Source organism: Helianthus annuus, chromosome 7 (assembly GCF_002127325.2).
Source record: "Helianthus annuus cultivar XRQ/B chromosome 7, HanXRQr2.0-SUNRISE, whole genome shotgun sequence".
NCBI classification, from domain to species: domain Eukaryota; kingdom Viridiplantae; phylum Streptophyta; class Magnoliopsida; order Asterales; family Asteraceae; genus Helianthus; species Helianthus annuus.
Window position 1 is genome coordinate 117,476,523 of NC_035439.2, and position 72,089 is coordinate 117,548,611.

Genomic DNA, 72,089 nt, shown 5'->3' on the forward strand with positions numbered 1-72,089 from the left:
TCTCAATGCGTATCTCCTATACCAGATGTTGGAAGCTAGTGGATGCGAGTTTTGAAAGTGCATCCGCGGGTTTATTTTCACTCCTGTTGATATGGCGAATATTGAAGGACGTGAACTTTGATTTCAGTTGTAGGGCTTGCTCGAGATAGAGGATCATGATATCCCCTTTTGCGACATAGTCCCCGCGTACTTGCCCTGCAACTAATAGTGAGTCGACGTGTTCTTCCAAATGTTGGATGGCGAGTTTGAGTGCTAGACGCAGCCCTGCCAGTAGAGCCTCACACTCTGCCTCGTTATTTGTGCTTTTGAAATCGAGGCGGATTGCATAGGTGAGCAATTGGCCGTCGGGGCTGACGAGTCGTAGACCCGCACCTGCACCATCCTCATTGGACACACCATCGGTATAAAGTGCCCAGGTCTCTGAGGAGGATGGTGGTGGTGTAGGGTTTTGTTCTTCTTCGCATTCTGGATGCGATTCGCCGGTACTTCGGCAACGAAATCAGCGAGAACTTGGCCTTTGATTGCGGGGCGCGGCTTATAGATTAGTGTATGCGCGCCCAGTTCAATGGCCCATTTCGCTAATCTCCCAGAGATGTCAGGTTTTGATAGGATCGGCCCGATCATGTAGTTGGTTAACACAGTGATGACGTGGTTTGCAAAGTAACGCCGTAACCGTCTTGATGCGTGCACTCGTGTGAGTACCAACTTCTCCATGATGGAGTATCTAGTCTCTGGGTCGTTGAGCATTTTGCTGATATAGTAGATGGGTGTTTGAACTCCCTCTCGCTCCACTATGAGTACCGCGCCTACCGCGTTGTCTGCGGCAGATAAGTACAAAATAAGTGGTTCTTTCTTGCGTGGCGCGGTTAGAGTTGGGAGTTGGATCAAACACTCTTTCATCTCCCGGAAAGCATTTTCAGCCTCTGCGGTTCATTGGAATTGTTCCTTATTTAAGTAGTTCCGCAGAAGATTTAGCTGCATGATTGGCTAAGAATCTATTCAGTGCGGCTAGCCTGCCAGCTAGTCGTTGCATTTCTTTCATCGTGGAAGGCGATTGCATGTGCTCGATCGCCTAAACTTTTTCCGGTTTCACCCTGAATCCATCTTTGGTGACGATGAATCCAAGGAACTTGCCTTCCTCCATTCCAAACGAGCATTTCCCTGGATTGAGCTTCATATTGACGCTTCGCAGAGTTTGGAATGTTCTTTCGATATCATGGAGCATGGTATCTTCCTCCATGCTCATGACGACTAGGTCGTCCATGTAGATCTCGACACTTTTGCTGATTTGATCACCAAAAGTGTCGTTCATCAATTTTTGATAGGTTGCGCCCGCGTTGCGCAACCCGAATGGCATTTTTGTATAACAGTAATTCCGGTAGGTGTGCGGAATGCCATTTTATCTTCATCCTCGATTGTAATCTATACCTGGTGATATCCTTTGTAGCAATCGAGGAAGCACTTCCATCGAAATGGGGCGAGGTTATCGACTTTCTCGTCGATCTCTGGAAGCGCGTAACAATCCTTGGGGCAGGCTTTGCTAAGATCTTTATAGTCAACGCACATGCGCCAGCCCCTGGTTGGTTTTTCTACCATGACTGGGTTGGATAACCAAGTCTGGTACTTGACTTCCCGCAGGATGCCTGCGGAGAGTAGTTATTTGACCTGCTCGTACATTGCTTCATTTTTTGCGGATCCAAGGTGGTGTTGGCCTTGGATCACCGGCTTGATACCCGGCAAGGTATTCAAGAAATGTTGCGCAACCTCGCGTGGCACCCCTGTCATGTCTGCGGGTGTCCATGCGAAAATATCTTGGTTCCTGAAGAGGAGCTGCTTCAGGCGCTCTGATGCTGTGAGACAAGGCGTGGCCCAACGTGATCGTTTGTTCTGGGTGTCTTGAGTTAAGAACCCATTTTTCTGGTTGGGTGTTGGGGGTAGGCCTTGCTATCTTTGTCGTACGCAGCTCGTCCGTGGACATAACCTCTCTGCGAGCATAGATTATCGCGACCCCTGTTTCGGTTGGGAAACCGATAGCAGAGTGGGGTACGGACGTAATCATGTTGAAATCGCCTTGGGACTCTCGTCCAAGAAGTACGTCGTATCGGGAGGTGTGGGGTAAAACCATGAAGTTTACCTCCTCTGTTCGTGTGTGCCTTCCGTTGGTGAGGCGCACAGAAAAAGTGATTTGGCCTGGGGGAATACGGTTTCCCACACGAACCCGGCCAAGGGGTAATCTACCGGCTGCAACCGATCTTTGTCTTCTTGATCGAACTGGTTGAAGCATTGCTCATCTATGAGGTCAGATATACTGCCTGGGTCAATGAATAATCGCTCCGTGCAGTAATGAGCCAGGTAGCCTGTGATTACGACGGCGCGCCTGTCGCGCGGTCCGCCTCGGACTTTTGGGAAGACGACTTGTTCGTCTTTCCAGTCATTGTCCGGCCTTCTTGCCGCCTTGCGCGGCTTTCCTCGTCCTCCATTGATCATGTGGGTTGAGGCCACGTACATGGTCCTCTTACCCATGGCGGTGCCCTCGTTTTTTGGGGGGTGATGCGCTTAGTTTGCTTTTGCGCGGCTGACAGTAAATGTTGCAGCTTCCCTTCCTTCAGAGCTCGCTCAATCTCCAATCGGAGACTGATGCAGTTGTTTGTTGTGTGGCCCGAGTCTTTGTGATACTCACAGTAAAGTGTGAGATCCTTGTTCTTTTTGGACTTCATCGGTTGGGCCGGTCGCAGGAATTGCGCGTCCGTGAGAAGGACGTCACTTGGCGACTGGTTAATCTCGGTCCAGTTACGGTCCCGAGATTCTTTCTTTGATGCCCGGTTTTCACGTTGGGCATTGATTGTTGCCCTTGCGTCGGGCTGGTGACTATGCGGGACGTACGGTTTGGGATCGCTGCCGCAATTCCACGTGTCCCAGTTGCGCTTGTTGTTGCGGTTGGAGTCTTGGAGGGAGGACTGGCCTTCCGCTTGGGGTTGTGCCTTTGCAATGTGCGGTTTAAGGGACCGCTGAGTTTGGGCGTACGTCTTGACCGCAGCCATGACGTCATCCCATTTCTTTGGCAAGCCCTCCTTGCCTAAGATGGTCGTAACCATTTCCTCGTCCTTGACGGCTCGAATGAAATGGTTTCGTGCCATTTGGTCTTCGACACCACCTATCTCAAGTCACTCTTTATTGTAGCGGACGACAAACGACTCTAGAGTTTCGTTGTCTCCACGCCAGATGTTCATGAAGTCCATAGAATCACGTTTGTGACGTCGCTGCTGGCTGAAGTGTGCGAGGAACCTTGCTTGCAGGTCCTCAAATGAAGCCAGTGATCCAACTGGCAAAGAATCGAACTAAGCCCTCGCCAGACCAGTGAGGGTCTGGGGGAAAAAATGGCACCAAGTGGCCTCGTCCCACTTGCCATTGCACCCGGCGCTGGTAAAAATGTTCATGTGGTCGTCTGGGTCGGACGAACCATTGTATCTCCCGATCGTTAGTGGGAATTTAGTCGTGGTGACATCGGCATGGGCAATCTTCAGGACGAATTTAGAGTTTTCAGCCGCGGATTTTGGTCGGTAGGGATGGCTTTGGTTGCGCTTTGAAGTGCGGAGGTATGTAGTGCGGTGTTCAGTGGGAGGAATATAAATGTGCCCTCCCGGTCTACTGTTGGTTGTGTGGGACTCCCCGTAGTATGTATAGTCGTCCGGATCGGTACGGCCATACCCCTCGTTATGGGATTGTGGTCCCAACCGGCTATGGATGCCGAAGCCGCGGTGGGCTGTAGATTGCCGCCTGTTTTCGCCATGCGGACCTAGGCGGCTTTGTATTGGGCCCCTATGGCGGGACCCGTATGAGGAATCATCCTCATTGATTGTGCGGACCTCATAATAAGAGGAACCACGGTCTTCACGCCTACTTCGGGAGGCTGGGTGCGTGGGGGCCCTGCCGTCGTATTGCAAGATACGACCCGCAGGTGTGTATGGTGCCGGGGTTGGCCCGATAGGAATTTGCGCTTCTACGCAGGCTCTGTTGTATGTTGCGGCCAGCATAGCTTGTTGTTGGTCATACCAGGCATGGAGGTCCATGTCTGGAGGTATCACAGAAGCATACTATGAAAAATCTGGCGTGAATGTGGGGGGTGCGCCCCCTTGTGTAGATGTACCGATGTGGCCAGTATTCGGGGCTGGAGGGGTGGTCCTCGCAGGCCCTGGGTGTGTGGGGTTTAGGTTATCCCCGGCAGTGTTGTTTAGACGATCAGACATGATCTTCAAGAAAGGAAAAGGGATACGGAAAAAAGTGCTAAGAGTAGCGGTGGGCGCCAATGATGAAACAATGGTTAACCAAGAGAGGTTAACTCATTGGTCTCGTCAAGTAGGGTTAATCCCTTCTTTCCGAGGATCGCTGGCTAGATCGTCCGGTGGTTGATCTCCTGCACAAGGAAACAAGCCGTGACTCGTAACAAGGAGGATGGGGTGGGGGGTGCTCCTTGTTACCACTCTCCGGCGTGAGAATCAGTAATTTGCTTGTGAAGCAAAGTGAGATAGTAGTAGTAGTGAGAGAGTTGTGAAGAGATACCTCAAACCTGGTTTGGAATGGGTATTTATAGCCGAGGAGTGAAGGAGGGTGGTTGAGGGGACAGACTGACGACGTGCTGCCCTTATGCAAGTGTGTCAGGCTTGTCGGTTGTGGAGGTGAAGCCACGTCCTACTGCAGTGTCAGTCTGTTGTTTACGTACGGACTGACAGGCGACTGTAATTGGTGCCACTTGCTCTGTGGTGTCAGTCCCATTTGCCTTATGGGCAGGATGCGGTGCCGGGCCGCATCACTGTCTGCGGTAACTGTTGATGTTCTCGCGTTCCCATTCTGGCGAAGACATATGCGGGATGCGGTGCCATGTCGCATCACCACCTGTGGTGACTGTTGCTGTTGCCCAGATCCCTTATCATGACGAAAATGTTCATAGGATACGGTGCCAACCGCATCGCTATGTACACCCATTTTCATACACAAGGTAAGTCTTCTTCTTATCCCTTGACCGATTGGATTCGAAGGGTGTGTTCATGCGTGCCCGCACAGACACAAATAAGTTCTTGCTGGTGGGGGTTTTTGATAAGGGTAATGGTCACTCGCGATCATGCCGACGCGAGATCTATGTCACGACCCCCGACCCACCCTGAACGGAATCGGGAGCCGCGAGCAGCTAGGTAGTACCGGTGGTTATTTAGAAAAATATTGCAGCGGAAATTTAATCAGCACCGTGAGTTAGGAAAAATATCAGAGTTTAGAAACACCGGATTTTATTTATTTAACCAGATGGGGATAAACCCACATTTTATAAAGGTAGCTTTTAATATGGGATAAACCCGATTACATAAAACAACTTTTCCTAATTTAATTTATTTAATAAATCAAGCCACTTCTGTAAGCCTTTTGGTGCCGTTTCCAACTCTTACTCCAATCTACTGAAATTACCTGAAACGCGTTTTAAAAAGGTTTTGTCAGCAGGAAATACTGAGTGAGTTCATTCAGTTTGCACAAAAACATATTTTTTATAATTTACAGTATTAAGAGCGATTACAATGTTTCTGTTTATCAACCAACTACCCACAGTATTTGTCACTCGACAATCCATCGGTAACCTCTGAGTCCAATGGTGTCTGTGACTATGGTCATATCACCCCTTGGCTAACTCGTTGTCCAATGGTGACGGTTATCAAGTAATGTATACAAAACCCCACATACCTGCTGTAACTTGGTGATTACAAAGACTTAATCCCTGTAATTATAACTTTGAAATAAATAGAGTTTTGGAAATAATTTGATAAAAAGAGAATGACTCACAGCATAAGCATGCAGTATTGATTTAACAAGCTTCTTGATTCTACTCATTCGGATAATTAAGCATATACTTTATTGTTCTGAATCTTCTGATGATTTAACAGCTTGTTTGATTGTAAGTGTATAGTTGGGAGTATTCTGGTAGTTAAACATATAGTTTAACAGAATGGAATACGTATTTGTGTAAAACCCAAATCAAACCTTAACGGTAGTCACGAGATTCGAACCTTAACAAAATTCACAAAGTATAGCACTTTGGATTCCGTTTACCGAAATTCACAAAGTACAACACTTTGGCATTTATTAGATGGTTCCTGAATCGATCGGACAGAACATCGCATCGGTGATTATTGGTTAGAACACTAACGTATAGAGAAAAGAATAGAAGAAATGAACAAAGGAAATGAATTCCTAAGCTTTCTATTTATAGGTAAGAAGTATGAAACTTCTAGGAAGTTTCCTATAGCTTTTCTAGGAAGCTAGCTGTACATTTTCTAGGAAGCTTCCTACCCACATATATCTATCCTCTTACACCTTCCTAGCACTTTCCTTTGGTATTATCTATTTTATATTTATATTTATTTTTCATGTATATCTATTTAGGTGTTTTAATAAAGCTTACTTAACGGCTTAATTAATTTTACTTAACCTTAATTAATTGTACTTAGCTTAATTAATCTAGCTTAGCTTAATTAATCTCACTTAACTAATTAATTAAGCATACTTAACTTGACTAACAGATTAATTAATCTACTCGGCTAACTTAACTGCTAAGTTTATTTAATTATTAAGTTTACTTAGCTATTAAGTATTCTAGCAGTTCCCTGATTACGAGTTCTAATTTCTAAACACAATGGAACTCGTATTAGTGTATTAACTCAATTCAACTTTAACGATAATCACGAGATAGAAACCCTCACAACGAATGACAAAGTGCGATACTTAAACATCCATCGAATTCACGACGAATGACAAAGTATAACCCGAGTTTGAGCAGCACTTAAACATCCATCGGATAGTTTCAATCGATCGGATAAAGTATCGTACTAGTGATTAGAGTTATTACCCTAATAACGGGCAGAGTTTCTGGATTTTAGAAGTTCTGACTTTAGAATGACAGATTAGGAAAATAAGAGAAAGAATTGAGCAGTGATCGAGTTAATGCCCTGTATCGTAGCAGCGCCTCCCTAATGAAAATTATGATTTTATGCAGTATTCTTTCGTTTTTGAGATTTGTTTTCGACACAACTGAACTGCTCATGATCGGATCTATTTATAGCTGAAAAATGGGTTTTACACGGCCCGCGTAAACCCACACTTAACTTTTACGCGGCCCGCAAGGGCCATAAAGGCGGCTAACGTTTGCTGAGTCATCGACACGTGGCGGCACCAGGTTTTCGCTCATCGCTGAGCTGTCGCGGCCCGCGTGAACTCGGAAAAACACCTACGCGGCCCGTGTGAAGCTTTCATACTTATCCGGAATGATTTTAAGTTGACGCGGCCCGCGTAAACTCCTCTTATGGTTTACGCGGCCCGCCTGAAACCCAAATTTCTTGTTTTCTTGGTTTTTATGTACATTAGGGTTCCAGGGCTCTGGGTTTTCACTTACGAAGCGTTTTAGGATATTTTTTGGTGAGTCGTTACAATCTAGGACCATACCCCTTCAAGGGCCTAATCCAAATATTAAGTGTACTCATTGTAATATGCTTGGTCATACTGTTGAGAGATGTTTTGAACTTGTTGGATATCCTCCATGGTTTTAAAAGAGGTCTGGTAATCAGGTTTGGAAACAAATTTCAACAAATACTAAAACAAATTTGTCTTCTTGTTCGTCTATGTCTCCTTTTTATTATGAACAGATTGCTAAGCTTTTATGTCTTGTTGGTGAGAAAACCGGTACTGATCCTCAGAGTTCCAATATGGGAGGTGAGTCAAGTTGTGTGTATAGGTATGTTGATAACTTTGTTAGTTGTTCTTGTGTTATAAACTTTGGTTTTGATTACCACTAGATAAATGATTCAAGTACTAATCAGCACATGGTTAAAACTGATAAGGATTTGTTTTAAAATTATAGATGTATCTGAATATGATCTAAAAGTGTATCACCCTAATGGAAGTAATGCCAAAGTGTCTAAGATTGGTAATATAAAATTGGCAGCATGGGTTATTTTGAGTGATGTTTTTTTGTTCATGATTATGGTGTCAATTTATTATCTGTTTATAAGTTGTCTAAAGATATCCAAATTACTATTGTCTTTAATGAAAATATTTGTTTACTACAGGACTCAAAATCAAAGAAAGTCCTGGTCATTGGTAAACAAGACAATGGATTGTATTTTGTTAGTAAGAGTGGTAATACTATTAATATGCGTTTTAATTGTTTGAATAACAGTAATCTTTGGCACAGTAGGTTAGGACACCCAGCAGACCAAGTCTTAACTGTTTTAAAGGTGATTTAGGTATTAGTGATGTTGTTAGTCATCTTGTGAAATTTGTCATAGGTCTAATCAGGTTAGAGTTCCATTTCCTTTGAGTGATCATAAAAGAAAACATGTAGGAAATATAATTTACTTATATGTTTGGGGTCCTTATAAGGTTACTAGTAGGGATGGTTTTAAATATTTCTTGACAGTGGTTGATGATTATTCAAGAGCTACCTGGGGTTATTTGTTAAGAAATAAAATGGAAGTGTTTGAAAATATAGAAGCGTTTTAGGAACTAATATTAATTCAGTTTAAAAAAAGGAATAATGAATTTTAATAATCCTAACTATTAGTCATTGGCTGGCAATGGTCCCAACTTCAAAAACAATCTGTAGTGGTCTCACATTTCACATATTGTAAACTAGTAGACCTTTACTAATAGAACCTTCATTTCTTTTTGTCACTTTTTCCTTTTCTGTTAGTAAAGGCCCACTGGTATACAATATGTGAAAATGTGAGATCCCTACTGGTTATTTTTGAAGTTGGGACCATTGCCGGCCAACGGCTAATAGTTAGAATTATTAAAATCTATTATTCCTTAAAAAAGAGTAAAAGTTTTTAGAAGTCACAATGGAATTGAGTTTGTTAATAATAAAGTGACTTTGTTTTCTAAAAATAAAGGTATAATACATCAAACATCTTGTTCCCACACACCACAACAAAATGGTGTTGTAGAAAACATAAACATCTTTTAAATATGGCTAAGGCTTTAATGTTTCAGGGTGGCCTTCCTCTTAGGTTTTGGTTTGATTGTGTATTGACTATTGTGTATTTGATTAACAGATTACCTTCTTCTGTTCTAGTAGGAAAAAGTCCCTTTGAGTTGATGTTTGGCTTTAAACCCTCATTATTTCACCTTAGGAACTTTGGGTGTTTATGTTTCAGTACTGTTTTGAATGAGTCTGATAAATTTGCATTTAATGGTGAGAAGTGTGTCTTAATTGGTTATTCTTGTCGCAACCCCCGACCCCTACCCCCGGGAGCGGGAGCCGCGAGCATCCAGATGGGTGGTATCTGTGTTTATTAATTTAGCAGCGGAATACATTAGGATCGTTGTTAGGAAAAATTTTGAATAGAGTAAAACACCAAACTTTTATAATAATAACTTTTTGGGATAAAAACCCAAATTCATTTGACAATACATTTGTAGGGGTAAACCCTAATTATTGGAAACAAAAACTCCTTTTTATTTAGGTAACTTTTATAGCCACTTTTCCAAGCCTTCAGTGCTCTCCAGTTGGATTTTATTGGCTTTCACATTATGTTACCTGAAACGTGTTTTAAAAACATTTTATCAGCAAGAAATACTGGCGAGTGCATCCCAGTTTAATCAAAACAGTATTATCACTTTTACAGAATTGAGGGCATCCTCAATTACATTTGTTTATATCTACTCAATTACTCATTCAGTACCGTCAACACCTGACTTGTGGGTCATATTACCCATTGGCTAACTCTTTGTCCAATGGCAACGTCTTCCACATTTTGTATCAAAACCCCAGCATACCGGCAATAATTGTAGAATCACAAATACTCAATTACTATTAAGTGTAATTTAAAACATTTGAGGTTTTGGTAAAACATTTTGACTCACAAAAATATCTTTACAAAAAGGTGGCAAAAAGCAGATGTACTCACTTTGTTTACTTAGGTAATACTAAAGCTTCCTGTTGTATCTCCTGGTTATTATCTATTAAAATCAAACAATGCACACATGTTAGTAAAATAACCCATTTCACATTAACCGTACAACTCGAGACAGAATTCCAATGACTGAGTCGGGCAGAGCCGACATGCATTACGGAATCCTAGATCAATCGGGTATACACACGAGACAGAATTCCAATGACTGATTCGGGCAGAGCCGACATGCATTACGGAATCCTAAATCGATCGTGTAGGGTAATAGCAGGGTTATAGTACTTACAACGAGGCAAAGCTTCGCTTTTATAGTGGGTATTATGCCCGGGTATAGTAATAGCCTACAGAATATTAGAGAGAATTCAGAATTTTTGAACGAAACTCAAATGAGCTCATCGACCCAATTTATAGGGTTGATCTAGGGCGGCTCGCGGCCCGCGTAACCCATGGCTAACTCTCTCGCGGCCCACGAGAGAGCACGTGTCGAATATTGGCCTGGCCAGTCATGGCCCTAGCCTTGATGAGTCACGTGCCACTTGGCGGTCTGCCTTAACCGGAACTCCAGGCCAGTCGCGGCCCGCGAAGGACGAGGGTAAGGAGGTCGCGCCCCGCGAGCGACTTCCGAGTTTTGTTTTTCTTGTTTTTCACAAGTACAGAGGTATAATGGGCTCGTTTCTCGCGTACGAGGTATATTTTAGGACATTTAGGGGTGTCTAAACATATTTTTAGGAGGGTTGTTATAATTCTAATGTTAAAAAGGGGTATAAATTAGAGTTTGGATAACAAAAGAGATTTTATTATAGGGATGTAAAATTTTATGAAACTGTATTCATTTTTAAGTCCAAACAAGAAGATGTTGTTTTTGAAAATGTAAACCTTTTAAATTTTTTGATAATATTGAAGTGTCGACACCCATTGTCCCTGTCATTCCCAATGATGAGAGGGGAATACTGGATCTCATGAGGTTTCTTGTGATGATCAGCAACCAGTCCCCTCTACATCTGCCACTACTAGTAATGTTGGTAGTCAACATGTTAAGTCTAGAAGTGAAAGTAGTAGTGGAGGTGGATCTGGCAGGGCAAAGGACACATGAACTTCAAGTGTTGAGACCAACCCATATGAGGGAACTAGTTCAACACTTAGAAGGTCTGGTAGGAATGTTGTTTTACCAAAAAGATTTGAAAATTTTGTTATGAGTAGTAAGTTAAATATGGAATATAGAAAGTTGTTAACTATTCTTACTTGTCTGTGGATAATTTGTGTTTTGTTACTGCTTTGAATAAAACTGTTGAACTAAGTAGTTATGAAAAGGTTGTTAGGGATCCTAGGTGGGTTGAAGCTATAAACAAAGAGATGGAAGCTTTGTTTAAATACGACACTTGGGTTTCAACAGACCTTCCATTTGATAGAAAGCCAATAGGCTATAAATGGGTTTATAGAGTTAAATATAAATCAAATGGTGAGGTTGAAAGGTTTAAAGCCAGGTTAGTTTCAAAAGGCTTTAATCAAAGAGAAGGTCTTGACTTTAGGGAGAGCTACTCACCAGTTGTTAAAATGGTTACTGTTAGGTGCATTATAATCTAGTTGTTCAAAATAACTAGCCTTTATTTCAAATTGATGTAGATAATGTTTTCTTATATGGTACTATAAATGAGGAGGTTTATACGAAGTTACCTCAAGGTTATTATTCTAAAGATAGAACTAAGGTGTGCAAGTTAGTGAAATCTTTGTATGGCCTTAAACAGGCTCCTAGGAAGTGGAATGAAAAGTTAAGTGTTGTTTTTATTGGTATTGGTTTTGTTCAAAGTAAATGTGATCATTCGCTGTTTATTTTGTCAAAAGAAGTGTGTTAATTATCTTGTTAGTCTATGTTATTGATATTGTCGTTACTGGAAGTTCTAAAGATGAAGTTGATAGAATAAAAAAGGTTTTAAGTGACAGTTTTAAAATTAAAGATCTGGGTGTGTTGAAATATTTCTTGGGTATTGAGGTCTTATATAACAAAGGGAGTGTTTGTTTAAGTCAAAGAAAGCATTGTCTAGAGTTATTAAATGAGTTTGGATACTTAGGGTGTAACCTGTTAGCACTCCAATTGAACAAAGTTATCTTGTTACCTCAAAAGTTGATAAGAATCAACAAGTGTTAAAAAATGTTACAGGTTTTCAAAAACTGATTGGAAAGTTAATTTATTTGTCTTTAACCAGACCTGACACTGGCTACGTAGTTCAGTTTTAAGTCAATATATGCATAGTCCTAGAGAAATACATTTACAATTAGCATTGAGGGTGCTTAGATACTTGAAACAAAGTCCTGTAAAGGACTGTGTTTCAAGAAAAGTGAGAACTTAAAGTTGTGTGGGTTTGCAGATTCCGATTGGGCAAAGTGTTTGTCTACTCGGAGATCTGTTACAGGCTTCTGCATTTTCTTGGGAAGTTTCCTTGTTTCTTGGAAAAGCAAGAAACAAAGCACTGTTTCAAGATCAACTGCAGAAGCTGAATACAGAGCAATGTGCTCTACATCTTGTGAGTTAATATAGTTGCAAAATTTGTTAAGAAAGTTAAATGTTGAGTGTTTATTACCTGTTGAGTTATATTGTGATAGTCAAGCTACTATATCTATAGCAGTTAATCCTGTTTTTCATGAAAGAACAAAACATTTTGAGTTAGACTTACATTTTTTGAGAGAAAAGTGTTTAGTGGTATTATTGGTCCTCAAAAGGTTGACTCACATAGTCAACTGGCTGATGTTTTTACAAAAGGTCTAAATGTTTTACAGCATAAATATTTTTGTGAAAAACTGGGTCTTGTTGACATGTTCTCACATATGAATGAAAGGGGAATATTATAAAATGTCATTCATATGTTATATTAATTAATGTAACAAAAGTGAAGATTGTGGTTAAGTGTGTGTAGGATATTAATTTGGAGGACTATCTTTGTAAAGGAAGAAAGCTGGAAGGGCTTATGTGGAAGTATGCGAGGATCGCGATGAAAGGAAGGAAAGCTGGAGGTTGCTAAGTGTAACTTGTTATTATGCCAATATATAAAGCTGGCTAGGGTTTTTCTGTGCTCATTCTTGTTCATATCTTAGTGTCTCATTCTCTCTCTAGTTGGTTAGATATTGTTAGAGATATGTTGATCTTGATCTGATTAAGATCAGTGTATTTTGTATAGTTCTTGATTGTGATCAATGGATATTTCATCAATTGATCATTGCATTGATTCCATTATTACAGATCTTACGATTGTAAGATCTAGGGTTTGGTTGGGAGTTTTTCTGGGTTAGTTTAATCAATAAAAGTTTTATATCGTCGTTTTGTCACTATATTTTGTGTTTACTTTTCTACATATTTCTTTAGGTTTCTATATTTTTTTTTTTTGTAAGTGAATAGCTTTTTATACGTTAATATTTAAAAACATTACATCATAAAATGGAGTTCATCTTTAAATTTAAGTATACTATTGCTATATTCTAAAAAAATAAATCATTTTATTTAAAGATGATTTAACTAAGTTTTTCTAAACATGGTGTCTTGATGTTATACACATGGTCTTTTACATCTGGGTGCATTTTACACACAAGCGTCAATCTATACATGGTCTTTTACATCTGGGTGCATTTTACACAAGCGTCAATCTACACATGATGCATCTTAAGAAAACTATACATGGAGTTTTACGTCTGGGTGTTAAATTGTATATGGTATTTTTCACCTTAGTGCCAATTTAAATATGATTTTTATGCGAAAAAGCCTTTCAACCCAATATTGTTATATTGAAGTATATAAACTTGTTTAAAATGCATGTTTATTTTTTCTTTTCTTTAAAAAACTTGATGTTGATATCACATTGACATTTTTTTTTTTTTTTGAAATATTGCCTTGTATATCTTTTATCACTTCATGTACAAGTTTATACAATCTAAGAAGATATTTATTCATGTCATCATTTTTAACATGCAGAATGTGCCTTATAGAAATAACAAAAGAGAGAGAAAATCAAAAGAAAAGTAAAATTCTCAATCGCATGTAACCCTAGACTATAAATTAAAAAAAAAAAAAAAAAAAAAAAAAAAAAAAAAAACTTTTAATTGGACTTAAAGTCCCATTCAATGCAATTTCCTCTTCTCTTCCTCATCTGAAGTCACATCGGCCCAACTCAAGTTCATGTTTTTATTAGTTACAAAACGTACATCAAGTTTCGTGATATTTGTTTGTTCTATAGAAAATGATTTTTTTTTTGTATCTGGGTACTTGAGGTTTGCGTTTTATTATCCTTTCCATCCAATTCGCTAACATTGTTTATTTTTTTGTTAACTCAGGGGACAATTTAGACATTTTACCATTTTTTTTTGTTTGATGTCGAACTCCGGCGAGTGAGATGCACGATTGACACTAGGTATCTTCGACATCACATACAATAGAATTGGAAACTTGGTAGGGATGGATCCATTGCAAATCAATGAAATTGAACAAATGGGGATGGGGTGGTGGTGAACGATGGGGTAATGGTTCTGTGTGTACATTTGGATTGTCATTAAATTAAAGTCTGTGTAACGGTTTCAGTTGGTCTTCAATATGTAATTTTTTTTTTACATTCAATAAATTAAACCCCCCCAAATAACAGTTTCTTTTTTTTATTTAATATATGCATTAACAACTTGTACTAGGCTTTAACATGTTGTACCTTAATGGAAAAAATAAAATGTGTTAACGAATTGGATAATAGTGGCAACAAATTACAAACCTCAAGGACTCTAGGTGAAAAAAAAAGTCATTTTAGATGGAACACACAAATTTGCCTAAAGCCCCAAACCTCACCCTAGGGACGATTTGGCATTTTACTCTTACAAAAGTATAAGTTTAGGTTATATTTTCTATGTTTTTTAACAGCTAATTTCTTGTCACCACTCACCAATGGGATTTGAACCCTAACCAGTCACCATATGAAAAGACAGTTTTATCCAACACCTTGATACCACTAGGTCAAAGTCCCTTTGGTAGTTTTTTCTATGCTCATTTAAACATTGTAAATAAACAACAAGTTTTAGCTTGGTTGTACTCTTAGCTTTGGGTGATTTTCAAAAAAAATAGAATTATGTGGTTTTAAATGTTTATAAATTAGAAAATGAAGTGCATTATTAATAAACTAAAATATATATAATCTATTATTTCTCTAATATTTGTTAGATCCATATATGTAATTGATAATAAATAAAATGTAAAACAAAGAATTATAAAATTCAACATATAACTTTATGTTTTAGAAAATATTTATGTAATTATAATTAAATAAAATATGTCTACTTAATTGTAATTACCCAATAAATATTGCCAATGAGTGGAGTGGTTGGAGAAAGAATTGATTATTTTAAAGGTTTGACAAAATAACGTGTGTACACAATGGATTTGTTATAATCGGCACCACATTGGCACTAGGTTTGACAAAATAGTTGTCGACTTGTCGTTTGGCATGTTTGTTGTAACTGGCACCACATTTTTAGGCCACATTTTTAGGCTTCTAGATGATATGTAGAATATTATGCCACGAATAGTTATTCTTACTAATATGTGTACACAGTGGATTTGTTATAATCCGCGCTAAATAAAAGCTGAGAGACGCAATGACTCGGCTCGATTTAGTGTGACGTCCGCGCATGCTTTAACATGATGTCCGCACGTGTTGTCCGCGGCGCAACGCCCGCGGATATTATCCTAGCTTTGGTTAAAATGAATGGTCACCAGAAACTCCAATTATCTAGAGGGAAGTTACTTTAGCTCCTCAACATCTGAAATCTCAGTTGATTCAAGCTTCCACAGTTTCATCCATTAGTGTGTTTACGTAGTAAGAGGTTGATTACTTCACAACATGGTTGTTTTTTAGTAGACCATTGTGGGAAATTGTTTTATTTTAAAGTCTTGTTCAGCTTCTGTTGCTTTCCTAAAACTTTTTGACAAACCCAAAATTCTAAGGTTCATAAGTTTGATGAAGCTTTTCTTGTAAGAACTAATCATTCAAATGTGCACTATTGTAATATATCGTGATAAGCGTTTGAAAGCACCGTGGCGTCTCTTGTAGCAAACAAACCAAAACAACCTATACACTTCATAAGAATCAGTATTTTGAATCGATTAGGGTTGTGAGTTTATTTATAGGTGTCAGTTTCGACCCATTTACACATAAACATGTGTAAAGTCATCTGAAATTTAATAAATGCATCAAAACCTCCCAAACGGTTTCAATAAAGAAACATACTTTTGTTATTGTAATAATATAGTTTTTGTAACCTTCTTTAAGACATTAATATTTTATATAAACATTAGCTTGCCCAGTATGACTCCAGTAACTGCCAACGGTTCCTATGATCGGCGTGTCATCAGGGTCGTGGCATGGTGACTTTCTTGAAGATGATCTTGCGGATATCCGTTTGACTTCATCAATGCTGCAAGAACCTAAAATGGGTCTATCTTCGCAGCTCTTCCAAGAAGTTTCACTTTCTTCTTTGCTCGCTGTTGACTTCTTCGGGTCAACCAACCAACTTGAAAGGCTTGTAGTCACAACAGTGTCGGTTTTTACTTTCCCCTTTCGATCTGAAACCTTAGAGATCTCTTCTTGTTCTATGTAAACATTTTCTTTTTCTTGGAGGTGATCTAAACCATGCATTGGTCTTGCCTTCATTGTTTTTCGTTGAGCGAGATTCTCAATTGGATACAACAAAGAATCAATGCGTTCATTATGATTATTCTCGATACTACTGACTTCTTTATCATCGGCTGCAACCGAACTAGACTGTGAGTGCCTCGTTGGATCAATTGATAAAGAAAAAAAGGACTCAGGTGAATCTTCATGAACCAATAGATGTTCTTCATCTTCATCGGTTACACAGTTATGGTATCTATGCATTGGTGGATAAGATATATAGCTCGAAACACTACAATCTGAGACCGCTCCACTTTGAATCTCTTTTTTATGCTCTTCGGTTCTTACTTCCTTTTCTACATCACTTTCATCGTCACTTCCATTCTCAATATCCACATGAACACCTAAACTTTTCCGTCGTTCTTCCTTTCTTTCATTTTCAGTTTCAATCCGCACAAGGACTCCCAACTTTCCATTTCCATTTTTCGTTTCGTCATCCCTCTCGTTCGCACTTTCGCGTTGCACAAGAACGCCTAACTTTCCACTCCACTCCACATTTTTCTCCTTACCATCTTCACTTTTCACAAAAAGAATATCTGTAATACCCTCAACATCTTCATTGAGCACCTGATCTTCACTATCAACCCTAAAAATTCAATAACAAGAAATATAAAACTCAATCGCAATGTGTTTGACAAAATGCTTCAAAAACATAAATCACACAAACTATTATAAAAACCCAGTTTCTGACTTTCTGCAACCATGATACCCCCCATTTTCGTAAAATCAATATTCATTGATCACCTGATCTTCACTATTAACCCTAAAAGTTCAATAACAACAAAGATATAACACGAACACAAGGTGTTCGACAAAATGCCTCAAAGACAAAAATCACACAAACTACTGAAAAACCTCACTTTCTTCAACCATGAGACCCCCATTTACGTAAAATCAAGATTCATTAACAATCTGTAAATGTCAGAGTATAGAAATCAACACGTAGAATTACCTCAATTTCAAAACTAGGGGTTTGAGCGATCCGGTATTTATCGATTCTTCTTCGGTGGTTTGGTTAACAGATTTGTTTAGTTTTGGATGTTTGGAAGAAGTGAAACACGGAAAGACTGTAAAGCAGCCCATGAATTCGAGAGCTGCTGCTGCTGATGATGATGATCCAAAATCCAATGAAGCCGCTATCGCTATGTAGGGTTTCAGATTTTGAATTAGCGACCGTTGCTGATTTAGGCTCTAAGAGCATTCACATCCAACCCACTAAAATCTGTGAGTGGAGTTTTTATAATATAAAGAGTATAAAAAGTGGTTGTGAGTGGAGGAGAGAGAAAATGTTACTGTTCATCTGTATATTTGAGGGGACACTGTTCACCCCCTATAATTTTTTAATATATTTTGAAAGCGATTGTGAGTGGAGGAGAGAGAAAATGTAATGATAAAGGTATAAAAGAATATTATTTAATTGAAAAAGAGAAAGAAGATATAGTGTTTTTTAGTGTAATTTAGGGTGAAAAATTGATGGAATGGATGTGAATGCTCTAAATGGGATCTTTAATATTTTATTCATATTATATTTTGGTATACTGTAGCATATTTATTTATTGAATTTCAATTAAAAATTCATATTCATATATGATAAAACCTAAAGGGAATGAATTTTTATTCGATTATGGGGTATGGGGTGTGGTTTGGGTACAAATGGCCAAGTCACCATGCCGGGTGGGCTTTGGTTTCGGTGTGGCTTCTTGGGCGGGAGTTTCAGCCCGGACGTTGGGCATGCCTAGCGGTCCTCCGTGGCCGGCTCTCATTGGCTGGGTTGGCTAGGCCATAGCGGCTAGGTTTAAATTTTAAAAAATAACCGTTTGGCTACAAATGCCCAAGTCACCACCCCGGGTGGGCTTTGGTTTCGGTGTGGCCTCTTGGGCTGGAGTTTCAGCCCGGGCGTTGGGCATGCCTAGCGGTCCTCCGTGGCCGGCTCTCATTGGCTGGGTTGGCTAGGCCATAGCGGCTAGGTTTAAATTTTAAAAAATAACCGTTTGGCCAAGCCAAACGGTTCACCCAAGTAGTTTCAGCCCGTGCGTTGGGCATGCCTAGCGGTCCTCCGTGGCCGGCTCTCATTGGCTGGGTTGGCTAGGCCATAGCGGCTAGGTTTAAATTTTAAAAAATAACCGTTTGGCTACAAATGCCCAAGTCACCACCCCGGGTGGGCTTTAGTTTTGGTGTGGCCTCTTGGGCGGGAGTTTCAGCCCGGGCGTTGGGCATGCCTAGCGGTCCTCCGTGGCCGGCTCTCATTGGCTGAGTTGGCTAGGCCATAGCGGTTATGTTTAAATTTTAAAAAATAACCGTTTGACCAAGCCAAACGGTTCACCCAAGTCATTATAAAACCCTCCAACCCCACCGCCTGCCCACCCCAAACCTTCACTCCACCTACCCGAACCCGCTACCCACACTTGATACCGGCACAACGCGATGAAGGGCCGCCAACCCGGTGAGACCTGTTACTGGCCGAAAGCTTTCGCTAGCTACCGGCACAACGTGGGGACCGTTTTAAAGCCTACTACGATAGCGTCTCGGGCGGTGATATAAGTCATGAAGACCGGGTGGCGGTGGCCAATATCCAGTTCCGGGGCAAGGAGCGGAAGCCGTTTGACAAGCTCGCCCTGTTCGAAATCTACCTAACGCTTTAGGCTTTTTTTTTGTTTTGTAATCCTTTTTTTTTGTAGAATTTTGTAATTTTTAGGAACTTTTAATCATAATTTTAGGTCTTTTTTTTTAATTCTGTGTGTATTTTTTAATTTTAGGTTTTTTTTAAATTTTTATAAAACTGGCCAACCCACGCGGGCTAGCCACGCCCCGCCATACCGACCCAACACGTCACTTACCAGCGGGGGGCTCGAAGTCCACGTGTCAACCCATGCCCCAAACCCCCGCCCCACCATACCCCACGGTCGAAAACACGAATGCCTTTCGCGCAACGCGCGTGATTTACAAACACTAGTTAGCCATAAAAAAGATTCATTTTTGACACTATCTTGATCTTTTAATCCATTAATTTAAGTTTTATATTTTAAATACATAAAACTAGACCAGGGCCGAATCCAGAGGAGATAGAGGTGTTCAAAAAACTCGTGGCTCGCAGCTCGCTCGAAAAAAGCTCGAAGAAAGCTCAGCTTGAAATTGGCTCGGTTGTAAACGAGCCGAGCTCGAGCTTGGCCTGCCTCGGCTCGTGATAATGTTTAAATCCTTATTTTTTTTGTCACACATCGTTTAGAAAACAAAAACTAAGGGAGTATCTCCCCTAGCTGGCTCGATAATGTTTAAATCCTTCATTTTTTTGTTCCACGTCGCTTAGAAAACAAAAACTAAGGGAGTATCTCTCCTATAAAAGAATGTAAAGACAATGTACAAAGTGAATTAATTATTTATACTTGCATATTTAGCCATATGCTTAAATTAAATGGCAATTATGGCCCTTAGTCTATGAAAAAATTTATTTTTAAGGGTTTTTTAAGTAGTAAATTTTACAAAACATGATTTGAACCTTCCGGTTGTAGCCAGTGGAGAAGAGTGTCTGTGTCTTTTGATGACCTCGGTAAAGAAGTTCTGGTTCCGTTACTGAACTTGAACTAGATGACTAGATGCCACAATTGACTGGCTGTATTTAATTGATAAGATGTCAAATAAAAGACCTTATAATTATAAAGGCCTTATAATTATAAAGGATACTTTTCAACAATAAAAGGAAACTGAAGAACAATAATAAATAATTAAAACATTAATACAACATGTTTGAGCTTGTTCCTGAGAGAACTACCAAAACCACTGGAACCAACCAACCAACCAACCGTCATCGGAAACAAAGATCGTATACAACAAGCAATCGAACGAACACGAACCCCTAAAAACCAAACTTTACCACACAAATGTCTTCCATCTCATACCCGAATCCAAGAATGCAAGAACCGATCACTCCAAATCTTCACTCGACTGCCTCGCTCCATTTTCAGCGCTTTTCTCTGCAGATTTCTTCTTGTGTTTCCTGATCTTGGCTTTCTTGGCCTTCATTCTGCGTTTCTTCTCATTGGCATCGACCCATGTGTAGTCTGCTGGTATGTTGAACGGGTCTGTTTCGTCTCTGAAGCTACGACCCTCGCTGTCACTTGATTGGTCACCGCGGTTTCCTTTCATCCACGAGATCCATGAGGTTGATCCTTCTGGTTCTTTAGATTTTGAATCCTGGAAATGAGCTGGGCTCGATAGTGGCGTTGAGAATTCTTCTGACGCCGCTTGTAGCTCCTCGAATTTTGTGAATGTTACAAGTACTCTTATTGTTGGCACAATTGGAATCGCAATCTGCACTCACAAACAGAAGTTAATATCATCTTGACAAAGCTTTGATAAACATTAAAAACAGCAAAACGAACGTATTAAAAGTAGGGTTGCTAAACGGGATGTGTTGGTGGGTTCAACCCGACCCGAACCCGAAAATTTTAGATGAACCCAAACCCGAAAATCATGTCATACATATGAACCCGAACACGACCTGAATATTCGCGAGTTGACCCGAACACGACCCATTCAACCCGAATTTTGTACTTTTTAAATTTTATTCCGCAAATTAGTATATCAAAAATTAAATTTTACTAAAACAAACACAAATGTATATAATACAAACATTTAAATTACAAAATCATATGTCAATTTCTCTTTTAAGTTATAATTATGGCATAAAATACACACCCAATTTAATTTATGACATAAAACATATTGTAAAAAAATATGATATGATATAATATAATATTAAACGGTTAAACGGGTCAACCTGCCAGCCCGACTGGGTTGACCCGAAATCGGTGGCCCATTTAGCTAAACAGGTTTGCGGGTTCAACTTGAAACTGGCCCAAACCCATTTAAACAAAACCCAAACCCGCGAATCTCGTGTTAAATTCGTGTCATGTCAGAAATTCACACTCCTAATTAAAAGCAAAAAGACTGTACCTTTACAGGGAAAGTACCGGCAGGTAGTTTGGTGGTTAAAAGCTCCCGTAATCTCCGAATGGCCTTCACCTTATTCGCCAAGATGTCAAGTAACGGCACGAGCTCATCGGTTTTCAAAGGAAAATCTGGCGTTAACCAAAGAACGGGTCTCAACCCTTTTTTGTACTCGCTTTCATGTTTAGTATCCGTTGCCAATCCCTTTTTCTTCTTCTTCTTAGCACTCTTATCTTTCGCTTTTTTAGACTCACTGTTGTTGTCGTCCGTTGCAGTTATGGTTTCAGACGATGGTTTTTGTATTTCGTTAAGTTTCGAAAACTTTTTTAGAATCTTAGAATCTTCGGGATCGTTGTTGCCTCCTGTTTTCGAACCCTTTTTCCAACCGAACCAGCTTTTCTTATCTTTAGTGTTGGATTCGGAATTTTCGAATGAACCCAAATCGGTATTTCCATTGTGGGTTTGTTGATCTTCATCTTCGCAAACATTTTCGGAATTCCCCATTTTAAGAGCGGAATTCAATTGCATCTTTTCTTCGGGTGTCAGAACGTCATCGTACTCATCATGGTCCGCTCCATTTTCGGCTCCGTGTTCATTGGCAAAAAGCTCCTCATCAGTCATCGCACCCGGGACCCGCCTCGACTTCACGCTAACCATCACATGGAGCATATCATACACCTTACTTTTCCACGGTCCCACAAGTTCGCTCCGCTCTTGTCTCCTCCAATTCAAATGCGGAACAAGCTCGGCTTGAGTAACATCAATCCCGGGCCTGTACATGTTCGTTTGCGACATCAACGCTACTTCATGAGCCACTTCCGCTTCTGACGGTTGTGCACCCGCACCCTCTAACGCGTTTGTTATTTCCTTTTCCTTATGTGAAAGAACGATCAAAGAACCCGGAGGTAAAGACACGTTACCGTCCCCCTGCGAATACCCGTCTCCAAGAAACATGAAAGTTTGATCCGACCGTTGAATTCGAAACCCGTCAAATCCCGCAAGAGTCATATCAGCCCGTAAATTCGACCCACGTTTCCAAATCCTGTAAGTATCCGAAGGAGCAATCCTTCCTATAAACGGAATAACCGAACTTTCAAAATGAAAAGTAATCTCCATATAAAAATCCCGAATACGGTTGGCCGACGCGACAATACGCGGAAGCCTCCGACACCATTTCGCCCACGCAAGAGGCTGGTAATGCCGCGCAATAATCATAGCTATATTCTCCTCTCGATTACAAACCGCTTCTTGAAGCGCACTCCACCCATTCTCGTTCTGCAAACTCCAATCCGCACCAGCAGCCATCAAAATATCCGCCGAGATCGGATCCTTGATCCGAACAGCAAGATGAAGAGGCGTTTCCCGTCCCGGAACATCACGACGGTCAATCACAGCCGAAACCGCATCCGCATCAAGCTCAGCAGCTACCGATTCATCCTCCGTGTTAACCGCACCGGCTTTCGCCAACCGTGGTAGAGCAGCAATAAGTTTCTTAAGCGCGGCATGGTCACGTTGCGCAACCGCTAGATGCGCAGGACTATGTGAAAACTTAGAATAATCTTCCATTGATTATTTGTGTACTTAGCAGTTCAATTATCTAAACACCTTCATAATCCCCAATTTTCACACCTAAATTGAACTATGAACACTATTTATGCCCTAATCTTGCTCCACATTGGGGAAAAACCAAAACTTTAACAACTTTTTGTAATCACAAATCTGAAAACAGAAATTAAACAACTTTTTTAAGTGTAATCAACAACAGATCCATAAAGATTCAAACTTGAACTAACTTAGAACATAAATCATAAAGATAAATGGAAAACAGACAAGATAAACTGATAAAGAACAAAAGCAAGTAAATTTGTGATCTGAAAGGATAAAAGAAGATAATACCTGAAGAGAATGAATGGATGGATCCAAACAGAAAAAGGGTTTAAAAGATGTTGTTGATATGAAACATGATAATCTTGTTTTGGTTGTTAAAAAGCAACTCAACCAGCTCAGATCTTCTTTCTTTCTTTCTCTCTCTGGTATGAGTTTTCTGAGTTTAGATTAATAATAATAATAATAAATTTAGAAGTTACAGGGTGATGATGTATGGAGCTTAAAGGGAGAATATTTTGTTTCAGTTTTTTTGCCTTTATTATTACTGTTTTCTGGAGGTCAGAGGACAGCCATGAGCCATTGCAACCGGATGGGCATTTTTCGTTCTTGTATTCTTTTTTAAATATTCTTAATTCTAATTTTGGATACCTTATTCTATTTTTATTCTATTGTATTGGGTGTGTATGGTTTGATTCGGTTGTGTTATTAGTCTTGATCGAAATCAAAGTCAAAGTCATCGGTTAATCTGTTCTATTAACCAATCGATTTTCAGTTAATAGGTTCAATTTATTTGGTTACATGTATAAAACATGAAATACATAAAAGTTAGAAATATAAGAAAATATGAATGGTTCGTTAACCGAGGGTACAATTTACCCGATAAAGTATATATGTATAAGCCGAATAAACGTTTACATGTATGTAAATGTAAATGGTCTTCATATATGTTAAAGTTTCTTATTATTCTACGTTTTGCTTCAAACACTTCAAAGAAAAATACCTAGGATCAGGGGAGGAGCTTAGAGGAGGCCGGACCGAGCCTCGGCCCGTGCGGTTTTTTCGCCTAGTAGTGTTAAATTTCAGGTTTTCGAGAATTTTTTTTAATGTGTATTGGTTCGGCCCAGGCTGATTTTATCTCCAAAAAATATCGGCCCATGCTGAGTTTTAGGTCAAGATCCGCCACTGCCTAGGGTTGCTAATTTTGAGTTTGATTTTCTTTTCATGGCAGATGTCTTTAAACCAAAAAAAAATATGTTAAATGTTCTATTCTTCTATTCCTAAAAAATAAACTTCTCAAATTTTGGTTAGTTACAAATATATAATTATGTCAGTGACTAATTATAACTAATGATTAACCTTGATTAAAGGTTATTAGGTTTCATTAAGTTAGTTAGAAAAAAAAATGGAGTTTTTAAAAGATCCCTACTTGCTATGGATATGCTCAGAAGAACGTATGTATTGCGAGACAAACATTCAATTATCAATCTTAAGAAATTTAAACTTAAAATTTTAATAAATAAAAGAAATGGAATAAATACAATCTTTTTTGTGTTAAAATAAAATGCACAAATTTGTTTGATTGGTAAACCGTAAACAACCTATACGTAGGTCATATCATATATTCGTACTAGGCTAGAACCCCGTGTATTACACGGGTTTAATAAATGTAATTTTATATAGTAACTAAAAAACAATTTATTTTTATAGACCTCATTTATTACACGTGTGTTGAGTAAATATAATTTTATATATTAAATAATAAAAAAATTATATCTTTTAGAACCTCGTGTATTGTGCAGATTGAATAAATATAATTTTATATACCAAACAATAAAAATTTTATATTTAAAAAAAAAAACTCTGTGTATTGTACGGGTTGAATAAATTTAATTTTATATAGTAAATAATAAATAAATAATGTTATATCTTAAAAAACCCCGTGTATTACAAAGGTTTATCTATTGTTAAAAAAAAAGTTAACCCGTGTAATACACGGGGTTATAATCTAGTATCTAAATATATATGATTTTATAAGATTGTTTCTAATAATTTTTACGGCAAACTATTATTTTATTTGGGTAAAACTTTAATTAATTTTTTAAACGTGGGTATGTGATTATTTTTAATTACAAACTAAAAAATCAATTTAAATTTAGGGTAATAATCAAAATATATTTAAAAGTTTACAATTATTTATTTTTTTAGAAAAGCAAGGCAAATGCATTCAAAACTAAAATATCCAGCAAAAATTATGCGCACCATCCAAACTATTTTTTAATATTTAATTCAATTAATATTTAATAACTTAAATTAAATAAAAATTATCTATAATTAAGGATGGTCTAGAATAATGACAAGTGTCCCTTTATTGGTTTCTTTTATTATATAGTATAGATAGATGTTGAAAAACGGTAAAACAAGATAGATGAACAAATTTGATGATCTTTTATGTGCATAAATAAATATACTTATTATGTATGTAAAAACATAATTAAAAACACGAATCATTGATGAAGAAAAAAATAATAATTTAGATTGTTTATCTTTTGGTTTTCGTAATAATTAGATACATGTGAGAGAATAATATTGTAAACAAGTATTTTAGGCCGGAGGGTGTGGGGGCACTACCCCTGCCATGTCACCATCAATGGCGCCGCGGGGCGCCACCACCCCATACCACCGTAATTAAAGACCAGGCGCCATAGGGTCTTCGCCAAGATGGTAACGGAAGAAAGGGGGGCTCCATGGAATTTGATTGGTTTTAAAGGGAGGCGCTATAAAGCCCCTAGCCACACCCTTCAAGTTAAAGAAGGGCCCTTTATTGCTTTAAAGCCCTTGTCTGACGTGGCGTTGAGGTGGCGGTGATAAAGTCACTAGCCATACCCTTCAGCCTTAGAAAATGCAGAGAAAAAGAGAACCATTTGTTATTTTGCTGACTGAATGTTAAATCATTACAATTTGTGCGTCTAACTTTGCAGGTTTGGTGCAATGTTGCAACGAGCATTTACACATATAATAGGGTTGATTGATGTACTATTATAATGTGTTTTGGCACACAAGTTTTATATTTGTGTACAATCTGAATTCTTGTTTTAATAAGTTTTGTTGGTCAGTGGTTAAGGCCGTATGGGGCTTGGGTTGGGGGAAAACGCCCAAGCCACCACCCCGGGGGCTTGGGTTGGGGCTTGGGTTTGGGCGTGGCCCCTTGGCATGGGTTTGAAGCCGGGCGTGGGGCGGGCTAGCAAGGTGACATGGCGGGCTCTCAATGGCCATGTGTCAACTCATGCCCCCAACCCAAGCCCCACCATACCTCATGGGCGTGGGTTTTTTTTTTTCCCATTTCACGTGTCAACCCAAGCCCCAACCCAAGCCCCACTATACCCAATGGTCTAACCATTCGAGGATGGGTTCAGATTGATACTTTCCAAATTACTTTTTAGCTACATCCCTCACTATTTGTTAACCCAAGTCATTAAATCTAACTCCGCATCTAAGGGGTTTGTAGGGATGCAAACAAGCCGAGCTACTCGAGCTCAGCTTGAAAGAACGCTCGAACGAGCCGAGCTTAAACAAAGCTCGACCTCGAGTCCGAGCCTAAGATCTCATCGTCTAATCAAAACCGACGAGAAATATACTAAAGAACATAGGTATAATTCTACGGAATCTAACTTCGTAGTAATTCTAAGTTCCTAACACAACTAAATGAAAAAGACATTTGATTTCAATGCATTCAAAACGACGTCGGTATCTGTTCCACTGAATTAGGTAGGACTATAGAATATAGATCACCTAATATCATCCAAAAATACAAGAAAAAGTAAGAGTATTATGAAAACAATTAATAAAATAACTAAAATAATTATAGAAAAAAAAACAGTTGTTTTAAAGCTTGAAGCTTATCCAACATGAAATCACAAATACCAAAACCTAAACTATGCTTGAAAAACTAGAAACACAACATTCCAAAATCCTGTCACCAAGTTACAAAAAATTTAAAAGAAAAAAAAAACTTGCAGAATAGTGTCATTCCTGTCACCAAGCTACAAAAAATTTGAAAGAAAAAAAAACTTGCAGAATAGTGTCATTCTATTACATACAAAAATCTAAATCGACATCGAAACAAATATGTCCAGGAGGAATCAAAATCAAAATCAAAATCAAAACTACATCAAAGACACAAAGTTGAATCACAACTAGTAACTTCACCAGCCTATGCCATTTAGAAAATGTTATCAACATAACAAATTTTTCGGGAAGAAGTGAAAGCAGTTTCTCAAGAACACTAACATGCTTTATAACTAAATCACCTGAGAATCTTGATCTTATGCAACTTGGAAACTGAAAACCCCTTTTCACTGCTGAAAAACTCAAACTTTTTGGTGGTTGTTAAAAGCAGAATCATCTTGTGGAGGTTAACCCTTTCGGCTTTGATCATACTCGGTGACTCGTTGAAAAGCTTTGCAAGCCTTCTATTGTGCGCCCCCACAAAGAATGTTTGACCTCGTCTGCAGCAAAACAAGATGTTAAGAAATGTTAATTACTGACGGGCCTGTAAATGAACCGAATGAACACGAACAGAGGCATGTTCGTGTTCGTTTATTTAACTTTAACCGAACACGAACACGGATACAAACATATAATCAAACAAATATTTTTGTTCGTGTTTGTTCATTAGAAAATGGGCATATTCATGTTTGTTCATTCAAGACATAAAAGAAGAGGTCATAAATATAAATGAACATAAACAAACTTAAACGAGCATAATTTAACAAACATAAAACAACACAAATGTACATAAATGACCAAACATAAACGAACATAAATGAGAAAGCCTCTTTTAAGTTTATATGTATTTATTAAGACATAAATGAACAAAACATAAACGGACGTTCACAAACTAACATAAATGAACGAACAACACGTGTTTTCACGTTCGTTCATTTAATTAATTTTGTTCATGTTCTTTCGTTTATTAAAAATTAAAAAAACAAACATAAACGAACTTCCCACCGAACAAGATCATGAACGTTCGGTTCATTTAGAGGCCTTCTCAAGCTTATTTTATCGTAGATAAAGCTTATTTTTGGTTGTACATTGAGCGGTGTCTTGTAATTTTTTTAAATCAAGCCAATGAGATTAACTTAACATGAAATTTTTAAATTATATAAATACCTCAATTAGTAACTAGAAGGGGGCTTCAAGAGATTCATCCCATACATCTGCACTACCATTGGATGCATCTTCAGCATCTTCCTCCATTGAAAGCCTAATGTATTCCCTATGTGCAAACCGGTCCCATTCAGTCAATGTCGGGTTTTCGCGTTCCTGTTTACAAAATAGCGTTTTATTTTTATTTTCTAAATATTAATGTTAGTTAATTGCTATTATAGCATATGATACCTGACGAATAAGGAAGGGGTCACGACTTTCATAGGCCATGAACTTGTTAAGGTTAAACAAGATATTGAAAACACTTCCAGAAAGTTTGCTTCCTTTCAACTCACGGAGAGTGAAATACCCCTCATCCTGCCCAAATTATACAATATCAATAGCTAAAACAAAAGAAAATGATGTAGATAACGATACGAGTACAACAATATACCTTTGGTCCAACCATGTCAACTATCTGACATAATATGTCCTCAAAAATAACAGGCTCTTGAGCCATGCATTCCATGCGATGCAGCTGCTCTTCATAGAAGAATTGCATCTCGTTTTTTGTCAGCACCCCGTTTCCATCCAAATCTATGCACTTAAACCTGAAAGAAATTTGTTTCATTCTTAAGTCGTTGATACAGACCTATAAAATATGATGCTATAAAAGATATATATGCAACTATCATGTTCCTTTTAATGTTTAAAAAGACATATACTCAGGAGTCAATAAGTCATACCAGTACTCGAGGCTTGGCTCAGATGACTTATCCTCTTCAGACAAAATAAAGTAAACAAAATCTTCATATCCCATTTTCCCTTCAACCTTACTAGTGAACTTTCTTGGAACCTGGTGGTTCAAAGTTTAGATTAGAGACAGATTAAAAAAATATATACAATATCACACACACACACATATATATAATTCAGAGCTAGAGATGGCAAACGAACTCATGGCAGGTAATAAGACTGGTATCCGGGTATGTGATTAGTTTTAAATTTTTCGCGAATATGGGATGGGTATGGTATTAGGTGATTCCCGGCCCAATTACGGATTACCCGAAACATACATATCTGTTAACCCGAACCATAACCATAAACAAATTCATTTTTTATTTATTTGTCCATGGGCCGTAATAGAGATCTACTAGACTACTAATCCAAATACTTTCTAATTTTTATATTTCTAATTACCTTAGGCAAAAAAATTATAGAAAAATTTAGGCAATAAAATTATAGAAAAATATATCAGTAAGTAATGAACTTGATAGTTATAAATCCCAGCGGGTAATTTTTAACTAACTAACTAACTAACTGGTATACCCGATACTTGACATGCATTAAGTAAATGGGTGCATGGAAGATCTACACAAACCTGTGAAAATATTCTATCAACAATCCTGTAGGTCAACGCATGGTTTCCATATCGTATAAGGTTCTCTTTATCAATCAAGAAATCGTGATCCGTGTCCAGCTCCCAGAATTTGCAATATATCACATAGAAGTGCTCATACGAGAAATATCTGTGGAACGGATACCCATGGTTACATTCTCACCTGTTTTACAGTAATAACAAAAGATATTACCTCAAAACTTTGTTTATATCCTCTTCTTCGTCTGCATGCATCATTGCAGCAATTAAATTTCCACGTTTTAGCTCCCTGAGGGTTAGACGACCATTACCGGCTCTATTCATGTAGTAAAATATTCTGTATATTACCGTTTCAGCTGACAATTGCAATCAAACTATATGTCAATACTTAATTCAATATGCCTTTGAATAATAAATTAAACTAGTTAATGCAAGCTACAAAATAGTTTGAACTACACATGCCCTACAGATGAAAAACAATCAACATATATTGTGTATCTATACATGAAAGAGCACAATGTGATAATTATAATAGGATATTATAGTTTCAAGCATAAGCACACCAGACTGAAGTACAACAGATATACATTTACGATTTACCATGCCCTTTTCTGTGATTTGGTGATTTTTAACGGTTTTGCCCCAATAGTTTAAAAATAGCCATTTTCCTCCCTGATTTTTCTAACTTATCGTCATTTTGCTCCCCGCCTCTAACTCCATCCAAAAAATCCATTAACTAGAAGGATATTTTGGTAATTTTATAGATAAAAGAAAGGGCATGCAAGTCTTTTCACCTAAATAAACCTATAACTTGTTTATTTACATGTATATAAGTAATTCTTTTCTAATCCCCCATCTTTTCAACCACTCTTTCTACCGGCCACCACCATCCACAACAATCCACCACCACCTACAACTACCACCTGTTAACCACGACTACTGCGACTTTTAACTAAACGTTTTAATTGAGTTAGAGTCAGGGAGTAAACTACCGAAATACCCCTGCTTTTAATTGAACGTTTTAACTGAGTTAGAGCCAGGGAGCAAACTGGTGACAAACTCGAAAGATCAGGGAGGAAAATGACTATTTTTAAACTATTGGAGCAAAACCGTTAAAATGACCAAACCACAAGGAGCAAAACGAAAGTTAACTCTTTCTAATACATAGTTGTCGATAGCGAATAGCGACAAATAGCGACAAGGCATGGCTAGGCTACGTAGCGAATAGCGACAAATAGCGACGGCTATTTTATAAATAGCGATTACACTAGAAAAAGATTTTTGAAAATTTTTATATGTATATTACATCAAAATACCCTTGTATATATGTTATTTTACATGTATATTTAACAAAAACTAATAGTTAGTAGCAAAGGACTTATATGTTGGGTGTGTGAATGAAAGTCTCAAAAGGTGGTAAATACTTTGTCCCACATCGGTGTGTTAACAAAGTTAGTGGTTGTTTATAAGGTAAAGTCTTTACTACTCCATTGTAGCTTTATGACATGTTTTACCACAAGTCCTACCCGCGCGCAGGGGGGGTGCAAAAAATGAGTTTCTGAATTGAAATTTAACTGAACTCGTGCATGCGGACACGAATGCAGCTCCGAAAACCCCAGGCCCGCGTGGGCCAGTTTTTGCACAATTTAACCTTTATTTTTTATTTTTTTTTATTTATTTATTTTTTTTTTTTTTTTGTATTAAAGCCAAGGCCCAAACGAGAGGTGACCGCTAGTCATCGCCATGAACAGCTTAGCGACACTTGGACGCTTCGCCATAAAGCGCGCTATAGCGACCGCTATGGTCGCAATTAACAACTATGTTCTAGTATGTAAAATTAAATAAATGAAAAAATAAGAAAATACCGTATCTCTCTTGAAATTCGGGTGTGCTTTGTAAGAACTCGAGACCTGGATGAGTTGCCAAAAGTTCACGAAGTATGGGTTTGAAGTCCTCCTGTTGCAGTATCATTTAACCAGCACATCAAAGAATAGAAAGTCTATTAAACTTGTATCAAGTACAGGAATCCAGAAAACTCATATCTCATGGTACATTTTTATTATTATACAATGTCACCATGATAACCATGAAATAAATAAACAAAAATAAAGTTTTTGGCATTCAAGAAAAAGCAAAGCGTGTTATATAAATAAATTCACATTTGAAATTTACATTACGCCCTGCTTGCGGTATGCACATATAATGTATATATGTGCGGGCGCTCGGGGGGCAAAAGTGAAAGTGCACTAATTTTAACGTTATTTTACTAATTTCGTGAAAATAACGTTAAAAGAGGGGGACGATTAATCATGCATCATGTGGTGGTATTGATAGCCGAAAGAGAAGGGAGTACATGCACTAATCGGCCTTTGTCTTAATTGCTGAGTGTTATGTGCCTTATGTCCAAGGCTTGATGCAAAACTACCATCGAGCCGGGGGTCTCATTGGAAACAGCCTCTCTATTCCTACGGGGTAGAGGTAAGGCTGTCTACATCTTACCCTCCTCAGACCCTACCTTAGCTGTGCTATTGGTGGGATTTACAGAGTATGATGATGATGATTTGAAATTTACATTGTAACATCAGTTTTGGGAAGGAAGGTTTTTAACTATTTATATTTTCCATTTTAGACAATTATGGGGTTTAAGTAAGAATGAATACATGAGTTAGATATCTCAGATCAGGCTGCTTCAATATTGTAAATATCTGGGTAGCTACGTCTTTCGTAAGCATGTTGTTGTGGACCCAATAGTCAACAAATGCTTCCCTGTGGGCATGTTAAAAAACAAACTTAGAAAAACAAAAGTACATGTGGCAATACCAATCATAAACCAGAAGATTATACGATAAAAACATACCTGGTCACAACGCCAGTGCCATTAACATCGATCCTTTTGAAAAGAGCGGTAGAGAAAAATGATGGCAGCTTGCAAATTTCCTTTGTAACTGGCTTGAATTCTAGTCATTTAATGCAAACTTAGCACAACTGAACTATCCATATAAGGTATACGGTATACCCACTATTTTTTGTTAAAGAATTAAAAACTAGTGATTCATGATATAATGTGTGAAACTAAAGTTAGGTGGATGTCTCACCAAGCAATTGTAGTCCTTCCGGGTGACCATAGAAAAACTGATTAATTCGAAACAAACATCGTTCTTTAATTTCGTTTGGTGGTGGACGACCATTTTGAAAGTAGAACTGCAACCAGTGCATTTACTTCAGTCAAAACTAGAGCATTGAAAAGAGCACTCCGCAAAATATATGCAATGGACCCGTAATCCATTTAAATTAGCAAAAACAAATCATGGCACATACAAACACCTTAAACACTTTTGAATAAGTTGAGTTTTGTTGTCAAACCTGTGGTATTAACTCTTTTGCTGGCTCGCTAACCAATCTCAAAGGAGAAGCTAAAACCGACGGGCCCGCCCTCTGTTTTGAAATACGAGGAGAACCAGATGAACTTCTTGGTGAGAGTGGAGGTGCACTGCCAGCTGGGAACATGGAAGGTATTGCATTGCCAGATGTCGCCTTTGGGCTGTTAGTTGCTCCAGACACATTCAATGGAACGCCCGCTTTAGCATTGTTAATCAAAGATTTAACCTGTATTCAAAGAACAGATACCTTAAAAAATGGTTTCCCGTAATTTAAACAAACTAAAAGTAATCAAACCAAAGCGAAATAACAAAGCAAGACAAAAGCACATACAAGGAAAAAACATCTCACAAGTCGCACCTGACCTAATTTCACTTAGCAAGTAAGCATAAAGCAAATTCCAAATGTACATACACAATTACCACCATAACAACGATCACATACGTAAAATCATAACCAAGAGAAAAGTATCAGACAACCATAACTTGCCCATGATTTGATATGCTACATCAGATTTTTCCAAGGCAAATTGCTAGTTTATACTCTCCTACCAAAAAAACCAAGCGAACGAGTGAGCGAGTAGCAAAACAACGCTTTAAGTATATGTGGCCAGTTAATGATCAGCCCAAACATCAAGTCAAATAAGTTTCTCTACCACATGATGACACGTATAAACTACTCAAATGAAACCAACAGCTGTAGTCAATATCTACCAACTAAACCATCAATAAAACCCTAGTTTAGACCAGATAACCTATAAACTATCATTCTCTCATTCAATCTAGAAACATCTAGCATTAAACAACCTATAGATTTTTCCAAGGTAAGTTGCTAGTTCAAACTATCCCACTAAATAACCAAAAAATCGAGTAGACGAGTAACAATCAGCCCAAAATATCAACTCAAATTGCATATGTATGCTACTACTTTTACAAATAAGTTTCTCTTCCACATGAACAATTAATCAAACAAAACCAACCACTATAGTCAATGTCTACCAACTAAACAATCAATAAAAACCCTAGTTTAGCTGTTTAGGCCAGATAACCTATAAACTAGCATTCTCTCACTTCAATCTAGCAACATCTAGCATCATAACATCATCAACCTAACAACCAACAACTTACAACTTTATATGTATAACTGTATACAAACACATATGTATAACTAATTACCAAAGGAGTAGTTTCCGGAAGCGAAAGCCACTGCTCAAACAGCTTCTCAGCAACATACGGATTCGATTTAATCGCCAACGGAGACACTTCATTCAGCTGCAACAGCTCCGGGTCAAGACAGCCCGCTTCACCGCCATAATCCACATCCATATCTCCTCAAATCAATGCTTTAATCACCTTACAAACTCAAACTATCATCCAGATCTCAAATTCCAACACACGCGATCAACTAAAACCCTAGAAAACCTAATCGTACTGTTCTAATGGTTCCGAATCAATAAAATTGCAATGAATTGTAGGTCTGGATTGAGGATGATGAAATTTGGGGTTAGTGAAGGTAGAGGTTACAGATCGCAACTGGAATTAGGGTTTTTGGTTGGGGGAAATGGATGTGTGAAGTGGAGGATAATAATTAAATGAATATATTAATATAGAGGAGTGAAGTTGGAGATTGTTATTGTTGGTTGCATGAGTGATGTTTTAGGGTAAAGAAGAAAGCACCTGAGGAAGAAGGAAACGCGTCGTTGGAGGGATGACCAGGTGAGCGAATATAGTCACTCACTCAGTCATATGGATATATGCCAAGCGGTCATTCGGTTGGTATCGGTTTACAGGTAACGGTGGTACAATATTGATGTTGCTAGGGCTGCAAACGAACTAAACGAACACGAACAAGGCCTTGTTCGTATTCGTTTGTTAAGAAATATATGTGTTCATGAACTGTTCACGAACACTTATCGAACGAGATTTTATGTTCGTGTTCGTTTGTTAAGGAAATGAACTTGTTCGTGTTTGTTTGTTAATTTTAGACAACGGACAAAAACGAATGTTGACGAACACAAAATAATGCTCATGAACACAAATAGAAACAGATGAACACAAACAATCGTTCATAAACAGAATATATAATACACTGATACTTATTATATATTTAATTTGTCGGAATTTTGAAGTATTTAAATAAATACAAAAATTAAAAATACTAATGAACTATCGAACACAAACGAACACGTTACCGAACGTTCACGAACATAAATGAACGAACACGACATCTGTTCATGTTTGTTCATTTAACTAAACGAACGAAATTTCTTGTTCGTGTTCGTTTGTTTAATAAACGAACGAACACAAACAAACTTCCCGCCGAACAGTTCACGAACTGTTCGCTGAACGTTTGGTTCGTTTGCAGCCCTAGATGTTGCGTATAGCAACTGGAAGAGATATATACAAAAGGTTTTTGCCACGTGTATTATATCGATTGAGGGTCTCTCTGGAAGCAATCTCTTTATCCCCAGGGATAGATGCAATGTCTATCTACATCTCATCCTCCCCAGACCCTATAAGTAGTTATGCTATTTGTGGGATTTACTGGGTATGGTTGTTATTGTTGTTGTATTATACCGATCGAAAAATGAATACAAGTACTGCTATCCAAGTTGTTAGGTATCGTTTTGGTTCCTTTGTTGAAGAAAAGTTATATTTGACTTGCTTGATTTGAATAAACCTTTATTGAAATGTAGACAAAAGTAAGTTTTCTACAATGGTATATTCAGAATTAGAATAATGAAAAGAGTAAACGGCGTTAACTTAGAAAAAGGAAAAAAAACTAAATCTGAGTTGGCTTTGATGATCCGTTCGGTTTTAAATAATGCTTTTATGAAAACGTAAATAAATATAAGCACGCCACAATAACATACCCAAAATTTAATAAAAATTCATATATTAAAAGTTATAAGAGAAAAACAGAATATTTGCAAAACTAATTATAATACAAAAATAATAAGAAAAGGAAAAAATAAATTGACGTGTTTAGAAAAAATAAATAAATAAATATGATCCTACTATGGACATGTTTTAGCAAGATATAACACCAATAGGTATTTGTCCTAGCGGTGGTATTCTGATTTCTATGTGTATATAAGGTGCCCTTTCTAAATAGTCGATGGGTCAAATCTCGTATTGAGACATTGATGTAATGTACATGAGTCTGTGAGTTTGTTGTTCTAGAAATATACATATGTAATGATAATCGTAAACAAGTCGAGTTTTCATGGAGTTATTTGAGTTGAACTTGTTGTGAGATTGTTGGATTTTTCTAGGGAGAAGCTCAAACTCGTATTGCTAAGATTTATTAGTTATAGAGTTTGAACAGGAACTAGATTTTCGTTAGGACTTATTAGGCTGAAGGGTGTGGGGGCATGAGTTGGGTTATCAATCGTCACGTAGGACCATTAATGGATTGCTACACCACTCCCTTGCCTCATCCACCATGGTTTACATGGATTAAACTATGGCAACCATGGGTCTCCTTTCCTTTTTTTTAATATTTCCTTTTCACGAAAATAAATTAAAATAAGAGAATAGTGGTTTGGGTCATGACCACACCCTTATGATAGTGATTTTGAATGGTGGATTAAAAGTGGGTGACATGATGCTGATATAGAGGATCATGATGACCACGAGGATCATAGCCATACCCTATAACCATAGGGTTTGGCTTCCAAGTTTCCATGGTGTATGAGAATCTATATCTAATAATAATAGAAGTGAATGAATAGTGCCAGCACTTTCCTGGCACATATTCATTAGACCTATGTTGCTTGGTGATGGTTAGGGGTGTGTATGGCTCAGTTTAGGTCGGTTTTGGCTTACAACCATAACCATAACTGCTATGTCGGTTAATGGATAACCATAACCATAACCAATTGGTTATCGCAGTTATGGTTAATCGGTTTTGATGGTTATAGCGGGTCGGTTGTGGGTGGTTAATCGTGTATTTAGCCTAGCTTAAAATATGTTAATTTTTTTAACATGGAATAATTGTTGTTACATATTTGTATATGTTAGTATATTACATAGTATTAAAAAAAATGTAATCTATAATATTAACACTGAATATTCAAATAAAGTGATGTGATATATTTCATAAATTCAAATAAACATTCAACCAAAACCGCAAAACAATATAAAATAACTCGGAAATACTAAAAATCTTTAATCAAAAACATCAAATATTAAAAAAAAACCGGTGAAAAGTCTTAAATCCTATAAAAATTTATTACATGTCGGTTCGGTTCGGTTATGGTGGGTATGGAAACATTGATAACCATAACCGACCCACTACATTCGGTTTTCAAAAAAAAACCATTAACCGACCCACTGGTTTTTAATTTGGTTCGGTTTTTTTTGTTCGGTTAATACGGTTATGTTTCTGTTAATTCGGTTTTTTGTACACCCCTAGTGATGGTAATTTGACACATCACCCACACTTCACACGTGTGCTCATGTTATTATGCATGTGACATATATACTGAGAGATGCAGATGTCTACCGATAGAAAAGAGAGTCAAAGAGAGTCTGGGAACAGAATCCGGAGGGAGTGGCGGCTGGCTACCGCCCCTGGTAGCGGAGCCACGGCGGAACACGGCGACGCCACCCAATTCTGCATGTTTGCGACCCCAACCGAAGGAACAACGCCTGAGGGTTTAAGAGAGAGAGGTTATGTAGACGACGGGAGAGTCTGGGAACCAAATCCTAAGGGAGTGGCGGCTGGCCACCGCCCCCGATAGCGGAGCAACGGCGTAACACGGCAACGCCACCTGATTCTGCATGTTTACGACCCCTAAGAAGTCATTAGATTCTTAAATTCGATCTAATCTTTCTGATCGATAACATGTTTTTGAACGAAAAGCTAACTGATTTTATATTTTTGGTTTTCGATTTATGTTGATATATACCGACTTCCGGTATCGTACTGGTATCGTGACGACGATATTGTGAAGAATTGAATAAATACATTCCAAACAACTTCGACACCGGTACATAAATCTTCCTACCGAGAACGATTCGGTTTAGAGTGCCGCAACGCGCGCATGGATTATAAACCTAGTTCATCTAAAATTAGATAGTAACTCATATGATCAAAACTTTATGATACTAATTAATATGAACAAAAAGTTTAATATAAAAAGATGATGTCTATATATATAGTATTAAGAGGTAATTGTGGTTTTAGTCCCTGTGGTTTAGTGCTTATTGTTATATCTTACAAAATTCAAAAGTCTTGCAAATTACATACTAAGGTTTCTATTTTATTACAATTTAAGTCTATTAGACTAACTCCATCCATCTTCATGATAACTCTCATGGATTCACAGTTAACCAAAAGTAGCATCAGTTTCAAAGGAGATGCTTCTTAAAATTTAACAATTTTATACCCAATAAACAACCAGCAACACCAATGACTATGACGTTAACAACACATGAAGCACATTTAACAAAGGCTTTGTAACCAAATACTTTGACGTTGACAACACATGAAGCACATTTAACACCGCCAACAGTAAAATACGAAACAATGTCGTGACTTAAAACACGGAAAAAATACAGCCTGAATTTGGCCATGCAAGGAAGGTGTTCGCAAAAATGTCAGGCGATGAAATCCGAGTTAAAGTCAATCTGTAAGGATGTAAGGAAGGAAAACACAATCACAATCGAATGAGTAGACGTAGGCAAACTTAAACTTTACTACTCGTATAATTACAATACGGATGTACCTTTTTATAAAGGTAATTATTATTCACAAACGAGCCACCCCTATAACACAAGGGGCAGCATTACACAAGACAAAAACCCATTACGAAAAAAACGAAATTACACCATCTATCCCAACTAATCGCTCTATCCTTGGATCTATTTTTATACCAAAAGAAGCCCAAACTTTTAATGTCTTGAAGAATCTTGTCGATCACTACAATGCCGTTAGAGAACCTCCTATTATTCCAAGCACTCCACAGGCACCATATTCCCACCATCATAATGCCCATAACCACGTCCCTTTTTTCTTACCGAAGCTAATATTATCACCGATTTGGATGAGATCTTTCACCGAAAAAGCGAAAATCGGATCCATCTTGCACCATCTACTGATCTGATCCCAAACCACCATCGCTACAAAACATGAGCAGAACAGGTGCTCTGCCGATTCCGGTTCCGAGTTACAAAGAACACATGCCCCGTTCCCTATGTAGCAGTTCCTCATATCTGAATGTTGTAGGTTTGGAGGATTTAACCATCACCTTAATTTCTGGAGCGAGTCCTCCAATAAATCGCGCAATGCGCTTAGACTCAGAGGTAATCAGATAATGTCACACCCCTATTTTCCACGTGTCACCAGTGGGCCCGGTGGGGGATTCCGTGACGTAGTTGATATCGTCATAGACAAACATACAAAAATATAAATGCACAGCGTAAGCAAAGAAAGATTTATTTCAACTTAAAATATTGTAATATTCAAGTATCACAAAATAGTCGAAATAGATCCACAGGCAGATCCAAACAAAAAGGAAACTTCATATCAACAGACTTCATGCATCCTAAGCTTGCGAGACTTCTATGGATGCTTAAGGAGTGACCAGCCTATTACGTGTAGTACCTTCACTTAGCCTTTTTGGAAAATACGTCAGTTTACACTGGTAAATACAATTTAACTGACTCATTTTGAAAATGTTTAAAATTGATTTAAATGCCCGTGGCATAAAACTTTTTATAACTTGGGATAATTATTTGCTTAATAATCTTGTAAAAGAATTACATGTTCGTTATGCGTTCAGTGGCCCGGATCATTCCGGGTTAAAGATTAATAGACACACCACTTAATATAATTCAGCCGCAAGACTTCTCTCGACCGACGATTATACTTTAATGAAATGCACTACGGGTGTACGCCTACACCCGTGTGCTAAGGTCGTGGCCATTCTTTGAATGATGCCAAGGATATCCGGGACATGGTCATTAAACCCCCAAAGGCGTAAAACAAACAAAACAGCATTTTTAAACGGGTTAATTTGACAACACTTAGCCATCAAATGGTTAAGGTCAATTCCCCGACCAAGCGGTATTTTATATACCGTACCCCAAGCCCGTATAGGGAAAATAAGTTAAACGTATTTACCTGAGCAAAGTATAAATCAAATTAGCGAGTGCACGTAGCTTTTACTAGGCTCCTAGATCTGGAAATTAAGGTTTTAATAACCTATTAGAATTCTAACGGGTAATAAGCTTAGACCGGTTAGTTATAAAGGAAGATTACGGTTTTAAACGCACAATAAGGCGAAGACCGTTTTAGAATGTGGTTTTGACCCAACAAGCTTGCATGCTTGTTTAATATGGGCAACATAATCACATTCTGGATTTTGAGACCAAAAGGATATGGTTTGACCCGTTTCGGCTAAAATGGCCAAACTAGTCACATAAGCCGATCCGAACGCGTATAGTGCGTAACGAGTAACCATAAGAGCCAAATACAAGTTTCTGAAGTCAATATGCTTAAAATATGTTGTGATATCAGAATGATACCTTCCATTATGCCCCAAATGATTTTAAACCAAAACTATGCCTCATAAGGGCGTTTTGGTCATTTTATAAGGTGTAAAAGGGTTAAAATGATAACCTGAGTTACAAGTCTGATTAAATTAGTAAATATACTTGATTTACTAAGTTATAACAGTAGGGTATCAAATTTATGTGAAATTTATTACCTTTTACCTTACTATGCACCGTAGGGGCATTTTGGTAATTTCACATGTGCCTAAGAGGTCAATTCTGGAATTCTGAGTTCAAAACATTTGCCTAGTGTTTAAAATATAAAAATTTACTGATTATATCATTAGGTTCAATCCCTTAAGCTTAATAAGGTTCTAGTGCATACTTATGCGTAAAAATGCTTAAAAAGGCGATTTGGAGCCATTTTCGGGTTTTCTGTAAAAAGCTGATATTTTTAACATTCCAGAAGGCTCAAAATAATTTATTTATCATAACAAATCAGTAGAAATTGGTTTGAGGTCAAAAGGATCTGTAAAACTCATTTTATGGCTAAAAAGGGCAAAACCGGCATAAACCGAATTAATCTTAGAACACTAAGTTATGCTCAGCCTAAAAATAAATAAAAATCACCAAAAATCCCAAAATATTATTTTATAACAGTGGGTAAAAAGTTTGGTATAAAAATTTGGGTTTTGATAGGCTATATGCAATTTACGCCATTTAATTAGTAAATAAGCTCTTAATTACGCTATTGAGCATAACTCTTAATCTAGACCTCAAACTGACTTCAAATTTTGGGTGCAAGTTTATAAATCAGTAGGTAAGGTGTCTAATCTTTTACATTTTCAAAAATCACATTTTAAGGTCAAATGGGCATAATGGTCAACATATAAGCGATTAACGGAAACATGCATGTGAATAGGATATCTAATGAACCAAGTTGTATAATCTCAGAGAGTCATACTAACATGCAAATAGGTCCAAAAGAAGCTCTAAGGCAATCCTAAACTTGGCTTAAACAGGTCAGAATTGATAGTCAAAGCAGAAGTCAAACTTTGCGACCTTCGGTTCCAAACCGAGCCTAAACTGAAAATTGTCGAGTTGAATATGTTGGAACATATTCTTACATTAATTACCAAGTTATTTTAATGATCAAACAGGTTGCATGTACCCTACATTGCTAATTATCCATTAATTCGCAAATAACCTTTCTGTTGACTTTTTATAATAAGCTTTGACTCGACAATTAACATGGTTAGAGTGGGAATCTGGAAATACCCTTTTAAGGGTTTGTTACCCACATAATTACCTACTTAAAGGTACTTTTAATTCGTGATTTGACAGAGCACATTTTAATTAATCACGAAGTCAAACCTTAATTACGACGGTTTGACTTTTAGCTAATTAACTAAGCTAAAACGAATTTGGAAGGGTTAAGGACACTTACAAGAGTCCTAATTGGGATTAGGGATGCTAAGGATGAGTGCTTGCTGTCCAGAGAGCTCCAGAGAGTATACTTGTGAACTTTTGAAAGTGGGTGTTCAAATAGTTACAACCTCAAGTCCCTTATATAGTGAAATTGATCTCCCAAGATGGTGCCAAACAAGTCTACACTTGTTGTAAGATCATCCCACATGTCCCTAATGCATGAAAACTGGTTGGGGCAGCCCATGGTATGCAAAACAAGCCCCTTAAGTCGGTTACACAGCTTTTACAGGCATCTGTCCAAGAATTCTGATGCTGGCAGTCTGACACGGCCCGCTTGAGGTTATAGGGGATTCTAACGCGGGCCGCCTGGACCGGCAAAACCTGCCAAACAAGTTTTAAACTTTGCATTTTCAGTCCCTGGTCCTTTGTAACGTGGTTTTAAGTCCCTAATTTGCATTTTCAGCCCTCTAACTTGATTTTTAAGGGCCTTGGGACTTTTGATAACTTGGTTAAGTCCTTGACTAACCTTGTAACCACTCATAAGGCCATATAATTCAATGTTGACGCTTTTAACCCCTCTAACACGAATTTGATCATAACTTTCTCATACGATAACGAAACTTTATGAAATTTTAACCACGTATTCTAGGGAGTATATTTTATCGTTACAAAGTTTCGGGTCTGCCAAAAGGTCACTCAGAGGTATACTTTGCACATGTTGCCACTTTTAGCCCCTGTAGTTTGTAATTCCTCACTTTCTTTCATATTTAGCTTCGTATGATCCATGATTTATTCGTTTGAAGGTATAAACATTATGTAGGGCTACTTTAGAATATATTTATCCATTGTTGACACTTTGGATCCTTATATTCTCATAGTTTCCCCGTTTGTCAACTTTAGTCCCTCCAAAGTATTCTTTCTCACGTTCAGAGCTTATGACACGTGTTTATACATTATTGGACACAAATTTTCAAGGTGTTACATCCTCACCCCCTTAAAAGAAATCTCGTCCTCGAGATTTAAGGAAACAGATGAGGGTATTTCTCTTTCATTGTGGATTCTAGCTCCCACGTGTATTCAGGACCTCTACGGGCATCCCACTTCACCTTGACAATAGGCACAAGCTTTCTTCGAAGCTTCTTTACCTGTCGATCCTCAATCGACACAGGTTTTTCCATAAATTTTAAGCTCTCGTCTATATGCACATCTGTGTGTGGTATGACCAGCGACTCATCAGCTAGACATTTCTTCAGATTGCAGACGTGAAATACATTATGAATACCATCGAGCTCTTCAGGTAAGTTTAACTTATAAGCCACTGATCCTACACATTCGATGATCTCGAATGGTCATATATACCTTGGGCTTAACTTACCTTTCTTACCAAATCGCATCACCCCTTTCCAAGGTGATACTTTGAGCAAAACTTTATCGCCAACCTCAAACTTGAGAGGTTTTCGCCTCTCATCCGCATAGCTCTTCTGCCTGTCTCGAGCAGCTTTCAGGCGGTCGCGAATTTGGACAATCTTGTCCGTTGTCTTGAAGACTAAGTCAGGACCTGATAATTGAGTATCCCCTACTTATGCCCAACAAATGGGCGTTCTGCACTTCCTACCATATAGTGCCTCAAAAGGTGCAGCCTGGATGCTGGTATGGTAGCTATTATTGTAGGAGAACTCGACCAATGGTAGATGCCTGTCCCAACTACCTCCTAGATCAATTACACATGCACGCAGCATGTCTTCCAACGTTTGAATAGTACGCTCACTCTGCCCATCCGTCTGAGGATGGTAAGCTGTACTGAAATTCAATTGAGTGCCCAGAGACTGTTGGAAACTCTTCCAGAAATGAGACGTGTATCTAGTATCCCGATCTGAGATAATAGATATTGGTACGCCATGTAAGGACACAATCTTATCCACGTATAGTTGGGCTAACATGTCAGAGCTGAAGGTCTCTTTAATGGGTAGAAAATGTGCTGACTTAGTCAGTCTATCAACTATGACCCATATAGTATCATTTCCCTTTGGTGTCTTAGGCAATTTGGTGATGAAATCCATCGTCACCATTTCCCATTTCCAAGTGGGAATCTTAGGCTGTTGTAACAAACCTGACGGCTTCTGATGTTCAGCTTTGACTTTAGCACACGTCAAACATTTAGCTACATAAGCAGCTATAGACTTTTTCAATCCTATCCACCAATAATTTGCCTTTAAATCCTGGTACATCTTATCAGCTCCAGGATGAACGGAATACTTGGAACTGTGGGCTTCTTTGAGGATAACATCCCGTAGTCCTCCATATACAGGAACCCATATCCGTCCATTCAATCTCAACATTCCATCCTTATCGTGGGTTGTTCTTCAGTCACTCCTAATTTTTCCTCAGGATAGTTAGCTTCCAACACAGCTTCCTTTTGTGCAGCTAACAACCTTTCATTCAAATTGTTCTTAATTTCAATGCTCTTGGCATTGATCCTTATCGGCTTCACTCTTTCCTTCCTGCTCAAGGCATCTGCGACTACATTGGCCTTGCCTGGATGGTATCTTATTTCACAATCATAATCGTTCAAGGTTTCCATCCATCGTCGCTGCCTCATGTTCAAATCCTTCTGATTGAACAGGTGCTGAAGGCCCTTGTGATCAGAGTAGATCACACATTTAGTCCCATACAGATAATGCCTCCAAAGCTTAAGTGCAAATACAACGGCACCCAATTCCAAGTCATGGGTGGTATGATTCTTCTCATGCACTTTTAGCTGACGTGAAGCGTAGGCAATGACCTTGCCCTTTTGCATTAACACACAACCCATTCCGGTGTGTGATGCATCACAGTACACTACAAATTCTTCAATACCTTCAGGTAGAGTCAGCACTGGAGCGTTACTCAATTTCTGCTTCAAGATATCAAAAGATTCTTGCTGCTTAGGCCCCCAATTAAACTTAATGTTCTTACGTGTTAACGAAGTTAAGGGTGCAGCAATCCTTGAGAAATTTTCAATAAAACGCCTATAGTATCCAGCCAAACTTAGGAAGCTACGAATCTCTGAAGGCGTCTTTGGCTCTTTCCAGTTCATAATAGCTTCTATCTTTGCGGGATCCACTTGAATTCCACATTCGCTCACAACATGTCCAAGGAACTGGACTTCGCGAAGCCAAAATTCACACTTTGAAAACTTGGCATAGAGCTTCTCTTGATGGAGTAGCTTAAGAATGCATCGAAGATGCTTCTCATGGTCAGCTTGGTTCTTCGAGTAGATGAGGATGTCATCGATGAAGACGATGACAAATTTATCCAGATAAGGCTTGCATACGCGATTCATGAGATCCATGAATGCGGCATGTGCGTTGGTGAGCCCAAAAGGCATCACTAGAAACTCGTAATGACCATAACGAGTCCTAAACGCGGTCTTATGTACATCCTCCTCCTTGACCTTCAATTGATGATAGCCTGACCTGAGATCTATCTTGGAAAAGTAACTCGCTCCCTGTAGCTGGTCGAATAGATCATCGATTCTAGGCAAAGGATATCTGTTCTTGATAGTAACCTTGTTTAGCTCACGGTAATCAATGCATAGACGCATTGATCCATCCTTCTTCTTAACGAACAAAATCGGCGCTCCCCATGGAGATGAACTAGGTCTAATGAAACCTTTAGCTAGTAAATCATCTAGCTGCGTCCTTAATTCCTTCATCTCCGTTGGTGCTAATCTATATGGTGCTCTGGCCACTGGTGCAGCTCCAGGAATGATGTCAATTCTAAATTCCACTTGCCTATCTGGTGGCAAACCAGGTAGTTCTTCCGGAAAAACCTTGGGATAATCAGAAATGACTGGTATGTCTTCGATCCTGGGCTTCTTCTCGTCAATGGTTACTTGTGCCATATAAATGATGCAACCTTTACTCAGGCATCTGGATGCCTTGAGCATAGCCACTTGCTCAAGCAATCCATGTTGAGTATCTCCCTGAATAGTGAGTGGCTCACCAGATGGAGTCTTGATTACTACCTGCTTCTTGTTGCATACAATTTGGGCTTGGTTATGCGATAACCAATCCATACCTATTACTACATCAAAGCCTGCTAGCTTAAAGGGTAACAATGATAAAGGAAAAGAGTGGTTCCTAATGGATAAGACACATCCGTCTAATACAGTCGAAACTGTTTCTATTGATCCATCAGCTAATTCCACTTCATATTTCATACTTAGGGTTTTAACAGGTAGTTTCAATAATTCACAGAACTTATTATCTACAAAGGATCTATCCGCCCCAGAATCAAACAATATCCTTGCGTAGACATCATTAATGAGAAAAGTACCTGTTATGACATTGTCATCCTGAATAGCTTCCTTCGCATCCATGCGGAAGACCCTTGCATTAGTCTTCTTTCCCTCCTCTGCTTTCTTTGCAAGTTTCGGGCAGTTGGGTCTAATATGCCCCTTCTCATTACAATTGAAGCATGTGGCATCCTTAAGTTTCATGCAGTCTATTGCCTTGTGATCTGGGGACTTACAGATTCCACACGCCTTTGGCTGGGATTGCGATCTTGACTCAAGCCTGCATTTCCCAAAGTGGTGCTTCTTACAAACCTTGCACCAGGGTTTATCACTCGACTGATGATCACCCTTCTTAGATTCCGACCCTTTCTTCTGGTCGTTGTTTCCCTTACGCTTCTTATCCGAGCCTCGCGAACCATCATCTTCGCGTTTCCGTTTCTCGGCATCTGCAGCTCTCAGGGATCTCTGTCTAACTGCGTCTAGTGTAAGGGACAGAGATATGTCAGCTACTGATCGAAATGTAGTGGGCCGAGAGGCCTTGACGCTTGCTTTAATTTCTGGGGCCAGACCCCCAATAAAACGGGCTATCCTCTTTGGTTCAGGCGTCACAAGGTACGGAACTAGCCTCGACAAGGTATTGAAACTTGTGAGATAGGCCTGGCAGTCCAGGTTCTTCATCACCAAAGACAGGAAATCAGACTCTATTCTTTCGACCTCGTGCTGAGGGCAGTAATTCTCCTTGATCAGGGCAACAAATTGTTCCCAAGACATGTTGTACAGAGGTACCTTTCCGGTGGCTTGAATTAACGACTTCCACCATGATAGGGCTTCACCCTTGAAAGACTGCGACACAAACTTCACAATATATTTTTCAGCACAACCACTTATATCTACCACCGTGTCCATTTCATCTAACCATGTCATGCAATCCACTGCCCCTTTCTCTCCAGTAAAATCTCGAGGCTTGCATGAGACGAAGTACTTATATGTGCACCCTTTGACATGAGGCTTGTCATCCAATACTAACCTTTTGGATGGAACGCTGTTTTCGTTGGAGGAATGTCTGTCATCATCTTTCTTAGACTCATTTTTCTTAGACTTTGGTGGAGTAAGTGGTGGCTTGCTGTGACCTCCCGAATGGGTCTTGGATTATATGCGGTGTAGAGAAGGTCCTACTGTGGGTCCCACTGTACTCACTGTACTGCCTTTCTAAAGCCTTTGTAACCGCATCATCTACAAGCGCTTTCAGCTCTGCGCCAGTTAACTGTATTTTTGCATTATCGTGATTCTCTACCGGACGACTGTTCACTTCGTCCGACCCCGCCATGTAGCTTCAATTGCTACATATAGACAATAATAGGCAAGGTTTTATTCAGAAGCTATTACAGCAGTTTATATTTTATTAACCATGGTTTTATATAGCCATTGCTGGTTAATTTGTTAATCAAGTATTTATTCAGGATCTTTATTAAAATCCTATTATTATATTTAAGAATTAACATGTAACTTAGTCACAAAGACAGTGTTAATCTATAACCTGGATTCTTACAGATCAAGGTATTAGGGTTTGAATCACAGTTCATTACCCTATTCTAGACAGTGAGTTGCAGACTCCAACTGTCTCTTAGTCCCTAGGACATTTTTATATATATATATATATTACCCGTAGGCACTTCATCCCCAAGGGATGGTTATTTACTTACAGGGAATTTTGAATTAACCCAATTTTCAAAGATGGCCAATGTGACTTTTACTGCGTCACAGTTTGCCCAGCATGTCAACATACTTACAGATGTCAACAGAATTTGGAATCTTTTAGACAGGTTCTACCATCTTGGCCATGTCTGCGACGACACGTGGCTAGGTTTTACCCCTAAGATTCTCTTTTTAACATAACGCAGATCAATCCTAAGTTGAGACGTTAATTATGGACCTGAATCTAATTATGGAGATACCATCTTGGCCTTGTCTTAAAATGACACGTGGCTAGGTCTTGTCCCTTTTTAGATTTTGCCATTTTATATTAATGGTAGGTCTTCTTTATTTTAGGAAATGTCATTTTCATTTTACTTTTTATTTTAAGTTTATACATATACTTGTTTTATAATGAACAATCATGAAAATTTAAATGCAACATTCCACTAATAAAGATTTAACAGTACAATCACTTGCCCTAAACGGGACTTCTACAAATAACATGCCCACGCAGGGGCGAAATATAACAAACAACAAACAAACAAACACACGCAGGGGTCAACTGAAAGACATGCCCACGCAGGGGCAGAATACTAAAGGACAAGCTCGCGCAGGAGCTGAATACAGAAACAACAAGTCCACGCAGGGACTGATTACAACTAAACAAATAAATAACAAGGTCTTCAATGACCCCTCCTCTTGGACTTTCCCTTGAGCAAGTCTGACAGGCCCTTGAAGAAGCCTCGGTTGCTTTCGCGGTCTTCACGGACCTCTTGCTCGACTCGGTTCAACCGGTTGAGTACTTCCTGCTGGCGCTCTGGCGGGATAAGCTGTGGCTGCGGCGGCTGGTACAGAGGTTGAGGAGGTGGTGGACGCTGGTACCCATAAGTTGGGTAACCAGTGGTCCAAAGACCACTATAAGGTCCCTCAGGGTGACGTGCGTTGTAGTCCCACGCCTCCTGGTATGGGTCCACAGTAGCATAGTCGAACTGGGTGTGAGCCGACTGCTCAAAAGGGTTGTACGCCGCTGAGCCGGCGTAAGCAGGTATTGGGTTGTCAAAACCCAACAGAGGTGCCATAGGCACTGAGTTGACCTCCGGAATGGGGTTCGATGGACCCCCCATTTGTGGTTCTTCTTCTTCCTCCTGTAGTGGCGGATAATAACTGCCACTCGATGGTTGGGGAGTGCTGATACGGACTCCCCCTCGCACGGACATCCGTGCGTTTGACCTTCTCCGCCTCGGTGGCTCCGGAGGCGGTTGTTGTTCCACTGGTGGTGGTGGTGGCGGAGTGACTGCCACGAAACGAGAATCCTGAGAAGGATCCTGTTGCTGTTGCTGCTGCTGCTGATACAGGGAGGAGTGGTGAGAGGGGGTAAAATACCAGTCAATGTTTCGGAACCTCTCCTCGTAGCTGTCCGGACCACGATAAGGTGATCCGTGAAATGAAGACCCATCTGAGATCTCGATGGGGTGGTTTGGTGTTCCGGATGCTGGTTCCACGGGGTTCGTGTCTTCATCCATATCGTCAGCATGGTTTCCTGAGAAATGATCCTCAGGTCCTAGTGGGTTGAATCCCACGGGTTCTGGAAAGATGTTGGCCGGGTTGAACCGGCTTTGGAAGACTGGGGTTGGGTCGTCAAAGGAATGGTGAGAATTGGACCTTTGCAATGGTATAAAAGAGGGTGGTTGATCATTGGGCACATTCTCTGATTGGGGCCCAAAGGAATGTAAGTATGAAGGTGAAGAGCTGAGGGAGACTGACCGCCTCCCGGGTTCAACATAGAGCCTCCACGGCTCTTGTGGGCTCGTACTCATCGTAATGGAAGGTGTTCGCCGGTGTGAGGGTCCGGCTTCGTGGTCGTGGCTCGTGAAAGGAGCCTTTCCTCGTCCGCGTCTCATACGTGGCGGCATGATTTAGACCTGTCAACAAAATGATACAACAACACATATATATAAAATAAAATAAAGACAAAATGAAATAAAACCAAACAGAGTTTGTCCTATGTTCTTTGTCTAGACTCGGAACTCGAGGAATGTGCATTTATTTAACTGAGATTAAACACAGAAGGCTAGTGTTTAATTCACTCAGCGTTGGCTCTGATACCAACCTGTCACACCCCTATTTTCCACGTGTCACCGGTGGGCCCGGTGGGGGATTCTGTGACGTAGTTGATATCGTCATAGACAAACATACAAAAATATAAATGCATAGCGGAAGCAAAGAAAGATTTATTTCAACTTAAAATATTGTAATATTCAAGTATCACAAAATAGTCGAAATAGATCCACAGGCAGATCCAAACAAAAAGGAAACTTCATATCAACAGACTTCATGCATCCTAAGCTTGCGAGACTTCTATGGATGCTTAAGGAGTGACCAGCCTATTACGCGTAGTACCTGCACTTAGCCTTTTTGGAAAATACGTCAGTTTACACTGGTAAATACAATTTAACTGACTCATTTTGAAAATGTTTAAAATTGATTTAAATGCCCGTGGCATAAAACTTTTTATAACTTGGGATAATTATTTGCTTAATAATCTTGTAAAAGAATTACATGTTCGTTATGCGTTCAGTGGCCCAGATCGTGCCGGGTTAAAGATTAATAGACACACCACTTAATATAATTCCGCCGCAAGACTTCTCTCGACCGACGATTATACTTTAATGAAATGCACTACGGGTGTACGCCTACACCCGTGTGCTAAGGTCGTGGCCATTCTTTGAATGATGCCAAGGATATCCGGGACATGGTCATTAAACCCCCAAAGGCGTAAAACAAACAAAACAACATTTTTAAACGGGTTAATTTGACAACACTTAGCCATCAAATGGTTAAGGTCAATTCCCCGACCAAGCGGTATTTTATATACCGTACCCCAAGCCCATATAGGGAAAATAAGTTAAACGTATTTACCTGAGCAAAGTATAAATCAAATTAGCGAGTGCACGTAGCTTTTACTGGGCTCCTAGATCTGGAAATTAAGGTTTTAATAACCTATTAGAATTCTAACGGGTAATAAGCTTAGACCGGTTAGTTATAAAGGAAGATTACGGTTTTAAACGCACAATAAGGCGAAGACCGTTTTAGAATGTGGTTTTGACCCAACAAGCTTGCATGCTTGTTTAATATGGGCAACATAATCACATTCTGGATTTTGAGACCAAAAGGATATGGTTTGACCCGTTTCGGCTAAAATGGCCAAACTAGTCACATAAGCCGATCCGAACGCGTATAGTGCGTAACGAGTAACCATAAGAGCCAAATACAAGTTTCTGAAGTCAATATGCTTAAAATATGTTGTGATATCAGAATGATACCTTCCATTATGCCCCAAATGATTTTAAACCAAAACTATGCCTCATAAGGGCGTTTTGGTCATTTTATAAGGTGTAAAAGGGTTAAAATGATAACCTGAGTTACAGGTCTGATTAAATTAGTAAATATACTTGATTTACTAAGTAATAACAGTAGGGTATCAAATTTATGTGAAATTTATTACCTTTTACCTTACTATGCACCGTAGGGGCATTTTGGTAATTTCACATGTGCCTAAGAGGTCAATTCTGGAATTCTGAGTTCAAAACATTTGCCTAGTGTTTAAAATATAAAAATTTACTGATTATATCAGTAGGTTCAATCCCTTAAGCTTAATAAGGTTCTAGTGCATACTTATGCGTAAAAATGCTTAAAAAGGCGATTTGGAGCCATTTCCGGGTTTTCTGTAAAAAGCTGATATTTTTAATATTCCAGAAGGATCAAAATAATTTATTTATCATAATAAATCAGTAGAAATTGGTTTGAGGTCAAAAGGATTTGTAAAACTCATTTTTTGGCTAAAAAGGGCAAAACCGGCATAAACCGAATTAATCTTAGAACACTAAGTTATGCTCAGCCTAAAAATAAATAAAAATCACCAAAAATCCCAAAATATTATTTTATAATAATGGTAAAAAGTTTGGTATAAAAATTTGGGTTTTGATAGGCTATATGCAATTTACGCCATTTAATTAGTAAATAAGCTCTTAATTACGCTATTGAGCATAACTCTTAATCTAGACCTTAAACTAACTTCAAATTTTGGGTGCAAGTTTATAAATCAGTAGGTAAGGTGTCTACTCTTTTACATTTTCAAAAATCACATTTTAAGGTCAAATGGGCATAATGGTCAACATATAAGCGATTAACGGAAACATGCATGTGAATAGGATATCTAATGAACCAAGTTGTATAATCTCAGAGAGTCATACTAACATGCAAATAGGTCCAAAAGAAGCTCTAAGGCAATCCTAAACTTGGCTTAAACGAGTCAGAACTGATAGTCAAAGCAGAAGTCAAACTTTGCGACCTTCGGTTCCAAACTGAGCCTAAACTAAAAATTGTCGAGTTGAATATGTTGGAACATATTCTTACATTAATTACCAAGTTATTTTAATGATCAAACAGGTTGCATGTACCCTACATTGCTAATTATCCATTAATTCGCAAATAACCTTTCTGTTGACTTTTTATAATAAGCTTTGACTCGACAATTAACATGGTTAGAGTGGGAATCTGGAAATACCCTTTTAAGAGTTTGTTACCCACATAATTACCTACTTAAAGGTACTTTTAATTCGTGATTTGACAGAGCACATTTTAATTAATCACGAAGTCAAACCTTAATTACGACGGTTTGACTTTTAGCTAATTAACTAAGCTAAAACGAATTTGGAAGGGTTAAGGACACTTACAAGAGTCCTAATTGGGATTAGGGATGCTAAGGATGAGTGCTTGCTGTCCAGAGAGCTCCAGAGAGTATACTTGTGAACTTTTGAAAGTGGGTGTTCAAATGGTTACAACCTCAAGTCCCTTATATAGTGAAATTGATCTCCCAAGATGGTGCCAAACAAGTCTACACTTGTTGTAAGATCATCCCACATGTCCCTAATGCATGAAAACTGGTTGGGGCAGCCCATGGTATGCAAAACAAGCCCCTTAAGTCGGTTACACAGCTTTTACAGGCATCTGTCCAAGAATTCTGATGCTGGCAGTCTGACACGGCCCGCTTGAGGTTATAGGGGATTCTAACGCGGGCCGCCTGGACCGGCAAAACCTGCCAAACAAGTTTTAAACTTTGCATTTTCAGTCCCTGGTCCTTTGTAACGTGGTTTTAAGTCCCTAATTTGCATTTTCAGCCCTCTAACTTGATTTTTAAGGGCCTTGGGACTTTTGCTAACTTGGTTAAGTCCTTGACTAACCTTGTAACCACTCATAAGGCCATATAATTCAATGTTGACGCTTTTAACCCCTCGAACACGAATTTGATCATAACTTTCTCATACGATAACGAAACTTTATGAAATTTTAACCACGTATTCTAGGGAGTATATTTTATCGTTACAAAGTTTCGGGTCTGCAAAAAGGTCACTCAGAGGTATACTTTGCACATGTTGCCACTTTTAGCCACTGTAGTTTGTAATTCCTCACTTTCTTTCATATTTAGCTTCGTATGATTCATGATTTATTCGTTTGAAGGTATAAACATTATGTAGGGCTACTTTAGAATATATTTATCCATTGTTGACACTTTGGATCCTTATATTCTCATAGTTTCCCCGTTTGTCAACTTTAGTCCCTCCAAAGTATTCTTTCTCACGTTCAGAGCTTATCACACGTGTTTATACGTTATTGGACACAAATTTTCAAGGTGTTACAGATAAGGAACGAGTCTTGAAAGAGAGTTGTAATCAGATACATAAGCTCGACAATCAATGCTTTTCATAGTTAGTTTTAGGAAGTCATATTCAACCTTTTCCACCTCGTGAGGTGGGTAGTAGGTCTCACGGATCAGTTCCACGAATTTAGACAAACTTAGGTTGTACAGTGCAACCTTGCCTGTGGATTGGATCCATGCCTTCCACCAGGTTAGAGCATCCTCCTTGAAGGATTGGGACACATATTTAATAGTGTCTATAGTGGCACAACCGCTTATATCAATAACGGTCTCCATTTCATCGAGCCACTTTAGAGCATCAATGGCTCATTTCTCACTCGTAAAGTCCCGGGGTTTACAAGAGATGAAGTACTTATAGGTGCACCCCTTCTTAGAGTTACGGGGCTTAGTTCTAATGATACTCTTGATATTTCGCTCACTCTTAGTTGAGGAGCAGTGAGATTTTTCAGTCTTATGAGTTGTAGAGTGGGGTTTAGAAATAGATTTCTGTTTTAGTACTGGTGGCTTTGGCCCCTTAAGTGTAGCTATAAATCCAACCACGGCTTTACCGACTTCATCGGCAATCAGGGATCAAAGATTATTCTATTCGTCCGTACGGTTTCAGTGCTCTAAGTCGTCACCACCGTTTTTCTTAATCGCCTCACCAACATTTTGGCTTGCCATTAGTTTAGCTGAAAGCTATATGGCCATCAATAAGATTTTGAAGTAGCGAATCAATTTAATTGCGTTAGATCTTGCAGATCCATGCATCTTAGATTTACTAGCCTCACTTACCTCAGCTGGTAATGAGCTTTCATATATAATTAGCTATATAGTTCTAGAGATTTTTAGTCTTTCTCCTTCCACATAGTCGGGATTAGTTGGAGATTTTGGGATACGTTTCAGTCAACTTATTTAATGTAGGTTCCTCTCCTTCCACATAGTTGGGATTAGTTGGAGATTTGGAAAATGTATCACCACATAGTTGGACGAACATTCCCTCTCCTTTCCACATCGTCGGGATTAGTTGGAGATTTGGGATACGTTTAGTAAACGTATTTAATGTAGGTTTCTCTCCTTCCACATAGTTGGGATTGGTTGGAGATTCGGAACATGTATTGCCACATAGTTGGACGAAAATTCCCTCTCATTTCCTCCTAGTTAGGATTAGTTGGAGATTTGGGATACGTTTCAATTAACGTATTTAATGTAGGTTCCTCTCCTTCCACATAGTTGGGATTAGTTGGAGATTTGGGATATGTTTCAGTCAACGTATTTAATGTTGGTTCCTCTCCTTCCATATAGCTGGGACTAGTTGGAGATTTGGGATACATTTTAGTCAACGTATTTAATGTAAGTTCCTCTCCTACCACATGTAACAACCCGACCTTTCGGGTCGTTATAATAAGAAGTGACATATCTACCATTTCTTGCTTAATTATTGCTTAATTGCCTTGTACTCTCGAGATTCTGATTATCGCTAAGGGATTTCGCTACATTTTAAACTATGTTTTACAACGCATTCACAACACTTATTCAAAACGCATTTATCACATTTAACGCGGTTATAACGCATACTATCTGAACGCATTTTATCGCATATCGCATCGCATGTTTATACTAAACGCTATCGCAACGCAATCTTATCGCAGCTCGAATCGCAAATTTACTTTTATGCATCATGTGTGTTAATTGTGTGATTACTTGTTTAAAGTTATGTGGTCATCTCATTGCAACGCTTACTCGCAACTCGCTTAAACACAACGCAACGCACAACCCACGAAATGAAAGTCGGAAAACCAACTCGCACAACTCGTTTGATCGAATGACCATTCGATCGAATGGCCACTAATGTGCACAAAATGCAACATATAAATTACATCAATTGTGGCATAAAACTAACCCCTTTTTAGTACTAATGTTGGAAAAAGTGTGTTTTTGTCTTCCTTTTGTATTTTCAGGATTAAATGAGCTCAAATAAACAAAAGAAGCAAAAAGGCAGCCAAATCTAACATAAATACAAGAAAAGGGACAAACGTGGCATGCCAGGCCTCCCCGACAGCATCTTCCCAAGCAAAACAAGAAAACAGAAGGCTGAACACGCCCCGTGCTCAATGAGCACGGGGGCGTGCCCAAGTGTCAGCAGAAAAGACAAAGTTGTAGAAGCTTCTATCGCCCACCACGGGATCGTGCTCAGCGGACACGGGGTCGTGGTCAACTCTAAGATTCGCAGGATCAGGGAAATCTTGATAGTACAGATACGCTTCTGCACACGGGGTCGTGCTCAGCGGACACGGGGGTGTGGTCAACAAATCCAGACAAACTGTAATTAATGAAGAAAGAGAAGGAGGATGGACACGGGGCCGTGCCCAATGGACACGGGGTCGTGCCCGAGCTGCAGTTCAGGCTATAAGTAGGGGTGCTTGGCTCATTTGCAAACCATCCCTTGGCACACCACCTCTCTCACCCTTCACCCACCACCCACCACCATCGCAACACCATCATCCACCACCATCACAACACCATCATCCACCACCATCATCCATTGTCTATCATAGAGTGTGTGAGTCGTCTCGGGATCCAAGATTGATCGTAAGAGTTATTGACAATCAAAGGCCATGTTTGCCTAAGTCTCTTACATCACTTGGTGAAGACAAGTGTTTAGTGTAATACTTTTTATTTTTAATCTTTTCGCACTTTTTATTTGGTTATGTATTAATGATTTTAATAACTAGTGTCTTATGTTGAAGGTGATTCTTCCTTATCGTTTGTTTGTGGTGTCTTTGCATTATTTTACTGTCTATATAAAATAAAAGATTTTCACCATTCATATCTCCACGGTCTATATGGAGATATGTTGGCTACCTGGTCGGGGGTTAAGGGAACGGTTTGGTAAGAGTCTTGTCATTGTTCAGTGTATAGATCTTGCAAAGGACCTGGGTCAAATTTAGTAGGACCTCCTTCAATACCCAACAGTATTGGATGGCGGGGGTCCAAACTCTTTAATCCCCTCATAAGTTAAACTACTATTAAAACTTTAACCCGGCTACTTAGGACTGTATCCCTGCTGACTCAGACTACTTAGCCGAGGGTAATATCACCTTCAAAAGAGGGGCCTACCACAATACGCATTAATAACTTAATTAATTATCTTTCAATAATCCAACCCTTTAGGATTGTATCCTTGCTGACTCAAACTACTGGGTTGAGGGTAACGTCACCTTCAAAAGAGGGGCCTACTACAATAACTAAGGTAATCTCTTAAAAAGTGCAAAACTACTGGGTTTAAAAACCTTTTTCTAATTTTTGATTTGATTATACGTTGAGGATAAACCGGTACCAAAAGCTCTTGTGTCCTTGGACGACCTCGGTATCTTACCAACACTATACTATGTCCACGATGAGTGCACTTGCCCATGTGTTTAGTGTTAGTAAATTTCGTGTTTTATAAATTTAAAACATGGCAAAAAAGTGTAAAAGGGCTTAAAAATATACATTAAAAACTATACACACTTACGCACATCAAGTTTTTGGCGTCGTTGCCGGGGATACAAGGATTTTAAGGAAGTTAGGAATCAACGGCCTAATCGTTTTTTCTAATTTTTCTGTTTTTTATTAGGATTTTCTTAATTTTTTTCAGTTCCTGCAGAGCTCAGCACGGGTCGTGCCTGGTCAGACACGTGCCGTGCCCAGCAATTGTTACTGGCAGTTTTTGTTTTCCGAGTTACAGAGAGTTGAGCACGGGGCCATGTCGGTGCAACACGGGGCCGTGTCGAACTCCCCAGCAACAGGGATCCGGAAAATAGTCACTGTACCTCTGACCACGGGCCGTGTTCATCTGAGCACGGGGCCATGGTGAAGCTTCTGACCAACGTTCTTTTTTTTATTTTTATTGCAGGACTTGGAACTCAGGCGCCACATTTGCATTCTCCACGTAGTGTATGAGCTCCAGTTCCAGTAGAGACATAAAAGAACCCCTAGACGAACCTGAACGCTTTCTACGAAAGAGACTCAAAGCTAAAATCCAAGAGAAAGTTTCGGGGGACCCACTTCCAATAGCGGACCAACGTACCCTCATGGATTACCTACGACCCACCATAGGTAATCTAGGCGCCGCTATCAATGCACCGAATGTCGAAGCCAACAACTTCGAACTTCGGCCACATTTGATACAAATGCTTCAAAACTCCGCAACCTTCCATGGGCTTGCGGACGAGGATCCTCATCTACATATTACTAACTTCTTAGAAATATGTGATACCTTTAGGATCAATGGAGCATCAAATGACGCCATCCGCCTTCGAATGTTTCCATTTTCACTAAAAGACCGAGCTAAGGCTTGGCTCAACACCCTCCCAGTTGGCTCGGTAAACACCTGGGATGAACTAGCCCAAAAGTTTCTATATAAGTATTTCCCTCCTGCTAAAACGGCTAAATTAATGACTGAAATTAATACATATTCACAAGAGGATGGGGAATTCTTATATGAAACTTGGGAAAGGTTCAAGGAGCTACAAAGAAAGTGTCCTCATCACGGTCTTGCGGTGTGGCAACAAGTATCCACTTTCTACAATGAGTTGTTGCCACACACAAGACAAACACTTGACTCTAGCTCCGGGGGACTTTTAGGTAATCATCGCCCAAATGAAATATGTAATCAAATTGAGGAAATTGCTCAAACCAATTTTCAGTGGCACACTCCCCGAGGCAATAAATCTATTGCCCCGGGCGCCCATAAGGTTGATGAAAGCACTTCTTTACAAGCCCAAATCGAGGCCCTTTCTTCAAAAATTAAAAAACTAGAAATGACAAAAACCGCCTCGGTCATGGCTTGTGAAGGGTGTGGTGGGCCACATGAAAATTGGAGTTGTATGAAAGAACTAGATGATCAAACAGAGTCGGTAAACTACATTGATAATAGACCTAGGCCGTCGGGTCCTCCAATGGGTACCTACAACCAAGGATGGCGTAACCACCCTAACCTTGGTTGGAGAGAACCCGGTAATAGTAGTAACCAACAAAATCTAAACCAACGAACAAACTTTCAACAACCAAGAAACGAGTCACAAAATTTCTCTCAACAACAAGGTGGACGAGAAAGGCTTGAAGATACTATATCTCGCCTCATCTCCGACACCGAAAAGAAAAACTCGGATCGATTTCAACAATTGGAATCGAATTTTAGAAATCAACAAGCTAGTATACAAAACATCGAAAAACAATTAAATCAAATAGCTCAAAATTTCTCTGAGAGACCACAAGGCGCATTACCAAGTAATACCGAAACCAACCTGAAAGCACAAGTCCATCTCATAACATTGAGAAACCGTACCGTGGGTTCCGAAGAGGCTCCATTGCCGCCAACTGAAAGAAGCACAACTCCGCCCCAACAAGAGAAGGATTATCCACCAATCTAAGAGCCTACTAAGACTCCTCCTGTTCCATACCCCGGTCGGTTAATTCGTCAAAAGACAGATGAGCAATTCGCAAAGTTCGAAAATTTATTAAAACAATTGCATGTTAATATTCCATTTATCGAAGTCCTAACTCAAATGCCTAAATATTCAAAATTTATGAGGGACTTCCTCACTCATAAAAGGAAAATTGAATCATTGCAATTAGTTAATTTAGGCGAAGAATGTTCCCCCTTACTACTCAACAAACTCCCGTAAAAGAAGCTTAACCCCGGAAGCTTCACAATTCCTTGTTCGATTGGGGAATCCCCCATTCGTAATGCACTGGCTGATCTCGGGGCAAGCATCAACCTCATGCCCTCATCAATGTTCAACCGACTCGGCTTAGGGAAAACAAGCCCTACAAAAATAAGCATACAACTCGCCGATAGACCCGTCAAATATCCACAAGGTGTTGCTGAAAATCTATTGGTCAAAGTCGGCGAATTTGTCTTTCCAGCTGACTTTGTCATACTAGATATGGAGGAAGATGCCGAAGTACCACTCATCCTAGGGAGGCCATTCCTAGCTACGGCCCAAGCAGTGGTAGACATGAATGATGGAACGCTAACATTGAGGATTGGGGACGAGGAAATGAAGTTTGGAGTTGGAAAAAGAGTAGAAGATGAAGACCCGGTCAACTACATGAAGGTCACTGACTCAAGTTTGGATGATGCTCTCCGACGGTGTAGCATGGGATGCAAAACATCCCACTTGGGTAACATATGATCAGGCTTTGGGTCTAGCCAAGGACCCTTATAAACGTGGCGCACCACGGAGGCATTCCGCGGAACTATCCTTAGTTTAGTTTAGATTAATTTTTATGTTTTCTAGTTTAGATTTAATTTTCAGGAATAAAACACACTCGGGATGGTGAAGGATAACAAGGGAAACTTGCACCAGCACCCCATGCACGAAAATAGGGCCATCCGACAAAATTTTCTTCATTACAGCAAGTTCAGCACGGGCCGTGCCCGCCCAACACGACCCCGTGCTGCACAATCTGCAGAAAATGCCCAGTTCAGGTAACTGGACACAGGGCGTGCTCACTGAACACACCCCCATGCCCAGGCTTCTGTTTCTTTTTACAAACTTTTGTTACTGGCAATCTGAACACGGGGCCGTACCCGGACACCACGGGGCCGTGTCCAGACGCCCAGTAACATAAATTTTGCTTTTACATACCTTTTTACACATTCAATCAACCTAAAAACTTATTTTTGGGATACATTGAGGACAATGTGTAATTTAAGTGGGGGGGGGGATGCTAAAACCTTGAATCTTGCAAGTCCTAAATACAAGCCTTACACAAAACTCTATTGGAACCGCTAATCACCCCAAATTTTTTTCAAAAATTTTCATTTTTTTACTTGTCTAAGTTTAAGTTGGGAAATTCAAGTTCTAAAAAGGTTATATTTTTACAAATTTACAACCGATAGCGTCGTGATAAAAAGAACCAACATAAGAAAATTATGAAATGGCATGACAAGCTTAGTTAAAATTTGATTATATATACTTGATCACATAAAAACCCATTCCCACAAAAGTGAGTTTTGAGCCCTTATTGAGCATACAAATACATATCTTTAAACTAAATGCTCATTTTTCGTTTCTTGTGTGAATAGCCGCTTGGTTCGTACGACTCTAGAACTTGCCACGACGATACATTCCCGGTCATTACCAACTTAAACCCGAGTAAGTAAATGATGGAGGCATTAGGACTAACCCTTTTTATTTCTACACCATTATTTTTCACTTTCTTTTACCACCTACCCAAAATCCCCCTAGTTAACCCCTTTGAGCCTAAATCTTTTCATTTCTTAACCCAAAACAAAAACCCTTTTACCCACCAAAACCCTTTTTCATTTTAAACCCTTTGTTTTAGTAACAAGCTCGGTTTTTATTATGACTCCAATATATATATATATATATATATATATATATATATATATATATATATATAGGGGTGGGCTCTATAAGAAACCCCATCTTTTTTAAGAAACCTTGGAAACCCTAGATTCACCCTTGATTTGATTTCACTTTAATAGATCAATGACTCTCCTTTTTTGGTGTATATATTAGATTTAAATTAATACATTAAGGGCATTTTGGGTAGTAAAAAAGACTTTTTGAGCATTGGAAATCAAAAACCCATCTGCCATGTTGTACTGTCAAATCAAATAAGAGATTTCAAAATCATACCCCTCTTTCTCTCTCCACTCTCTACTCACAATTATCACATCTTTTTCTTCCCCCACCCCACAAACGTGAAGAAGAAGAAGAACAAGAAGAAGATGGTCTAATTTCAGAATTAAAATATCTACCTTCAAGATTTCAAGAAATACTAATTCCAGATTCAGTTGCAGAAGACGATGGTGGTTGCAGATCAAAGCGTGATTCAGTTGCAGAAGACGATGGTGGTTGCAGATCTGGTGGTTGGTGGAAGGTGGTGACTGGTTCATTCTGGGGTGTTGGTGGTTGATAGCGGCGACAGTGGGTGGTTGTAGAAGGTGGTGGAGGGTTGGTGGCGCCGGAGTTCGGAACGTCGTCGGAGTCAAGATCTAGTAATGGTTAATGTTCTCTCTCTCTCTCCTCTCCTCTGTCTTCAATCAAGATCTAGTAATGGTTAATGTTCATGTATTTTAAATAAATCAAAAACTTTAGGATGAGATTTTGAACGGGATTTTTTGTTGGTTTGGTTGCTTGTTTGGGGATTCTGATCTTAATAATAATTGTTTTTTGTTTTGTTGGTTTGGACTTTTGATCTGAACAGTAAGTGTTTTTTTTTGTTGGGTTGTTTGAGTTACAGAAACAGATAAATAACATGTGTTAAGCACCTGTTAGAATGATATATAACGTGTGTTGATTTACAGAAACAGATCCATAAAGATATTCAATTGACAAGCTGGATGGATGTAGGCGACGTTAATGCGGGGACATTGAATAAGTCAACTATTTTGGGAAAGAAGTTTTCGTTCGTTTATAACATGTGTTAGTGGTTCATGCTGTAACAGATCCATAAAGAAGTTTTCATGCTGTAACAAGTTTCCGTTCGTTTCTAACATGTTTTGCACATTTTGGAATGTATAACATGTGTTAAGCCTCTGTTATAATCTTTTTGTAACCTGACATGTATTCATGTATAAGCTAGTGGTTTACAAAACACCATGATGTGTATATACTGATCTAACATGTGTTACAATGTATATGTTCGGAACATGTAATTGATTAACATGTGACAAGGGTGAAAACAGTCAACGGGGGCGATGAGTTTAATGGTGAGCTTAGTTAATATCGCAATCTTGTTGTAACCCCACTTGTATACATATGATAACATGTAAGCATCCATTATAACCCTACTTGTATTCATGTATATCAAAAGTGGTTTGCAAAACACCATGATGTGCATATACTGATCGTAACACGTGTACAATTTAATATGGAACATACAAGTTAATATTGTAACACCGTATACCTGGGATAACATGTGTTAAGCCTCTGTTATAATCTTGGTTTAACCCAACATGGTGTCATGTATAAGCTAGTGGTTTCCAAAAGACTATTAACTTGTATAATCTTGGAACATAAAAGTTAATATTGTAACACCGTACCCCGACTTGTATTCATGTATATGAAAGTCACATCCTTTGGGAAAGAAGTCTTCGTTCATTTATAACATGTGTTGGTGGTTCATGCTGTAACAGAACACCATGATGTAATCTGACATGTGTTCATGTATAACATGTGTTAAGCCCCTGTAATAATGATATATAATGTGGGAAAGAACTCTTCGTTCATTTATAACATGTGTTTGTTTTGTACATTTTGGAATGTATAACATGTGTTAAGCCTCTGTTATAATCTTTTTGTAACCTGACATATATTCATGTATAAGCAAGGGGTTTACAAAACACCATGATGTGTATATACTGATCTAACATGTGTTACAATTTGTCTATTCGGAACATGTAATTGCTTAACATGGGACAAAGGGTGAAAACAGTCGACGGGGGCGATGAGTTTAATGGTGAGCTAAGTTAATATCGTAATCTTGTTGTAACCCCACTTGTATACATATGATAACATGTGAGCATCCATTATAACCCGACTTATATTTATGTATATGAAAGTGGTTTGCAAGTTAATATGTGTACAAGTTAATATGGAACATACAAGTTAATATTGTAACACCGTATATGGAACATACAAGTTAATATGGAACATACAAGTTAATATTGTATAACGTGTGTTAAGCCTCTATTATAACGTGTGTTAAGACTTCCAGAATAGATGCATAAACTCCAATAGCAACTTAATAACATAGTATACCTGATATAACGTGTGTTAAGCCTCTGTTATAACGTGTGTTAAGACTTCAGAATGGATGCATAAACTCCAATAGTAACTTAGTAACAGCAGAAGTACAAATACGGGTGACTCCAACACAAAATGTTTTAAGTCCATACCGTTTTAACATAATGTACTAGACAAAACAATAAGAGTCACACATTACATATTACTAGTAAACGAAAATACATAGCACTAAGAAAATGGTGGAGCTTCCTTTGACAGTCTGCCTTAGCTTTTCAGCGGCTACCTTTGCTACCTTAGCTTTTCAGCAGCTACCCTTGCTTTATTGTTTGGGTCGGTCTTGAAACGGTTTGTAAACATGTGGGTGTGCGTATGCTAGGGAAGTTATAAAAATGTGTTTTCATATCACATGTGACACATGCATGTCCGATAAGTTCAAACTATAACACGTGTTAGTTGTGTTGTGCTGTAACATAAACATGGTCATGATCTTTGAGCATCTGATCCACGTTTGACGAAACCAACGGTCCTGAGAATTGGATCTTATTTCCCATGTATCCATCACCGTCCTAATAACAAAAAGATAAGATAACCGTTAAGTCGTTAACCAAACATAAATATTAATACATTCATAGGCAGAAAATCTTTTTTCTCAAATAACATACAAAACAGTTACTATTCAGATCAAAAGCCCTAAACAAAGCAACTAAACCAACAAAAAATAGTTACTATTCAGATCAAAAGCCCAAACAAGCAACCAAACCAAGCACAACTTTTTAACACAAAAATAAAAACCTGCAAATTACATAAAGATTTACCCCTTTTAAGAACCATTTTAACAAAAAAAAAAATCATGTTTCATCTCTAAAACAACCATTACACAAAAACCTATTAACAACCATTTTAACAAAAACATCAAGTGTGAAATGATTTTTTAAAATAAAATACTCAAGAGATTGTTGTTTCTCTCTCTAAAACAACAACTTTCTCTCTCTAAAACACTTACCGAATCTAGAACCATACGATAAACACGATGAAGATCTTCAAACTTGCTTCTCTCTGTGTGTTCTTGATAAACATGATGAAGATTGTTGTTTCTTACTCTAGAAATCAGCTTTCAACAAGCATGAGCACAGCCGAGATGAAGATGACGACGTGAGATGAAGCTTGAGCATTTAATTCCTCATCAGTATGGAAGTCGCTGCTAAAGAACCTGTTGGGGAAACTATGGACCGGCGACATTAACTCGGAGGTTGGTGGATTTGTCTCCATGGACATTAATGTAGAAATGATAATTTGGAGTAGAAGATGACTATGGTTCTTCTGTTGAAGAAGATATAAAATGAAAAATTGTAAAAGAAATATGGGGGTGGGTGAATTGTACAAATGAGTTGATGTGCATTAAATGATCATGTCAATTCAAAATGGGGAAATATCTTGGGTTGCATAAATTACTAATATAACCTTGGAAGCAAAAAGTAACAGGAAGTGAAAGTCACACGTGGCTAAATGTAGGCCACAAGTAAAGTTTGCTAAGTTTTCTAAGAAAATGAGGTTTCTTGCTAAGCATTATCCTATATATATATATATATATATATATATATATATATATATATATATGATGAAGCCAAAGAAATAAACAAACAAGTTTATCAAAAACAACTTTGTTTGAAAGAAATGCTTCATCAAAATAAAAAGTTTTGAAAAATAACGAGTCATATGAAAACCGATGCTTTTTATGCTTTTCGCCCTTTTACTAACCACTAACCCAACCACCCACCTTTAGCCCAAGCCTAACCCTTCACCCCAGAAGACCTCTTGATATTTACAAAGGTGTATAGTTAAAAAGGAGGAGGATTGATTGCTTGGCAAGCCTGTGGTAGGAGTAAGTTCCATGTCGTTCTCGAGTGATTCACTAAAATACATCTTCAGTCGAGTGTTGAGTGATTCCCCCATGAGGTACGTGAACTTGTATATAAATGGAATTTTAAAAAGGCATGTTATGCCCTAATAAGTAATTTATCTTATGAAATGTTTTTAATAAATCATGACGAATAGGATTGTAAATAAATAAGAATAAAACTTAATAAAGGATCTTGGAAATCCCGACACTCTATGACAAGCCCAAAAACCTTCTCTTCTACCCATTCCATTTGGGAGTGTAAAGCCACATTATAAAGAGTTTTGCTAAAGGACAAGCAAAGATTCAAGTGTGGGGGTATTTGATGTGCACAAAATGCGACATATAAATTACATCAATTGTGGCATAAAACTAACCCTTTTTAGTACTAATGTTGTAAAAAGTGTGTTTTTGTCTTCCTTTTGTATTTTCAGGATTAAATGAGCTAAAATAAACAAACGAAGCAAAAAGGCAGCCAAATCTAACATAAATACAAGAAAAGGGACAAACGTGGCATGCCCGGCCTCCCCGACAACATCTTCCCAAGCAAAACAAGAAAACAGAAGGCTGAACACGCCCCGTGCTCAATGAGCACGGGGGCGTGCCCAAGTGTCAGCAGAAAAGACAAAGTTGTAGAAGCTTCTATCGCCTACCACGGGGTCGTGCTCAGTGGACACGGGGCCGTGCTCAACTCTAAGATTCGCAGGATCTAGGGAAATCTTGATAGTACAGATACGCTTCTGCACACGGAGTAGTGCTCAGCGGGCACGGGGGCGTGGTCAACTAATGCAGACAAACTGCAATTAATGAAGAAAGAGAAGGAGGATGGACACGGGGCCGTGCCCGAGCTGTTGTTCAGGCTATAAATAGGGGGGCTTGGCTCATTTGCAAACCATCCCTTGGCACACCACCTCTCTCACACTTCACCCACCACCCACCACCATCACAACACCATCATCCACCACCATCATCCATTGTCCATCATAGAGTGTGTGAGTCGTCTCGGGATCCAAGATTGATCGTAAGAGTTCTTGACAATCAAAGGCCATGTTTGCCTAAGTCTCTTACGTCACTTGGTGAAGAAAAGTGTTTAGTGTAATACTTTTTATTTTTAATCTTTTCGCACTTTTTATTTGGTTATGTATTAATGACTTTAATAACTAGTTTCTTATGTTGAGGGTGATTCTTCCTTATCGTTTGTCCGTGGTGTCTTGGCATTATTTTACTGTCTATATAAAATAAAAGATTTTCACCATTCATATCTCCACGGTCTATATAGAGATATGTTGGCTACCTGGTCGGGGGTTAACGGAACGGTTTAGTAAGAGTCTTGCCATTGTTCAGTGTATAGATCCTGCAAAGGACTTGGGTCAAATTTAGTAGGACCTCCTTCAATACCCAACGGTAATGGATGGCGGGGGTCCAAACTCTTTGATCCCCTCATAAGTTAAACTACTATTAAAACTTTAACCCGGCTATTTAGGACTGTATCCCTGCTGACTCAGACTCCTTAGCCGAGGGTAACGTCACCTTCAAAAGAGGGGCCTACCACAATATGCATTAATAACTTAATTAATTATCTTTCAATAATCCGACTCTTTAGGATTGTATCGTTGCTGACTCAAACTACTGGGTTGAGGGTAACGTCACCTTCAAAAGAGGGGCCTACTACAATAACTAAGGTAATCTCTTAAAAAGTGCAAAAGTGCGGAAATAATCAAAGGTTACACTACACGCGAGTCGGATCCAAGTGATTCATCTTGTCTATCTGTTTTTACTTTTATTTTATTTTTCTGCATTTTAGTTAGTTTTATTTTTCTAGTTTAAAACCCTTTTTCTAATTTTTGATTTGATTAGACGTTGAGGATAAACCGGTACTAAAAGCTCTTGTGTCCTTGGACAACCTCGGTATCTTACCAACACTATACTACGTCCACGATGGGTGCACTTGCCCATATGTGTGTTTAGTGTTAGTAAATATCGTGTTTTATAAGTTTAAAACTTGGCAAAAAAGTGTAAAAGGGCTTAAAATATACATTAAAAACTATACACACTTACGCACATCAGCCACCCATCCGGATGACCATCCGATCGAATGGCCATCCCATCGACTGGCCATCTGAAACCACTACTCCACCGCCTTATTTCCTCTTACCCTATAAATACCCACCTGTCACATCACTGTTCACTCATGTTACAGCTCTATCCGACCAACTCACTCCCAGCTCGTCTCAAGCACTTTTCTCTCGATTCAAGGCTATTCCGTAAGTATTTCTCCCTAAATCTTGTACTTCCATCATCACTACATAATTCTCCACCATCTTCTCCATCAAAATCATACATTTTCTCCATGAAATCACCTGATTTGGACTCCTTGAAGTTGACATCATCTCGGTTGCATATGCAAACTATGGTGCGACGTCACCCCGTCAAGATTTGTTCAGATCTAAAGGATTTCCACATTATTTTACACAAAAATCAACAAGATTCAACATTTTCCAACTGTTTTCATGTTCTTCTTCAACTTTTCTTCACTTTCTACTCAAAACCAATGGAATCTAGACTCATTCAGGCTCTCTACTCATACTCTAGCTGAGAACCGGTCTGAGAACGGACTTCCACCGAAGAGACGACCGAATCAGGGTTGAACATGAAACCCCGTCAAGAACAGTTGAGTCTAATCGAATGGGGTGATTCCCATCCAATCGACTAAGCTGGACTTGGTACGGTTTCCGTTGTTTGACACGTCGTCACACTGTCTCCGTTAAATTCCAAACTTTTTAACTTAGAAAATTTTACCAGTTTTCAAAACATCAAATCGCCTAACCGAATAGCCATCCGATCGGATGACCATCCGATCGAATGACTATTCGACCAGGTGACTGGTTCTTTATAGCTTTCAACACTTAAAACGATTTGATCAAAATTTCAAACTACTAAATTTTCACTTGAATAGCCATCTGATCGAATGGCCATCCGTCCGGATGACCATCCGATCAAATGACTTGATTTATACTACAACGAAAATTTCAAAAGTTTTGAAACGATTTACAAACACACTAGCTCATTCGAGTGATCAACCGTTCGAATGGTCATCCGTCCGGATAACCATCCGTTCTGTAGGATCGTTAGACGACCTGATGAGTCGATCAGAAAAGTGCTTAGACTGAATCAGAGGTGGAATTCATTGATTCAGTCTTCGTTCAGCTTGATTTCACTATTTAACATCTCTTTTATTAATCTTCTAACAAGTTACAAGAACTGGAGACAAACTGGCAGGGCTTCGCCGTAACACACACACAACTGCTCTCTAGATCCGCTCATCAGTCACCTATTTATAGGCTGATGGGTTCGCTTATATGGACATGACCATAAAAGTGGACCTATCAAGTGACAAATGAGCGAACCTATCAAGGACACATAAGCGAACCTACAATATTGACATATAAGCGAACCTATCTAATCTTATGTGTTTCTTGATTTCCGTTCACTGTACAATCAGCCCTAACCTAAGACTCGAACTAAGATGTAGTCGACAGACAACTGCACCAACAGACTCCCCCTTGAATGTTGACGGAATCTTCAGTGAGAGTCTTCAAACATTAACAGCTCTTCACTCTTAATCGGTCTTCTTCAGGAACTCTTCCTGGAATTAGGTACCCGGATCTTTCTCTGGCTCTAACTTTCATCAGACTCCCCCTATCATCATGCTGGGATCGCCGTCTGGAATTTGTTATCACCATTGAAATCAACTCCTGGCTTTATCAGTTTAAACTTCTTCTCAGGTTCTGAAGTATCTCCTGGCTTTCCGTAGCAACAGGATCAGAAACCTGCACAACTGAAACACTCTATCACAAACCAACACAATTGTGATTCAACTTAATGAATCAACTAAGCATTCGAAAATTTCTCACATTTAAAACTTATAAACCTTTCCATAATTTGGTTAAAAATTTTAAACTAATTCAACCAAACCATCTGTTCATCTTGTTTAGCCTTTGAGATTTTGAATATCAGCTCTTTATTATCAGTTGTCGAAAATCTTTTTGGATTTTCAAATATGAATAACAAGCAGAAATTAAATGCAGAAATGAAATATGAACAAACATATTTTTGTGAGTTCGTGCAAGAGGATCATATCAGCTGCTGACAAGACACTAGCACCGTTAAGCTTGATTACATATTAAGTTCTAAACAATTTACCTAGATTGTCAGTATGTTTGTCCACTGAAGTTTTCACACAGACTTCAATTGATTCGAGATACGTTATTAATGTTTTAGAAACTAAAACTTAATTGTGTATCACTCCACTTGAATATACTCCCGTATCCAGATCCCAATATTCAGTCTTACAGGTGAGTATACCACAACTGATATCTGTAAAGGAGTAATGTGCGAGGGCCGTGAGAGCTCAGGTCGATACTTCCGTATACGCAGAGAGATGACGGCTTCGACTTTTGGTGGGTCCCCTTTAGAGGATCTTTTATTACAACAGCAAAGATTATCAATTTTATTGTTTAATCAGATTGCTGAGGGCGAGCTTATGTTTCAAAGCTTTTTGCAGAAAGTATTATTCGGGGACTAGGTCAGTATTTCCATACAACAGAAGTCCCGGAATAATACCCCAGATATCACTGAGTATAAAGACCTAGTATCTCAGAATACAGGACCTTTCAAACAAGATTTCGGGGGTTACCCATATATTCAAGAATAGTTACCCACGAATTAAGCAAGTTTGAATTTAGGTTTATATCTCGTTTCAGTTTACTAAATGTGCGAAAACCTACTGACACATCCGCAGTAAGATTGTTTATCACATATTGACTTTACAATTCTTTAGCGTGCTGTGATAGTCCACTGAAGTACTATCATTTCCTCTTTTATGCAACAAAAACTCATTTTAGTTTTTCAATGTTTTTGACATTTTCAAATTTTCTGATTTTTTTTTTTAAAATTTTCTCCCCCTAAAATCAAAATATGTTTCAATTTTGATTTTCCGGGAAAACTTGAAAAACAAAACTGTACAAAATTTGACAACTTAATGAGAATCGCATCAATTCTCCATCCACATGGCGTAATCAGAACTCCCCCTCACAACAAACTATTTTCCCATAATGATTTCAAAACACTCAAGTTTGTTTTAATCAGAATGGTTTTTCCGGAAAAATTAGTTTGTTTACCAAACATTTGTAGGTTCGGGGTTACTTCATCACATTGTTCTTTTCAAACATTTGAAAAATTTATCATTTCCAGATTTACCATAAATCATATGTAGAAAATCAAGTACAATTTAATGTCCCTGATTTACCACATTTAAGTCGAAACATCACCAAAGTGAAATTTCTCAAGAAATGTGCCGATTCATGTTCCACTTTTACCAACCTGGGAACTCCGGCAAGTCAGGTTTTTCATTTAAACAGATTCACCCAAGTCTGACGGTTCTTGGGTGATTTCGAATTCTTGTTCAACAATGGTGGAAAATTTGCATCATCCATTGTTAAACCTGAATTCTCCTTTTTTACCTCAACCACTGGCTCTTCTGGCTTTGACGAACCAGAATCATTGCCTGAGTGTGGCTTGTCTGACTTAGATGAGCCAGATTCATCGCCAACACCTTTCATCTTCTTCTTTTCCTCTTTCGTCCTCAGATTTGTATCTGATGAATTCGTCTTGCTTGACTTTGCATTTGCGGAAGTTGATTCATCAGAACTCTTATTCGATCTGTTCGGTGAAACCGAGGACAAGATCTTCTCGAGATATTCTCTCGCCTTCTTCCTCTTTTTCCTCAGTCTGTCTTTCTGCCCCTGTGAAAGTTTAACTTTCTTTTCTTGAATTGTCTGTTCTTGAACTTTAGGTTTTAGAACCTTCTGTTCATAGGGCTTGACTTTGACTGGAGTTTTTGCCACTCTCTGAGAATTAACCCTCAATCTGTCATTCGATTTCCTTGGCCATTCTCTGGCAATGTGACCTTTGATTTGGCAATTGTAGCATCTTCTGGTTTCATAACTCCAACTCTGGCAGTTAACAGTAACGTGTCCTTGATAACCGCATCGGTAACACACTCTGTTATCGTACCATGTACCACCTTCACACCAAACGCTCAGATCATAGCATTGTTTGGCTTGGTGATACTCTTTCCTCTTCTTGATTGTTGGATTTGACTTTTGAGCACTGTGGTCCAACCTGCACCACTTATTACCAACAGTTTTTGAGTTTTTATTTTTTATTTTTTGTAATTTTTGTTTTTGATTGGATGATCGATCTGATGAGCTGTTATTCTCTTTTTGAACATTTTTCTCATTTTTTATTTTTTGTTTCTGTTCCACTTTCTTCTTCAAAGGTTTTTGCTTAGAGCATTCTCCCTTTTCAGTCGATTGTAGAACAGTTTTCTGAAATTTTTCTTTTAATTTCAAAAACAATTTTTGTTTTTCTATTTTTTCATTTACATCATCAGATTTCTCATCGCAATCTTCAACTTTGACATTGTCAAAGTTTGTGACATTGTCACTTATTGGAACTGAATTGATTGGTTTTGGACAGGGAAAATTCACACTATCTGATGCAATCACAAAACCTATCAATTTCTTTTCAAGTTCATCAATCTTGTTTCTTGAATTCTCGGCTTCATTTTCAAGCTGGGATATTCTTTCAAGATGTGACTTGATTTCTTTTTCATTCTCAATTTTCACATTTTCAAGAACAAACTTTTCATTTTCCAAATCTTT

General features: G+C 38.7%; 3 protein-coding genes and 1 non-coding gene across 4 annotated transcripts; all 4 read right to left on the reverse strand.

Annotated features, from left to right (window-relative positions):
* Positions 1 to 16,132: 16,132 nt before the first annotated feature.
* On the reverse strand, positions 16,133 to 17,855 carry LOC110868295. The gene is made up of 2 exons (XM_022117422.2): positions 17,598 to 17,855; positions 16,133 to 17,231 (listed from the first exon to the last, which is right to left on the reverse strand). Exons 1-2 carry the CDS (start codon positions 17,726 to 17,728, stop codon positions 16,247 to 16,249), a joined length of 1,116 nt encoding a protein of 371 aa, XP_021973114.1. The 5' UTR covers positions 17,729 to 17,855; the 3' UTR covers positions 16,133 to 16,246.
* A 2,481-nt stretch (positions 17,856 to 20,336) lies between these two features.
* LOC110868294 (ankyrin repeat domain-containing protein 13C) lies at positions 20,337 to 23,782 on the reverse strand. Its single transcript, XM_022117421.2, has 3 exons — positions 23,489 to 23,782; positions 21,599 to 23,311; positions 20,337 to 20,953 (listed from the first exon to the last, which is right to left on the reverse strand). The coding sequence occupies exons 2-3, from the start codon at positions 23,156 to 23,158 to the stop codon at positions 20,567 to 20,569; spliced, it is 1,947 nt and encodes a 648-aa protein (XP_021973113.1). The 5' UTR covers positions 23,159 to 23,311; positions 23,489 to 23,782; the 3' UTR covers positions 20,337 to 20,566.
* Positions 23,783 to 27,200: 3,418 nt separating this feature from the next.
* Positions 27,201 to 34,876, reverse strand: LOC110868293 (serine/threonine protein phosphatase 2A regulatory subunit B''beta). The gene is made up of 13 exons (XM_022117420.2): positions 34,280 to 34,876; positions 33,090 to 33,332; positions 32,822 to 32,927; positions 32,584 to 32,683; positions 32,387 to 32,492; positions 31,592 to 31,682; positions 29,941 to 30,082; positions 29,730 to 29,877; positions 29,095 to 29,204; positions 28,803 to 28,959; positions 28,601 to 28,726; positions 28,373 to 28,525; positions 27,201 to 27,705 (listed from the first exon to the last, which is right to left on the reverse strand). The coding sequence occupies exons 1-12, from the start codon at positions 34,427 to 34,429 to the stop codon at positions 28,385 to 28,387; spliced, it is 1,620 nt and encodes a 539-aa protein (XP_021973112.1). The 5' UTR covers positions 34,430 to 34,876; the 3' UTR covers positions 27,201 to 27,705; positions 28,373 to 28,384.
* Positions 34,877 to 58,133: 23,257 nt separating this feature from the next.
* LOC118480843 lies at positions 58,134 to 58,240 on the reverse strand. Its single transcript, XR_004863824.1, has one exon. It is a non-coding gene; the product is annotated as a small nucleolar RNA R71 (small nucleolar RNA).
* Positions 58,241 to 72,089: the final 13,849 nt, after the last annotated feature.

Excerpts from the sequence above, each read along its gene's own strand:
- LOC110868294 (XM_022117421.2), bottom strand. The coding sequence starts at position 23,158 with ATGGAAGATTATTCTAAGTTTTCACATAGTCCTGCGCATCTAGCGGTT. Across the intron at positions 20,954-21,598 it reads CCGGTACTTTCCCTGTAAAG|ATTGCGATTCCAATTGTGCC; the intron begins GTACAGTCTTTT and ends TTGTGAGTGCAG.
- LOC110868293 (XM_022117420.2), bottom strand. The coding sequence starts at position 34,429 with ATGGATGTGGATTATGGCGGTGAAGCGGGCTGTCTTGACCCGGAGCTG. Across the intron at positions 31,683-32,386 it reads ATCTGAGATATCTAACTCAT|GAGGACTTCAAACCCATACT; the intron begins GTATTCATTCTT and ends ATACTGCAACAG. Across the intron at positions 28,526-28,600 it reads ACCCCTTCCTTATTCGTCAG|GAACGCGAAAACCCGACATT; the intron begins GTATCATATGCT and ends TTTTGTAAACAG.
- LOC110868295 (XM_022117422.2), bottom strand. The coding sequence starts at position 17,728 with ATGGGCTGCTTTACAGTCTTTCCGTGTTTCACTTCTTCCAAACATCCA. Across the intron at positions 17,232-17,597 it reads CCCCTAGTTTTGAAATTGAG|GGTTGATAGTGAAGATCAGG; the intron begins GTAATTCTACGT and ends TTGAATTTTTAG.